General features: G+C 41.7%; 2 protein-coding genes across 2 annotated transcripts; one reads left to right on the forward strand and one right to left on the reverse strand.

Annotated features, from left to right (window-relative positions):
- The first annotated feature begins 15,201 nt into the window (after nucleotides 1–15,201).
- Nucleotides 15,202–41,909, forward strand: ydjc (YdjC chitooligosaccharide deacetylase homolog). The gene is made up of 6 exons (XM_080003392.1): nucleotides 15,202–15,373; nucleotides 15,474–15,720; nucleotides 35,280–35,439; nucleotides 37,773–37,872; nucleotides 38,842–39,019; nucleotides 40,473–41,909. The coding sequence occupies exons 2-6, from the start codon at nucleotides 15,557–15,559 to the stop codon at nucleotides 40,798–40,800; spliced, it is 930 nt and encodes a 309-aa protein (XP_079859518.1). The 5' UTR covers nucleotides 15,202–15,373; nucleotides 15,474–15,556; the 3' UTR covers nucleotides 40,801–41,909.
- Nucleotides 41,910–43,274: 1,365 nt separating this feature from the next.
- ube2l3b (ubiquitin-conjugating enzyme E2L 3b) lies at nucleotides 43,275–55,747 on the reverse strand. Its single transcript, XM_080003910.1, has 4 exons — nucleotides 55,693–55,747; nucleotides 54,509–54,604; nucleotides 54,216–54,402; nucleotides 43,275–45,141 (listed from the first exon to the last, which is right to left on the reverse strand). The coding sequence occupies exons 1-4, from the start codon at nucleotides 55,717–55,719 to the stop codon at nucleotides 44,987–44,989; spliced, it is 465 nt and encodes a 154-aa protein (XP_079860036.1). The 5' UTR covers nucleotides 55,720–55,747; the 3' UTR covers nucleotides 43,275–44,986.
- Between the last annotated feature and the right edge of the window lie 16,342 nt (nucleotides 55,748–72,089).

Below are 72,089 nucleotides of genomic sequence, written 5' to 3' on the forward strand. Positions count from 1 at the left end.
CAGATTGTTCCCTTTGTCTTGCCAATGGGTACAAGTCATTTTTTCCTTCCTTACTGTCCAACCTCTCATACAACTCATCGTTTGCCTTTTCCTTTGCCTTTGCCACTCCTCTCTTCGCCTTGCGCCGCACTCTTGCTTGTACTCCTGTCTTCTTTTTTCCATCTCTCTGACTATCCCATTTCTTCTTCACCAACCTCTTCTACTCTATGCTCTCCTGTAGTTCCTCATTCCACCACCAAGAGTCCTTGTCTCCCTTCCTGCATGATACACAGATTACCTTCTTGGCCGTCTCCCTCACCACTTCTGCAGTTGTTTCCCATCCGATGCTGCCTAGCCACACACTCCCCTACCACCACTTTGCAGTCACTAATCTCTTTTAGGTTGCACCTCCTGCATAACATGTAGTCCCCCTGTGTGCACCTTCCTCCACTCTTGTATGCTACCCTGTGTTCCTCCCTCTTCTTGAAATACATATTCACAACAGCCAATTCCATCCTTTTTGCAAAATCCACCACCATCTGTCCTTCTACATTCCTCTCCTTGACACCATACCTACCAATTACCTTCTCGTTACCTGTATGTCTCTGATCCCTTCGCCAACATTCCCATTGAGATCTGCTCCTAAAACCACTCTCTCTCCCTTGGGGACGCTCTCCACCACTACATCCAACTGACTAAAGAATTCTTCTTTCTCTTCCATCTCACACCTAACTTGGGGAGCATACGCACTGACCACATTCATTATCACCCCATCAATTACCAGCTCATGCTCATCACTCTGTCTGACACTCTCGTCACCTCCAAAACACTCTTGACATATTCTTCTTCAAGACAATCCCTACCCCATTTCTCCTGCCATCCACTCCATGGTAGAACAGTTTGTATCCGGCTCCGATACTCCTGGCCTTACTCCCCTTCCACCTGGTCTCTTGTACACATAGTATATCTACCTTCCTTCTCTCCATCATGTCAACCAGCTCTCTCTCTTTACCCGTCATAGTGCCAACGTTCAAAGTTCCTACTCTCAACTCTACTCTCCTACCATTCTTCCTCTCCTGCTGTTTCTGGACATGCCTTCCCCCTCTTCTTCTTCTTCTTCGGCCGACAGTAGCACAATTTCCACTGGCACCCTGTTGGCTAACGGCACCAGTGGCGGTCGTTGTTAACCCCAGGCCTCGACCGATCCGGTATGGAAATCAGATTTGTTGTCCGCATGTTTGATTTGGCATGGTTTTTACACCGGATGCCCTTCCTGATGCAACCCTTTCTATTCATCCTGGCTTGGGACCGGCACTGATGATACACTGGCTTGTGCACCCTCAGTGGCTAGATTGCTTCAAAATCTCTGACAACATTTAATGCAGATTATGTCCCTTTAAGTATACTGTACCTGTTGATTCTCCACACATCTCAATGTTAAGAGGCTCAATTCATCAGGGTGGCATGGTTTAGAGTCCCCAGGAAAGCAGTGTGCAGCTATCAGTTTGACATTGTGGTGGATGGGGTGGCTTAAGTTACCACGCCTGATGCTCTTTGGTTGGGCTAACGAGCATCAGGTTTAAAAACCCTGTCCACACACTCAGTCAGGATGGGAGCCCTGTATCATGACATGTTTCATCTGCTCCTGGCTAATTGGCGATACTGGTGTTGTCACCTACCTACCTACCTACCTACCTACCTCACTCACTTACTCACTCACACACTCACTCACTCACTCTGGTGCCAGGACAACAGCCTCCTCCTGAATGTCAGCAAAACTAAGGAGCTGATTGTGGACTTTAGGAGGAAGTAAAACCAAGGACCCACGCGCCGTTGGTGATTAATGGGGCTTCTGTCGACAGTGTGAGCAGCTTCAAGTACCTGGGAGTCCACATCACAGAGGACTTAATATGGACTTTACACACAGACACTCTGGTGAGAAATGCGAGGCAGCATCTTTATCATCTCAGGCAGCTGAAGAAATTCCAGGTCTCGGTGGGGATCCTTGAGTTCTACTACTCTGGATCAGTGAAGAGCATCCTGACAGGCAACATCACTGCCTGGTTTGGGAACTGTACTGCTCAGGAGAGGCGGGCCTTGCAGAGGGCGAACGCACCACCAGCCGAAGCCATGAGGACGGTCAATGCTGAACTCACCAGGGGTTCTCACTGAGACACACACAGGTCCTACTGCCTTACTGTACTGTATGTAGCATACTATACTGTATCACTGTTCTGGGTTACTGTTCTGTTCGGTGTTACTGTATTGCTGTTGTGTCGTACGGTGGCGCAGTGCATTGCACTGCTGCCTCACAGCAAGAAGGTCCTGGGTTCGATTCCCGCCTGGAGCGCTGTTGGCACGGTGCTCCGGCGGGTTATCTCCCAAATAGGAGCCTTTCTGTATGGAGTTTGCATGTTCTCCCGTGCTCACATGGGGTTTCCTCCACCTCACGTCAGTAAGGACCCCCACCAAAAACATGCACCCATCATTGTCTGACCAGCAATGGACAATTATCACCTGGTCCCCGGGCGCGTCCACGTATGCTGCCCACTGCTCCTGGCTGTGCCCCCGGAGGAAGGACAAGCCAGGATGGGTCAAAAGCAGAGAATCCATTTCACCGGCCACCATCAAAGCATGTGCATGTGCGTGTGTGTGTGTGCAAGCATGTGTTGTAGTGTGGTGTGTTGCGTGACTAATAAAGACTGTTTCTATTGTAACTCTATTTCCTTTACTTCTATTTTGTTCCCCAACTCTATTACCTTTTTAAGTCTTATTTTAATTTATTTAATTTTATATTTTTCTATTCACTAACTGCATGCCGTTCTAGGAATCAATTACTTTCAGTTAGTTAGCCAGATAGAAATTAGGGAAGCGATTATGTTCGGTTTAGAACTTGTGCATAATCTCCGGATAAGTTGCAACGACTGCATATAAAAAATCAAACCTATACTTTTTTTTTTTTTTTTTTTTTTCAAGAAAACTCACAACATTCGGTTCACGTATGAAACATCACTAGATTTAGAAAGAATTATATTGCCGCCATGACCTAAACCCAATATGAAGTCATATTTAATTAAAGGTGCCATTTTAGTGACTTTTTGGTCATTTTAATGCTTTGTACTTTCAGGACTCCGAAAATTTATCGGATCCATTTCAAACTTGGCGTGTGTCTGTAAGAGAGCTTCACAATTAAAAGTTATTTAAGGCTTGAGTTTATCGTCAAACGATGTGGGCGTGGCGGCGCATCAAATTTACAGATCATGTGTGCTTGCATTGAGCCATACAGTAGTCCTATCCCGTACTTAGAGGAATGATTAAGCTATTACTAATACATATTATATTATCTATTAAATACGTATTATTTATCTATACTTACAAACCTGTTTGACATTATGAAATGATTAAGCTTTATTACTAATAGATATAATATAATATATAGTGTTATATAATATATATATAACACTAATATTACTACTAACAAAATAATATATAAATACAAATATAATATCACAATTATATAAATTTATTGTTCATTTTTTTTATACGCATATAGATATATAAATAAATCTATAATTTAATATTGTGATAATATATTAATTATATATAATGCAAAAATAACAATATATAAATACAAAAATTCAATAATATAATAAATAATGTAGATATATAATATAGAATATTATTATAATTATTATATATAATACAAATAACGATTATGATATATAAATAATATATATAAACTGTGATGATAATATAATATTTATATATAATTTTAACAATTATAATAATATAAGCATAATACCGTATATAAATACATAGTTTACAAATACAACATAGTAATAAAAAAATAATTATATATATTGATAATATAATAATTACATACAATACAAATAGCTATATAACACAATTAGCTATTATAACTGTAAAATAAGTTGTGTGTCTGTAATTTGGCTAAAATATTATACATGAACCACCTGGAGTGAGGGGAGGGTCAGAAAGAAACACACAGCAATAATAAGAACAACCAGCGCAGGAGTGAAGGGACTCCTGGTGTTATTCGGAGAAGCATTCTTCACACTGTGAATCGTGGCACTACATCTGTTGCTGGGGGAGGAAAAGGGAATAATCGGCGTGCCGCGGAACTTGGGCGATGTCGTATACAAAACGTCCATACAGGGAAAGAGTGGAGTCTCGGTTCCAGCAGTCTGACACCGGACACTTGTGGCGGAGATCGCGGACTATTATGGACCAAAGAGGCAGAGCTACCACCACGGTGATCGCTGACGCTTTTGCATTAGCCGTCCGGTTAGCGCGACAGAACGGAGTTCCACCACCGGAGGTGAGCGCACAGTCGGCATTTTGGAGCATGAGGAGGACCCTGGGATGGGTGAACACCGAGGGGGCAGCCGGACGGCATCCCCGGACATGCTCCATGCTCCGACGCTTCCCAGCGTTCGCCGTGGTGTTCAGCTTCTCCCTGCCACAATACATTGAGATGCATCAAGAATCATTGACAGGCAAGTCGTAATCGAATCGAATCGTGAGGCCAGTGAAGATCCATACCTATACCAAATATGTTTTTACAACATCGCCTTTGCAATAAATTATTAGAATGTAAATCTTGAGGAGAGCAGATATGCATAACAGCAGCAGAAATGCATTCAAGATTCAAGATTCAAGATTCAAGATTTTTATTTGTCACATACATATACATACTTCCATACATATATGCAGTGAAATGTAATGCAACGCACCCGGTGATAGCACACAATAAGTCCTAGAAAAGTACAAAAATAATAGACCGACTAACTGACTCCTAAAACGTAATACAGTAAGTGGAATACTTATAGAATAAGATAAAAATATATAGAATAAAATACAATAAAAATAAATTGAAATAAAATGGAATAGGTTGAAGGAATATGGCTATGTATATACAGATATGTGCATTTAAAGTGGCATGTGAATCATTTTGGATATGAAGTTTTGAGTTATTTATTTTCTCTTTTGTGTTATGTGTTCTTGTGTCAAAGTGATCTGCTGGTTGAGATAAGATCTGTTTATCCCAGAGAGGGGTAGTCTGCAGTGTAACAGCAGTAACGGATTGGCACAATGGCATGAAACTGTGGTAAATTGGTAATTCCAAATGAAAGGGTATGATAAATAAGTAAATAGAGATTCGACATATACATTAAATAGAAATATTGCATGAGTGACTTGTTAGTTTTGATTGTATACAGTAGTGTTTGTGTGTTCAAATCCTTACCGGTTACCTTTTTCAGGTAAAACTGGTAATCGTTTATGTATGAAGTATTCTCGACCTGTCAAGCAATAAGGTAGCTGTTGACATACAGTATAAAACTTAGCAAGTAGGTTAACAGAGAAGGATTTGTTGTGTTTGGTACACTGGAGAGGTGATGGAATGTGTGCGTTCGCTTACTGAAAATTGTAACACTAAAATAAATGAGAAATACATTGGCCGTATCAATGGTTTTAATTTGGGCATTCCAAAATTTAAAGTTTAAATTTGAAAATATCTTGTGAATCAATTAATGTTGTAATTGTGTATTGATGAATATTAACCAACCCGTCTATCCAGTGTTTGAATAGGAATCCACTGGACTGCAGTTCGACCTCTGAACAGGATTGATCAAAGATAATTGCTCTACAATTAAGTAAGGCCATAACGTGTCCAGCACTCAAAAGTCCTTGAGAATTATTGACGTTATTGCTATTTGTATTTAACTGATTTGCAAATACAATTAGTTAATAGGCTGAATTGGAATTATTGTGAGATGAAATGCATACAAGAATAAAAATGAAAAAACCTTGATTGAATTTAGCTCTATACCTCTTATTGAGCTCCATCATTTTCAGATAGAGTGCCCTATAGAACCAGAATCACAGAATAGAAGAACGTTCACTATTTAAGTCATGACATTTGGTTCATTATTTATTTTCTCCTCAGGGTCGCGCCCTGGCATGGCCCTTCAGGGTTGTTTTCGGATCGTTGAATGAGGTCATGTTCGCCAGCCATTAGATGGGACAACGTTTGTCGCTTTCAAACAAACTTTTGCACCAGCTCCATGTTGGGTTTGCTGCATTGCAAAATTGTGGATGAGGGAGATGGGTCTATGTTATCTGTGTCGTTGCAATCTATGGAGATAAATTACTTCTTGTTGCATACTATGCTCATAAACTTGGTACCGAGTTTATTGGGTTGATTACATGCTGTCATGCCTTTATCTTGCTACAAAGCAATTCGGCTCATTTCTGTCTGACAACACCTCACCATCATCAACGTGCAACTTTCACTTAACTCATTTCACTTTGAAGTGGTGCACCGATCCTACTCGAACTTCTCTTCCTCCCCCTTATGGAGATTCACATGACTGCCTTGCAGCGATAACTGTTGTGACTTCGTTTTGCACAGATCTTGCGACTGAAGCTCTTGAAAAGTTAAACTATGATGATTTAGGCTCATGAGTATTACAATTAAGAGGATTTTTGTTTTGTCTTTCTGTCTGTCTTTTTTTGTCGTTGTATAAAACAGTGTTTGTCTATTTTGTACAACCGGTTGTTTTTGTTTGTGTTTGTATCGGTCTATGGCAGTTTCGCCTACCACACCCCACCCAAGTGGTGTTTTCAGGGCCCTCCGGCACAGAGACACAGAAGACGGGGGTTGTAAACACCAGTTTATTGTAGAGAGTTGGCCAGTTGGAATAAGCCAGGAACAGATACAGTAGACATATGTCAAGACAGGGCTCCTATCCTGAGTGTGTGTGGGAATGGGGGTTTTAACCTGTTGCTCGTTTGCCCAACCAACAAGCAACAGGTATGCAGCCCCTCTGACCCGGGTCCCTAATTACCTAGATCCAGGTCGGACTAGATCCAGGTCACCATCCCCACACTGTCTTTTGTTTTATGTTGATTCCGTGAATATGTACTAGCCAATGTGATACGGTGCGGTGTAACTGATCAACAAGATATACACAACATCTGTTTAATGTTTTGATGTCATAACCCTCCCATTTTGATCTTACTATTTGTGGTATTTACACTAATGTACTTGACCCCATTTCTATAGGAAATGTTGGAGCTATCGCAGCAAACAAAGCCACCATAGCTGATATTGCTCTTGTGTAATAATGGTTGTTTCCTCCTCAGATGAGGACACAGGATTCCTCACTTATCTTGTTTTTTCCTCTACTCACAGGCATTCCGCACTGAAATATTGTTGTGGCAAGCCAAAGTTTCTAGTGGCAGAGCCACTCCTCCGCTAGTTTTTCATTGCTTTGCTTGTTTGACATATGGCAAGTACCATGTGTCAAAAAGGGGGGGATAGTTAGAAAATTATGTAAACATAATGATTATGCTTAGAACAATGCAGGAAGAGGAGTTTATACTGCCAGTTTTCTGCATTCTATTTCAAGTGCTCCTTTCAAACACCTCGTGATGGGCTCTATTGAGCTGACTCCCTATCATGGTTAAAATATTGTTTGGTGATAATTGACGTTTTTCTTAATGAAATCCTGGTGAAGGTAAGCTCGACTGGGTCTCATTCCTGCCATTCGTAATGATGGGAATGCAAGGACGATCACATGGAGTGACCGGACTATCCCCACATGAAGTGCTGACTGGGAGAGTAATGTGGTTAGGTCTGTCTTTACAAAACAGGTAGATCAAACCTAAACAGGTAGGTCGTTAAGTGAGGAGTACCTGTATATCAAAATAATTGTTTACCTAAAGAACACAATTATTTCCTAAACATTACAAAACAAATGTACAGTAATCATATAATAATAAACAACAGTATTAAAATAAACTGAAATATGTAAGATTGCTATTTATATATTACATTTTGGAGCATACCTGGAAACAGAAGACAACACACAAAATGTCTTCACAGAATGTGGTGGTGTCGGTACTACGCAGGCTCTGCATGTATGAAAACACAATGAAATGCATTTATCTTCCAATGCAGTAACATTACTGTGATAGCAAAATTAACCTTTACGCTCGTTAGCATGCAAATGGTCTGATGAAAATAGTAATAATAAACGTTTTAGTTAATAAAAAGAATTCCAAAATCATCACAAAGCAGCTAAAACAAACAATACACACACTGCATTAAAATATGCCACAAAATACAATACAGGGAGAACTTTTACTATGCACATACAGTACCTCTGTCTCATGGCAACGCTGCTCTAACGAGTTACGGCAATACACAATGGACACGTAACAAAACACATCCCTGTAGCACAGGACAACTCTAAAGAGGCTCCATTAGAAGTAATACAATCTTAGTCTGCGAAACTCACATAATCAAAACTACATTTTTAGCTCTGTTACACCAGTTCATCCTACAGATTAAAGGTGCAATAGACAACTGGATCGCTTTTCGATCACTCAGACTGCTCCGTGTAAATGATCATACGACTTTGGAAATAAGAGAGAAGAAAGAAGCTGATGATGGGTCATCACGCTCACCCACATTTATTTTGGTGTATTCTAAATGCTCTGTACTTTCCCTGTAACCATATAAGGTCAAGTTTGCCCATTCTGCATGGAAAAGTACAGCTGATAGAAAATACAATAATTTATACTAGTGATAAGAAATGTATTAACTGATACTTAAATGTTTGATATAAGAAAATAAATCATAGTTTAAATTCATTTAGTCCTATAGTCAGTACCAGCTTGTGTGACATTACAAAAAGGATATTCTGGGCGCACGATGTTCCCCAGAATGAAATCTGCATAGATTCTTGACTGTCTGTGTTGCTAAGTGGTGGCATGTCTTGGACCACATACCTCCTGAAAAGGACCTAGAAAATTGTGATTTGGACCTGTGATCCAAATTATTTAATCTAAATGAATGATATAGTATATCACGGACTAAGGAACTGTTGGGACAAATTATGAATGGGTTAGACGTTGTGGGATGTCATAGTCGAAAGGATCCAGAAAATACCACATGGAGATCGGAAAGTTCACCAGGGGGTGAGCAAATAATTTTTAAAATTGTGAGAATATTACGGAGGATCAGCTGAACAGTGTCAGACGTGGTCTGTTGCGGACTGACTGTGCAGAGGTAGTGAGAGGCATTGGTAGGTACTGTATGTCTTACGCGCCCCGTCGGCTCTCTACCTAAGGAGAAATATTGACGGGTGGAGTACTGGCCGTATGTCCTACGTGCTTTCTCCAGCGTCTTGGTTTATTGCTAAAATTGTGTGTAAAAAGAGAGAGATTTCCCCAATTGAGAAGAAATAGAGACATGTGAAATAAAAGAGATAAAGCATATTTTTTAAATAAAGAGAGACATGGAATTGTGAGAATATTACAGCGGATCAGCCGAACAGTGTCGCAAAGTCCTCACTGGATCATATGTCTTAAGGGAGGCGGTGAAATTCTATGATCTGTTGCAGACTGACTGTGCAGATGTTGTGAGAGGTGTTGACATGTACTGTATGTCCTACTTGTCCCGTCGGCTCTTTACCTAAGGACTTATCTTGATGGGTGGAGTGTTTGCTGTACGTACTATGCGCTTCCTCCAGCGTCTTGGTTAATTGTTACGGCTTTGTAAAAGATGAAGTTGCGGAAACGACTTGGATGTCCTACATGTCCTGCCGGCTCTCCACCTAATAACGGGTCTTGGTGACTGAGAGGGTTGACGTATGTCCTACGGGCTCCCTCCAGTGCCCTGATCTGAGTGCTATTTAGTGCTGTGGTTTTAAGAATTGCTGATTTTAAGTGTTGTGTGATACATTAAAGTGAAAAGTAAATTTTATTACTGTGTTTTGTATGTTAACATAATCTGTGAGAGTACGAAGGTTTGTTGTACGATTTAAATGGTGAAAAGGCTTTTGAAAAGTGTGCTGAGACAGCATCCCCACTCTGGGACGTGTAGCAATTGATAGGAAGTGTACAGAGCTGTGTGGCGAAGAAGTGAGAAGGAAAAAGGAAGTACATTGGTGTGTGTGCTTATACGCTTTGCTGGTGACGTGTGAACTGTGTGTGTGACTAACCCTGCCCAGCATCTACAGCTCAGCCACCACACAGCAAGATTATGGTTAAGCATTGAGTTACACCCTGTCCAAGCTACACACACTTAACATAGACAATAGCACAAATTATTAACCGATACCCACACATAACCACAACAAACTCACCCTTAGCCACAATGAACCCGACTGAACCCGACTGAACCAACTGAACACAACTGACCCAACTGAAACCAGCTGAACCCAACTGAACCAACTGAACCAACTGAACCAACTGAACCAACTGACTGTTTTGCACCTAGCTATCTTCAAGCAGGCCAGTCAGACGACAATCCCAGGCGATGAGCCACCCCTGCAGCAAGCCCAGCTACAAGTTGGAGACTGGGTTTTCCTGCGATAAAAGTTTGAGATGAAGACGTCTGTTCCATGTGACCCACTGCACACCGGCACCAGAACCATCTTGCCCGCTCAGCGATATCTCTGCCAACTTGCGTAAAAACGACACCAACTCCATCAGCACTGCATCCACCGAGGAAGCCAACAACACTGCCAAAAGCCAGGTACTTGCATCCAGTGATTACAACCAGCAGAAACCATGAGCCAGCAAAGCACATGGCACCCATTTCAACGATTCTACGGAATCAGAAGTACCCTAGGATTAATACTAGTCACAACATTATTAATAGTACTCCCGATACTGTGGCATCATACTCAACCGGTAGAAGATAACCCACCCGAAATTACCACTAAAATAGGCAACGAAAGCACCCATGTAAAAGGGCACGAAATCACTAAGCGATCAATAGATGACAAAGCAGGTAATCAGATTAGTGCCCAGGGACTGCTAAGGAACAGCTGGTATGCTAAACAGATGTTCAATATTAAACAGACCATAGGCGACAAAGAACCATGCCAGCTGTTAGCTGTGTACTACCTAAATTTCTAATGGATATGCATCCATAATCTGTCCCTGGTGCACAATAAACAAAGATGTTCATTGGATCAATTACATTTATTTTAATCAGCAAAGGTTCGCCAACTACACGGATGACCTGTTTGAGGCTCTCGGCGACCAGATAGATGCCACCGCCCGAGTTGCCTGGCAAAACCATATGGCCATTGATATGATCCTGGCCGAATCTGGTGGCGTCTGTGCTTTTCGGTGAAGAATGCTGTACATTTATCCCCAATAATACCCCCCAATAATACCACCTCTGACAGAAAGTTCCCCGTTACCCTGTCTAAACCTAAAACGCTGCGCAGAGAACTTAAGGACAATGGCAAGACAATGGGGTGGCATCATCACTAAATTCTTAATCATTCTTTGCATTGTCCTAGTTGTCCCATTGCTCATCGGGTGTTGTGTGGCTATGCTGGCTTGAGGTTTCATTATGAAGGCTGTGGGGGGGCAACAAATGGCATTATTGGCGCAACCTGAATCTTCCTCTTTGCCCTCCTAAGATACGCCCTCACTCCTGACTGAGCTGGAAATGGAGATCAACGACCGGCTGCCGGCTACAGTTCAGGGTCCCCAGCGAGGCAAGACCACTATAAGCATGGAGCTCCGCGAGTTAGATGTGGAGGTGGTGAAAAATTCAACATTCTACCGGATGGCCCTTGGACCTCACGCCCCTCCAGCCCGATCCCCTTCTGGCCCAGCCACTCCCCAGCTTGTTATATGGTCATCTTTTGATTAAATTTTTTGTGTGACAATAATTTATTTTATTACATCACTTATCCCCACAATGTTTATGAATTTACTAGTATTTTGTTTTCATAATAATTATGTGGTTAGGTAATACACTTAGGTTAAGAATTTCTTACTTTCGTTTGTTGTGTTTTGAGATTGTTTGTTGGTTGCTGGTTTGTTTTCCGTTGTGATGTGCTTTATCCTATTCTCTTTCTTTTGTGAATATTTCCCATCTCCAAGGGGGGAATGATGTAAAATGATGCAATTCTTTTCTAATAGTGATGGGTCATCACTCTTACCCCCATTTCTTTATACTCACCATGTAACCATATACGGTAATGCTATTTAGTCCCATTACCAGTGCTTACCAGTGTGCGGGTGCACACGCATGTCCGAATCTATCTATTTTTTATTTATTTAGTTATTTTATATGTTCAAAAACAACGGGTGTTTTTGTAAATTATGTGTGTTTTGTCATGTATGTCATTGCTGCTGCAACACTGGAATTTCCCTTTGGGGATTAATAAAGTACCTTTAACTTATCTTTATCTTTATCTTATTTATGGTAACTGCACAACTGCACCTATTTTGATGTCTGCCAGTAGAGGTCACCAGAGACCATATAACCAGCACCAGAGATCGGGGCTCTCTCTTCTAGAACAAGTTCAAGTTCAAGTTCAAGAGCATACCCCTGATGCACGTTCTTAAAACGTTGAACCATTACTTAATTCATTTTTCATCCTCAACTCTTCATCTTATTTCGCTCCTGCACGAACACTGACCATCAAAACCCACCACCTTATACGTCTGATTTCATGGTGCGTTCAAAATCCTCTGAATTATTTTTTACTGTTTCCCCCCCCCCCACAACAGACCACCTAAGACCAGGCATAGATCAAAAACGACGGTACATACAGTACTCAAAACTGGACTCGATTATAATAAGACGCCTTTATTGCATTTCAAAGCCTATCTCAGATTTGTGAAACCTTTATTACATTTGTGAAAGACGAGATGTAGCTCCAAAAACGACTATCGACCCTGGACTAGATCATAGTAAGATGTGCCTTCCTCTAGATGGTGCCACAGTCTGTTTGAAGCCGCCAGGATGCATTAGCTACTTCCGGAGTGGGGGGTTCTGGCCGGAAGAGGGGTACAAATCTGGGCTTTTACAGTCAACAGAATGGAAACATGCCAGTCTTCAGTCTTCAACTGAAGCTGTAGTCCTCTGTCCTAGTGTCAAGTTTTAAAATCGGACGCAAAGCTGTTGAATCTCTGTTCATGCTGCAATGTGCCGAGACGTTGAGACGTCTGACGAACAAATCAAAGTCGCACCGCGTGTGACGTCACTGAGCAGTCCCCCCACGCGACGATCAGAGAGCTTGCAAGGTGCTGTGTCTCCTGCTGCTGCTGCTGCTTCCCTCTCTTTGAGAAGTCAAATGTTTCATAATGTCAGAAAGTATAGAAAACACATTACTTGCAATGTGCTGTGTCTCCTGCTGCTGCTGCTTCCCTTTCTTTGAGAAGTCAAATGTTTCATAATGTCAGAAAGTATAGAAAACACATTACTTGCAATGTGCTGTGTCTCCTGCTGCTGCTGCTTCCCTCTCTTTGAGAAGTCAAATGTTTCATAATGTCAGAAAGTATAGAAAACACATTACTTGCAAGGTGCTGTGTCTCCTGCTGCTGCTGCTTCCCTCTCTTTGAGAAGTCAAATGTTTCATAATGTCAGTAAGTATAGAAAACACATTACTTGCAAGGTGCTGTGTCTCCTGCTGCTGCTGCTTCCCTTTCTTTGAGAAGTCAAATGTTTCATAATGTCAGAAAGTATAGAAAACACATTACTTGCAAGGTGCTGTGTCTCCTGCTGCTGCTGCTTCCCTTTCTTTGAGAAGTCAAATGTTTCATAATGTCAGAAAGTATAGAAAACACATTACTTGCAAGGTGCTGTGTCTCCTGCTGCTGCTGCTTCCCTCTCTTTGAGAAGTCAAATGTTTCATAATGTCAGAAAGTATAGAAAACACATTACTTGCAAGGTGCTGTGTCTCCTGCTGCTGCTGCTTCCCTTTCTTTGAGAAGTCAAATGTTTCATAATGTCAGAAAGTATAGAAAACACATTACTTTCAAGGTGCTGTGTCTCCTGCTGCTGCTGCTTCCCTCTCTTTGAGAAGTCAAATGTTTCATAATGTCAGAAAGTATAGAAAACACATTACTTGCAAGGTGCTGTGTCTCCTGCTGCTGCTGCTTCCCTCTCTTTGAGAAGTCAAATGTTTCATAATGTCAGAAAGTATAGAAAACACATTACTTGCAAGGTGCTGTGTCTCCTGCTGCTGCTGCTTCCCTTTCTTTGAGAAGTCAAATGTTTCATAATGTCAGAAAGTATAGAAAACACATTACTTGCAAGGTGCTGTGTCTCCTGCTGCTGCTGCTTCCCTTTCTTTGAGAAGTCAAATGTTTCATAATGTCAGAAAGTATAGAAAACACATTACTTGCAAGGTGCTGTGTCTCCTGCTGCTGCTGCTTCCCTTTCTTTGAGAAGTCAAATGTTTCATAATGTCAGAAAGTATAGAAAACGCATTACTTGCAAGGTGCTGTGTCTCCTGCTGCTGCTGCTGCTTCCCTCTCTTTGAGAAGTCAAATGTTTCATAATGTCAGAAAGTATAGAAAACACATTACTTGCAAGGTGTTGTGTCTCCTGCTGCTGCTGCTTCCCTCTCTTTGAGAAGTCAAATGTTTCATAATGTCAGAAAGTATAGAAAACACATTACTTGCAAGGTGCTGTGTCTCCTGCTGCTGCTGCTTCCCTCTCTTTGAGAAGTCAAATGTTTCATAATGTCAGAAAGTATAGAAAAACATTACTTTCCCGCTACACAGAATTAATAAAATAAACACCCCTTATAATTTACTTATTTAATTTTTGTATCTTATATATTTATAAAAAATGTACTTGGTTTTCATTGTATTTCACTTTAACTTGTTGTTCCTTTCTCATCGCTACACTTTGTTCAACTATTCTTATAGTTTTAATACCTGATTGTGTTCTTTTGTAATGGACGTTCCTCAATATAATAAAATAAAATAAAATAAAAATAGACCAAGAAAAATAAGTAAATTTAGCAAATTATGCGAGTTTACCATTATTTCAGTGTGGGTGGGGGGATAACGTTGTTACGTCGCGTCATTAAGTTACACAAAAAAAACTTTATTTTTTAGGAAACGACAAAACAAAAATAAAATAACTAAAATATTGGGAATCGATTGATGGGTTTTATTTTGTTAATTCTGTGTAGCGGGAAAATAATGGTGTTTTTTTTTAATGATTTACTGACTGATAAAAAGTAGCTATACGAGCACGCTCAACGGTGACGCCAAACCCATGCGACAACTTTTCCGGCTCGTAAGCATTTCGTTACCCGTCAAGTAACTTTCTATACGGTCATGCTTCATCTGCAGGTCTATACCCTTATTCCGGTACCAAGCGGTGAACATACATGATCCGCATGTATCTTGTTGGTCGGAGCGATATTTCCCTACCTGTCAGGCTCACCAAAGGCGTGTTTAAATCGTCTTTCGGTATCCGAGTGTGACAATGATTCCCCGTACAATTATGGGGGCATTGAAGTCTGAAGTATGAAAGTGGGGAAGGTTGCGTTCAAGAGAATCGTTTAAAGAAACTGATTTGTGGGGGACCCAAAATGTGAGTTGGATCCATCGGACACTACTTCTACTCAACTTAATGTTTGCACCTTTGTTATTTTACAAATTAATTGACAAAACTTCATATATATCTTTTTCAGTGGACGTATGACGCCGAGCTGCCGCGGTCAAGGTAATCCGAGCCGCGCTTCCCTTCTATCTCCCGACCGCGACCGCGGCGACAATGCCGCAACCCCTAGTCAAGCTGGTGGTGACGGGGGATGATTTCGGCTACTGTCCGAAACGGAACCAAGGCATCGTGGACTGTTTCCAAGCCGGTGGGGTCTCCAACGTTTCGCTACTGGTTAACGGCTCCGCGGCGAGGCATGCGGCAGAGCTGGCCAAACGGTAGACGCGCACGTCACTATCAGAATCTGTCCATTTTAATATACCAGGAATTTGCATTAAAACTGTAAAAAAAAGAAATGTGTGTTTATATATATATATATATATATATATATATATATATATATATATATATATATATATATATATATAGCATTACATTACACAGTGTTCTGTGCATGATAAGTTAAAAGACTGAGGGGTAAGGGACGATATTGTTGTGTATAGGCATGTGTATGAATATGGATGGGATTCGTCTCACCCGCACACATGCTTTGGAAGGTTGGCGGTGAAATGAGGCCATTGCGTTTGACCTACCCTAGCTTGTCCTTCCTCTGGAGGGGCAGCCAGGAGTAGTGGGCAGCATTGGACGACGTGCCTGTTCCATATGTCCATCTCTGGTCAGATGATGATGTGTGCATGTTTTTTTGGGGGAGTCCTTACTGATGGTACATGGAGGAAACCCCATGTGAGCACGGTAAGAACATGCAAAATCCACACAGAAAGGCTCCTAATTGGGAGATAGCCAGTTGGAGCACAGTAACAACAGCGCACCAGGCGGGAATCAAACCCAGGATATTCTTGTTGTGAGGCAACAGTGCAATGCACTGTGCCACCAAGACAGTCTTTCGAGCTGGATATTGACTAGATGTATGTATACAGGATGAATATAGTCAAGTCAAACCTTATTTATAAAGCGCATTTCATACCAGGGCAACACAATGTGCTTTACAGAGAAATACAATCAAAGAAAATATATAAAATGTTTGCAATCATAAGAACAGTCAGTGCAGAATAAACAGATCTCACAGCATACAGCGCGCGCACACACACACACACACACACACACACACACACACACACACACACACACACACACACACACACACACACACACACAGAACTCAGTCATAGACGGTAGTGAACAGCAAGGTTTTTAACCTGCTTTTAAAAGTGTTCAGTGTGGGGATGTATCTCAGGTCCTCAGGCAGGGTGTTCCATTTACTTGGGGCATAGATACAGAAGGCAGCCTGCTTTCGAGGGATGGTTAAGACCACTGCCTGTGGACCTGAGAGTTCTTGCTGGTTCGTGTGTAATGAGCATTTCATTTATATACTGAGGTGCAAGGCCATTAAGAGCTTTATATACAAGCAGCAGAATCTTAAAATCAATCCTGGTTTTAACAGGGAGCCAATGTAGAGATCTAAGAACGGGTGTGATGTGTCTTTTAGTCTTTTTAGTCTCAGTGAGAACACGTGCAGCTGCATTTTGGATTTACTGTAGCCGCTACACAGCTGATTTTGGGAGGCCGGTGTATTGGCCATTACAGTAGTCCAATCTACTCCTTATGAATGCATGGATTCATTTTTAAAAATGGTAGAAGGCTAATTTTGTGATGTGATTGATATGGCTCTTAAAATTTAGATTGCCGTTTATGATTACACCCAGATTTCCCGGCTTCATTCTTGCTCTCCAAAGACAGAGCTGAGATGAGCTGCAATTTTCTGTCTCTGAGCATTTGCACCAAAGATGAGAATTTCTGTTTTATCTTTGTTCAGTTGTAAAAAGTTCAGTGACATCCGTTCATTAAGATCATTAATACACTGAGTGAGGGAGTGTATGGGCATCAGGAGATAGGGATATGTACAGTTGTGAATCATCTGCATAATTATGCTAATTTATTTTGTCTTTCTTTATAATATGTTCAAGTGGAAGCATATACAGATTAAAGAAATGGTCCAAGAATTGAACCTTGGGGCACTCCACATATAATATCCACTTTGTTCAAGACAAAATCTCCAATGGACACAAAGAACTGCCTGTCCTGTAGGTAGGTTCTGTACCAGTTTAGGACGGGGCCAGTTAGGCCGACCCATTTTTGTAATCTCTCTAATAAAATATGAGGGTCAAAGGCAGCACTGAGATCCAGGAGCAGAAGAACAGATAGTTTTTTAGAAACAGTGTTTATATGCAGGTCATTCATAACTTTAAGTGCTGTTTCTGTGCTATGGTGAGGTGGAAAGCAAGATTGATAAGTGTCTAAAAGGCTGTTTGATGTTAGATTGTTGTTAAGCTGAAGGTAAACTTTTTTTGCTGAGGAATGGCAGGTTGGAAATGGGCCTATATTTGGCAATAACTGTTGCATCAAGATTGCTCTTCTTCAGGAGTGGTTTAATGACAGCTGTTATAAATGCTTCAGAAAATATAGCTGATTGAAGACAGCCGTTTAAAATTTCTAATACCTCATGTGCTAGGCAGTTAGAAACAGTTTAAAAAATGTGGTAGGGAGAGGGTCCAAGCAGCAAGTGGAGGACCTTTTTTATGTTTAAAGGGACAAAGTGAGACATGGCAGCAGTCATATTACTTGAGAACTGGAGGCTAGGTTCATTTCTGGATGCTGAGGCACTATTCTGTCTGATAGATATAATTTTGTTATTGAAAAGTGTAGTGAACTCTTCACATTTTTCATTGGAGAGCGGATGGATAATTGTAGATGGTGGATTAATAAGTCGATCAAGAGTGGAGAAGAGCACTTTACTATTGTTGATATTTTAATTAATGATTTTTGAGAAGAAAGACTGTCTAGCCTGTTTAATTTCTATGTTGTGTTGATTGATTCTGTCCTTGTAAATTTCATGGTGAACCTGAAGTTTTGTCTTTCTTGACTTTTGTTCTGCCTGGCGGCACTCTCTTAAGCTGCCTAAAAAACGCTCCATTTCTCCAGGGGGCTTTTTGTTTTTCTATGTTTTTAGTTTTAACAAGTGCAATGTTATCAATGATATTTTGTATTTTTGAGTCTAAGTTGTTTACAGGATCCTCTGTTGATGATGCCATGAACAGCGGTAACTAATTCACAATTCTCTTTTACATTTCAATGGTATTATTGTTAGTGATACGTTTTTTAAATTGTTCGTCAAACAGACACGTCAAAGAATATGCAACAGTGATCTGAAATAGCAACATCCTTGACACAGGGTACAGCGATATTAAGTCCTCTTGATATGACTGTCCAGAGTATGCCCCTTATTGTGGGTGGGTCCAAAAACATGCTGAATGAGGTCAAATGCTTCCAATAGGCTTATGAAGTGTTGAGCATCTGAGTCTGTTTGAATGTCAACATGAATATTAAAATCAGTCAGACCTTGGACAGTAGCTCAGATAATAAATCAAGAAAGCCACATTTAGATTTTGATGGCCGATAGACAGTGATGATTAAAATTGGAGCACTGCAGTTTATGGATAAAGCAAGGTGTTCAAAAGACGTGAATTCTCCGAGGGGGATTTCCTTGGAGCTATAGATATCAGAGAAGACCGCAGCTATTCCACTGCTTTCTTATCAGCTGTACTGGTTTGGATGATTTTGAAATTAGGAGGCGCTGTATCAATGAGTGCAACTGTGCCATTTCTTTCCAGCCAGGTCTCAGTCAGTCGAGTGAAATCCAGGTTATGTTTACTTATAAGGTCATTAACTAAAAATGCCTTATTCGTTAGTGACCTGGCGTTTAATAAAGCCATTTTTATTGTTCTAGGTCAGGGGTTGGCAACCTTCAGCATTAAAAGAGCCATTTGGGCGTGAGTCCCACCAAATAAAACCCACATGGAGCCGCAAAACCTATTTGACTGCTATAATGAAGATAACACCGGATATACAGAATAGTTTTTACACTTATGCTATGTACTGTATATAATAACTGTAGTTTGTTGGATTTATGAAATAAAAGAACTACAAATTGATAATCTTTTTTTTTTTTTTTGTGTGCTTGACACAGCAAAACATTAAATTCTTTTGAACTCTAAAAAAAAGAATACTGGCACCTATCATTTTTCTTTTAAATAAAATTCAAAATGCAGGTCCTTCACTTATTTGTGGATTTGATAAAAATAAATATTCACTTGAATTATAAGGGGCAAAAAAATGTTAGTTTGTTTTATCACGACTTAAGACTATTTCAGTGTGCCGTCATCCGCGACTATTTTTGCGTGCCACAGTCAACCGTCGACCTGAATATGAAACACAACTACATCAGTTCAGGGTCCGATATAAATATCTATATTTGCAAAATTAATAGCTTGTTTCTCTCACCTGCTTAATGCGATTTCTGCCTCTGAACTTCACCTCAAAGCTTCTTCATATCCGGGCTGTATGATGTAACTTTGAGCTTCACACATGGCTGTCATCAGTGAGTCGCAACCGATTTTTGCTTTTTATGAAGTTCATGGTGGAAAACACTTGCTTGCACAAGTATGTTGATCCAAAGATGGACAGGACCCCAAATGCGTACTTGTTCATGTTCAAATAGGTGTCGGGAATGGCATTCCATGTCTCGATTCCACTCCGCATTCCATGAAACAAACTTTAACGTTCTATTTTCCTCAGAAACTTTTCTTTTTTTGGATGTATCAATGGTTAGCTTACTGGGGTTCGAGAGCTCAAAATAAGTCACCAGCCTGTCAGGAACAGGTGACGCATACAAGGTGCGACGCACATTTTGATCGACAAAATATTAAAACATGTTTTATTTCAATGTTACAAGATCATTTAAATCTCCACATTCATAACTATTACAATGAAAAATGTAACTAAATAGAATAAAATGTATTTAAATTAAATTGCCATTATTTATTCACACTATTTTCTCAAAACCACAGGGAGCCACGGCAGAGGGATGAAAGAGCCACATGCGGCTCTGGAGCCGCATGTGGCCGACCCCTGTTCTAGGTGCATGGCTTTGTGGGGGACTGACAGTTGAAGTCCGCACCGGTAATAAATCGTTTACATTGCTGTATATTACAGGGAAGTTACGTGATTTGGGTCTATGATTTATAATTACAGGAATTTGTAAGAAGAGTGACAGTCGTTAATGTCAGTCGAGTGAATCGGACTCAACAAACAGCAGTAGTAATGAGAGTATTTCAACCTACAGTAAGTTCCATGTTCATGTCGAGGAGACCTGATCCGTGAAAGTTTGAATGTACTCCATCACGTCTGAAGACATTTGGACGGTTTAAGAAGGTGCCGAAGTTGTCCACAAATGGTACGGTGAAGGAGCAGCAGTATCCCTTGAGCCATGTGTGTAGCTGAAGGATACGTGTAAATTTAACGTCTCCAAAGCTGAGACACGGCAGCGGGCCGGAGACAATGAACAGGCGGTCCGACTGTAGAAGACTGTCGCTGAGCTTCATAAAGTCCTCTTTAAGTTTCTCAGATTATTTGTTCTTGAGATCGTTTGTTCCGATGTGGATAAGAACAGTGGAGGCAGACGAGTTTTGATCCAGCAGCTGTGAGATTTTGGAGTCTATATCCTGGACGCGGGCACCTGGGGCAGAGGGTTTTAGCTGCAGGCAGGGTGATGTGTCAAACCATGGAGGAGCCGACGATGATCATGGATAGAGGTCTGGCAGCAGAGGAGTTCCGAGGGACAGCAGCAGCAGCCGAGCCAGAAGAGTACCTTCAGGTGGTGCAAGCAGGTGGTCCAAATCAGTGGCCCCAGGGCGGCCCCAATGGGCAGAGATCCAGCTGTGGCAGCTGAGGCGGCGCTCTGCGGCGTTGGAAACAGTGGGGTCCTCCGTGGCGGAGGAGCCACCAACCGGCTCCGAAGCGGAGGCTGCGGCTCGCCTCCAGGGTTCTGGGGTGGAAAAGGTCCGGGGCTTGGGCCATGGCTCCTCTATCACAGCTGGCGAGTCGTCAGATGGACCGGGCTCACCCACAGTGAGAATGGATCCGTGCCAAGGGAGATTGGAGTCAAGGTCCAGTCTGATCACAGCGGAGGACATGGAGCAGGAGATGTGCTTAACCTGAGCGCTGGCGATGGTGGTCAGACACACGAACAGTTAATCCTTTTTCTTCACATCCTCACGCAGGCTGTGGATGTCTTTTAAAGACAGGCTTCTCTCGAGCGCTGAGTCTGTCGACTAGATGCAAACAGTTCTCGCAGTCCGAGGAGGTAGGCTTCGATATCGGCATAGTGCGCAATATGCTAAGCTACAAGCTAACTAGCGCTAGCCAAGCCAAAGTCCACGTTCCAAAATCCGAAAAAACAGTTCAGGTGAGGGTTAAAGCCAGGAAATTGTACGGATATCGCAGTGCGAACAATCTGAAATCCGTAATCCAAAGCAGGTAAAGATGGGAGCGATTGACGTGAAGTGACGCACTCACAAAGATGTAACCGGAACCGGTAAATTAAATTAGCTCAATAAGATTTCTAAGCATTCAATAAGAGTGGAATGGATAACGATGGATGGGTAATGGCTGAGAGGCAGCGTCGGCAGACATAATATGGGCTGAGTCCGGGCCACACTCTGTATCGCTTGGTTGCGGAAAAGTAAGCTTGGCGCGATTTTGCCGTGACTGATGTTGCCTGTTTTATTTATGCCTCTGCTAGTGCAAGCGCCTCCATGCGTTGCAATGACATTTCACTGCATATATGTATGAACGTATGTATGTGATTCTTGAATTATAACTGTATTATTTGTAAATCGAGCCGAATGTAATATCTGGCAGATGGCATCTGGATGTGTCAAAGTTGTGATTATATGTGTTTTAAAAATCAATTGGATAATATACCCTATGTTATTAGGTACAAACACACAGTAGTTGATGTTTTCATATTACCTCCCCATTGGAATCGGCCAGTTAACGTTGCCCATCACGTGACACTGATTTACACTTTCCCAGGCTCGTCTAGACAAATTGAATGGGGTAATGGCCTTCTCACCTGACATTAATAGACATGTCGGTCAGATGGAGGACACACCCTGAGATGACAGTAAACCAGCTCTCTACTACACGCAAAGTTTGCCAAACCTCAACAAAGGACCCTTATATCGATGAAAGGAGCCTGATCAAACTCTGCCACAACGTAAGTACAACTGACTGCTTTGTTGTTCTATGGTTGTAGACCTGTTCGCAGCTGAGGGGATTATTTTCTGCTGTTGTTTTTGTGTTAGCCAGCATGCCATACTGCCCTGTATCAGAATACAGACAGAACTAGAGGATACAGTACTTTCTTTCCACAGATTCCCCAGCAATCTAGTTAAATTGAGCCATTTGGTTTCTAGTACGACATGGTAGTTGCCACATAAAAACACTGCTGGTTGCTTAAGTTCAGTGGTTGTTTCTGCCGCCTCTAGCTCACGTAATTTTCGAAATGCCGCTTGTCCTTGTTACTGACCAATCCTACCGTGGCTACTGTTGCTGTCCACCATATTGACAGATATCTTCTCCTTAGTGTTCTCTCGGCTGCTCCCGTTATGGGGTCGCCACAGCGGATCATCTACCTCCAATACCTTCTGTTCTGCGCATCTTCCTCCCTTACACCAACCGCCTGCATGTCCACCCTCCCCACATCCATAAACCTTCTCTTTGGCCTTCCTCTTTTCCTCTTGCTTGGCAGCTCCATCCTCAGCATCCTTCTCCCAATGTAACTCTCATCTCTCCTACACACGTCCAAACCATCTCAATCTCGCCTCTCACTTTTCCACTAAACTGTCCAACCTGAGCTGTCCCTCTAATGTACTCATTCTTAATCCTGTCCATCCTTGTCACTCCCAATGAAAATCTCAACATCCTCAACTCTGCCACCTCCAGTTCAGCCACCTGCCTTTTGTCAGTGCCACCGCCTCTAAACTGTACAACATAGCTGGTCTCACTACCATCCTGTAGACCTTCCCCTTCACTCTTGCTGGAACCCTTCTGTCACAGATCACTCCGGACACTCTACTCCACCGACTCCACCCTGCCTGTACTCTCTTCTTCACCTCTCTCCCGCACTCTCCGCTGCTTTGGATGGTCGACCCCAAGAACTTGAACTCATCCGCCTTCTCCCCCTCAACTCCTTGCATTCTCAGCTTTTCACCGCTCTGCCTCCCATTCAGGCACATGTATTCTGTCTTACTCCTGACTTTCATTCCTCTTCTGTAATGCATGCCTCCACTTCTCCAGGCTCACCCCAACCTGCTCCCTACTCTCGCTACAGATCACAATGTCATCTGCGCACATCATAGTCCATGGAGACTCCTGCCTGATTTCAGCTGTTAACCTGTCCATCACCATTGCAAACAAGAAAGGGCTCAGAGCTGATCCTTGACGCAATCCAACTTCCACTTTGAATGCCTTCGTCACGCCTACTGCACACCTTACTACTGTCTGACTGCCCTCATACATATCCTGTACCACTCTTACGTACTTCTCTGCCACCCCCGACTTCCTCATGCAATACCACACTTCCTCTCTCGGCACCCTTTCATATGCTTTCTCTAAATCCACAAAGAAGCAGTGCAACTCCCTCTTGCCTTCTCTGTACTTTTCCATCAGGATTCTTAAAGCAAACATTGCATCTGTAGTACTCTTTCCTGGCATGAACCCATACTGCTGCTCGCTGATCCCCACCTCTCTGCTTAACCTAGCCTCCACTACCCTTTCCCATAGCCTAATGCTGTCGCTGATCAACTTTATTCCCCTGTAGTTACATCTCTGTAGGTCTCCCTTATTCTTGAAGATGGGTACCAGTACACTTCTTCTCCACTCCTCCGGCATCCTCTCCCTTTCCAGGATGGTGTTAAACAGTCTTGTTAGGAACGCCAATGCCATCTCACCTTAACATTTCCATGCTTCCCCAGGTATGTCATCTGGGTCAACTGCCTTTCCACTCTTCATCTTCTTTAATGCTGTTCTCACCTCATCCTGGCTAATTTGCTGCACTTCTTGATACAGTAATCAGCACATTCCCATCGTTATCCTTCCTCACCCTAACCTGCTGTACATACTTCCCAGCTTGGTCCCTTTGTCTTGCCAATCGGTACAAGTCCTTTTCTCCTTCTTTACTGTCCAACCTCTCCTACAACTCATCGTATGCCTTTTCCTTTGCCTTTGCCACTTCTCTCTTCACCTTGCCATGCATCAGCTTGTACTCCTGTCTACTTTCTTCATCTCTTTGACTATCCCATTTCTTCTTCGCCAACCTCTTCTGCTCTATGGTCACCTGTAGTTCCTCATTCCACCACCAAGAGTCCTTGTCTTCCTTCCTCTTCCCGCATGATACATCGAGTACCTTCTTGGCCACCTCCCTCACCACTTATGCAGTTGTTTCCCAGTCATCTGCTAACCGTTCATTCCCACCTATTACCTGCCTTACCTCTTCCCTAAATTGCATGTAACCCTCCTCCTTTTTCAACTTCCACCATTTTATCTTTTGCTCTTTTTTCACTCTCTTCCTCTTTTTGGCCTCCAGAGTGATCCTACAGACCACCATCCGATGCTGCCTAGCAACACACTCCCCTACCACCACTTTGCAGGCACTAATCCCGCCTGCATAACATGTAGTCCACCTGTGTGCACCTTCCTCCATTCTTGAATGTCACCCTGTGTTCCTCCCTCTTCTTGAAATACATATTCACAACAGCCAATTCAATCCTTTTGGCGAAATCCACCACCATCTGTCCTTCCACATTCCTCTCCTTGACACCATACCTGCCCCTCACCTATGTCTCTGATCCCTTCGCCTACATGCCCATTGAGATCTGCTCCAACAACCACTCTCTCCCTTGGGGATGCTCTTCACCACTACATCCACTACATCCAACTGACTAAATAATTCTTCTTTCTCTTCCATCTCACACCCAACTTGGGGAGCATATACACTGACCACATTCATTATCACCCCATCAATTTCCAGCTTCATGCTCATCACTCTATCTGACACTTTCGTCACCTCCAAAACACTCTTGACATATTCTTCAAGAATATCCCTAACCCATTTCTCCTGCCATCCACTCCATGGTAGAACAGTTTGTACCCGGCTCCGATACTCCTGGCCTTACTCCCCTTCCACCTGGTCTCTTGTACACATAGTACATCTACCTTCATTCTCTCCATCTCATTTCTCTCTTTACCCTTCATAGTGCCAATAGTTAAAGTTCCTACTCTCAACTCTACTCTCCTACCCTTCTTCCTCTCCTGCTGTCTCCAGACACGCCTTCCCCCCTTCTTCTTCGGCCGACAAACACAATTTCCACTTGCACCCTGTTGGCTAACGGCACCAGTGGCGGTTGTTGTTAAACCGGGGCCTCGACCGATCCGGTATGGAAATCAGATTTGTTGTCTGCATGTTTGATTTGGCATGGTTTTTACACTGGATGCCTTTCCCGACGCAACCCTCTATTCATCCGGGCTTGGGACCGGCACTGATGATACACTGACTTGTGCACCATATTGTCAGATATACAATCGATTATTTCCACTGTACAGCATTTGAATGTTTGACTTCTGATAGTTTCCATGAAGTACCATCTCAACTGAAAGGTATAATTCACAATGGCGGGCCTATACAACATGTTGCTGAATTTAAGGAAATGTATCTCCCCAAATACTCTATCAAAGGTTTCTAAGGGGTGACAATTGCATTAAATGTAAAGCGAGCATATGTTTGGTTAGAAATATCATTTTGATTAAGGGGGTCATATGATGTCTGTAATGAGTTCACTTGTGTCAGACAATTTTGATTACCCAATGAAATCGTCTAAGTTGGGAATGTTTCTTTCAGACATTTCTCAAAATCTGCTGTATCAAGTTTGATAAAATATTGAAGTATGTGCTTCTGCCATTTAAAGACATATTTGTTGGTACAGAGCTGGAATATATATCCAACATATATATTGGCCACATTAAAAGTATTTTATGAAGTGTGTTTAAAAAAAAAAAAAAAAAATGGAATGGACAGGTGAACATTTGTGGAATTTATTTATATATTTTTTACAGTAAGGTGTTATGAGCACTAATCATATCTCTATAGACTTGAATATTAAAATTACACATATAAATCTATATGAACGCTGAATGATAATACATTGCAATGTAACATAGCTTTCCCCAAATTTTACACAATGTCTCTTATCGTGAACTTCATTTCCAATAGGAACAAGGAGAGAGGGGTTGCTTCTGCATCTAGGGTCGATAACAGCATGTGCTACTGGTCCCCCCTATGGTCCATGGAAGGAACCATAGGGGGAGAGATTCCTCAAGCCATATGGACCTCAAGAAGTTCATGTCCGGTACAATGCAGGTAAGGTGGCCTTCTCATGTGTCAATTGTGTCACATCTATCTTTTTTTTACTGTTAGTATCTGTATACACGCAAATGTGACCTTACAGACACTTACAGTACAGTGAGGCTCGGCATAAGCAGCCAATGGCTGTCATCTTATCAGATCTGCAGACAGACAAAGAAGGGGGAGGACAGCCCGGGTTACATGAAGAGGAAAGTAAGTTAGAACTACCATTATTAAATATGATTTTATTTTGAGAACAGGGAGGATCTCAGAGGATTTCCTAAATGTTTTCCAAAATTACAATACCTTATTGACTTGTAATAAGCCTGTAACTTCCAAATCAGGGGCATGAATAAGCAGATGGCCAGTGACAGTGAGGATGAGGGGCCGATGAAATGTCCAGGGATCCATACAAACGCACTACCCCCTGCACCAGTGATCACAACACCAGAGTGTAGGAGAACAACACAGAGAGTTGCCAGGTCGCCGGAAGTCACAGTGCATTGTTTATGAGGTCACTGGTCAGAGTCCTTGAGAGTCAGGGTCTGAGCCTTTCACTTCATCCAGTCAGCAATGATGTAAGTGTTCTACTAGTTACTAATTACTACTAGTACTACTACTACTAGTACTGTTCTACTTCTGACCAACTTTGTTTTTTTTATTAATTCCCTCCATTTTACAGCAAAAGCAAGGCTTGATGTTCACCATAATATAACTAACAGTTTGTAGAAGCAATCGAGAAGCAACAAGTTGACACCTTAATAATCAGTCTTGTATTCAATAAGCCACATCTGTGCTCTGTTTTGTATTTGCAGCAATTCTTCGATGAAGAAAAACATGCAAATCCTAATGCAGGCTGTCTGCCATTTCTTTTTTTTTTTTTTAGTGTAGTCAGCTGGTTCAGCCTTATCATATGTTAGATTTTCAAGGGAGCTACTTCAACATGTCATACTGTTACTGCATTTCGAGATTTGGTATTATGAGACAAATTATAAAAGCAATATCTAAAACAAATCTGTAAACAAGTCTAAACTCATAAGGGTTACCAATAATTTATAATCATTTCTTGCTGTGTCTTTCAAAGGTGCTGTGCGGCACCAACATGCACAAGCTCCTGATGAGTAGATGGAGAGGTGGATGCAGCTCAGACAGATGGAGGAAGAAAGTGAAGAGGCAGACTGACTGATCCACCACAGGATAGAGAGAGCCAGAACCTGAGACTGTAGTGCAATGATGAAAAAATAAAATTTACATCTGTCTGTCAGTCAATGTCTGATTATTTGTTAAGGTTTTTAGTCAACAGCTGGCTGTGTTATGATGCGACTGTGATCTGTTGATCAAATTGGTTCCAACTAGGGATGCCACGGTGTGGAATTTCTCTCACCAGTTAATAAGCTCATGACAACACTGGTGTTACCGGTAACACCAGGCATTTTGCAATAGGGCACACGGCGTGTCCCCGTTATGCGCGGGCGCTAATTAGGATGGAGGGAGATAGGTCCCCATCTATATCCTCATCTCCTGTGATAAGCAGACTGTGCTGCGACCCTGTTGTTTGCACACAAGGAGCCACTTTCACTTTTGTAGCGTCAGACCAAGTATAGTTATATAGTATAACATGTTTGATGAACGTCGGTGCTAATATGTGAAAATTAACTAAATGGGCTTTTTTTTTTTTTCAATAAAACCGTGACAACCCTAGTTCCGGTGCGCACAATCGGCCGTAATTGCACCAGCTGCCTTGAACCTCACAGAGGAGTTCAAATGCGCTAAAGTGAGACTAGAGATGACCTTGGCAGAGTCAAGGGACACTGTGATACAAGCTGCTGCCTTGGCAACAGGAAAGAAGTAGGCTGCTAAGAATGCGGCTTGGTAGGCAAAATGTGCTCTCCACATGGCGACATTGTGGGTCAAGTCCAACACGGAAGAGGTGGCTTGGGGCTCAAAAGGTAACCTTGCTTTAACAAGGCATCCTCACGATAGTGGCGGAAGTTGGACGTGGGCGAAGTCCAGGGATCGGAGTTGTCGAGTTGCGTCAAGGCTGTGTCACAAGGTAAACAGGCTCAGTGGATGAGATGGGAGAGTGTGAAAAAACGAAAGATCGCTTGGAAGGACGTGGGAGATAGACAAGCAGGATAAGTGCCCTCATTCAAGCAAACTTAAATTTCTACCCCTACCCCTAAAAAATCTCAACCAATCACTGGACGATGATCTATCATGCCCTCTGTTAAACACCAGCTACACTTACATACATCCTCACTAGGTGTAAAGTGAGCTCCCAAGGGCGGTACACCTGGAGACAATCTCAATCATGCTCAAGTGCCTGACAGCGCATCTGGAAAGCAGGAGAACAACCATCAATGCCTAGCTGTCCAGAACAACCAACCCAGCTCCGCCAATTCCTTTTGTTTGGGAGGGGGAACAAAGACAACGGGAGATTCCACCAAGAACCAGGTTTTGACAGCTGGAGGCAGCCCGGGACTGGCAGATGTTGTTGGACGTTGGCACACGGCTTATGGTTCCATCAGAGATCACTATCACATCATCATAACTCAAGGCCTGATCTGGTCCTGTGGTCCAACTCTCAGTGCATGGTGTGCTTTGTGGAGCCCACAGTCCCTTGGGAGGATGCTGTGCAGGAAGCTTGAAAAGAGGGAAACTGCGATACACCAAGCTTGCAGTGGAGGCAGAATAGTGGGGTTGGAGAGCAAAGATTTGTTCAGTAGTAGAAGTTGGATGTCAGGGCTTTGTGGCAACATCAACTGTAAGACTGTTCAGGGACCTGGGGATAAGTAGATAAGGTTGGCAGAGTGTAGTAGCCAGTGACTGGCTGAAAAGGAAAGACCCCAGCTGGTCTCCCAAATAAGCCACTAGGCAGAGGCAGAAGGAGGGTGGTTCTGGTATGCCAGAAATGAAAAAGGAAGCTAGGGGGTTAGGGACGCTTGAAAACTCAGGAAACTTGGCACACGCATCAGAAGGGGGTGTATTTTGTTGTCTGACTTGGGTCTTGGGCTTAGTGTGTGGCAAAGGGGCTCAATAGCGCCCCTAAAAATTTCAACGGAGGAGCCCTCGCGGTATGTGTCACCTAGATGTATGAAATTTGGTTTGCAAGATGTTACATGTGAAATATATAAAGTCTCCTACTGCCATGTCCTAAACTCAACAGCCATTTTGAATTTATTATGAAAAGGTATTTTTTGCCATTTACCCGGGTCGTACTTCAACAAACTCCATCTCGGGGAGGTTGATCAGATCCACCTTAAACTTGGTCAGCTTATATAAAAGACCGTAACGGTGAAAAGTTGTTAAAAGCTTGAGTTTTCGCCGAATGGCATGGGCCTGGCAAGGCGTCTAATTTCTATGTTTGGCCACGAGTCAGTGTTTTGTACCTCGACTGTACATGGTCAAATCTTCCCTAAACTTCACATTTGCTAAGAGTCCTAGCCTTAAGACATTTGTGTCGGTTACACACATTTTATTATTTTTAGGGCTTATAGAGCTTATTGTGCATAATCACCAGGGTGTCATGACATTTCACTGCATATGTGTACGACCGTATGTATATGCATGTGACAAATAATCTCTTGAACTTGAATTTATGTGCCAATATTGAGTTATGGTCATAGGGCCACCTTCCCGTAAGACTTGTATGACAAATGTCATACAATTTACATGAAATACCCATCATGTGGTGTTACACTTCATATACAGCAACATAATGCATGTTTGATCCGTGTTCCTTAGCTCTACATAGTGGATGTGGGAAGTGATACAAAATGTTCAATATGTCATGCCACGCACCTCAAGCAGGAAATAACATCTTACTCAACAGCAGTATGCACAGACATAGTTGAGGTCTCGTTAGAACCGGGATGTTTCAAACGTCTTGTCATGATCAATATTGACTCTCATTTGGTGCAGAAATTACTGGAAAAACTGTCGTGATTTCATTAGTTTCAGGAACGGGCCGCTTTGTGACATCATCCAAGGGTGAAGAAGGGTCATTTACCTTCAAGCGGATCTTCTTGCTCATTGCTTCATACAGCTGCTTCATACAAGGAGTATGAAGCAGTTCTGCTTTCCTTCATATTCCTTTCCACTCTTTTGTTTATATTTTGGATACATCCAAATACATGGAGAATCATTGCAAATAACATCACATCACTTAATCAAATTCAAACCAACATCACAATTTAACAGAATGCAATTTTCAAATCGCAAAGCCTGCAATTAAAAAACAAAAAGTGTTCGGCACAATACAATTAAAAACATTTATGGTCACTACCTTACTCTGCTGACTTGCACTGAATGGAGTCGGCCCGGGTTGCATAGTCCGGACAGTAGCTGCTGGTAGCCAGCCTCAAGCAGGCTTCCAAATGATCATCAGTCATGGTGGAACGGTATTTGGAAAAGGTGGGAAAAGGCTGGCTCGCATAAATAAAGAGAGCCGAATAATGCAGTCAAGGAGGTAGCACATTTCCTCATGTTTGGGTACTTTTCCTCTGTGAGCAAGTTCCAAAACTGTACATGAGCCCTGGACTTCAGCCCAATGTAAGGCTGTAGTGTCAACATCTCATCCTCCACTGCAGACGAGTTCAGGTGAAAGTGTTGCAATTTTTGATGCGAGTGAATCTCAATATCTTTCCTAAATGGGTAGCACATAAATCTAATGATTGGGTCGAGCAGAGCAAAGTCTTGAAACCGTTTGTCAAAGTCTGACAGACAATTTTCAATCTGCGCTGTGTAGCGCACACTGTCAAGTTGCGCACATGCCTTCCCTTGGGTCTCCAGCTCTGATGCGAGGTTTTGAAAGTTCCCCAATTCAGTGCGCTGCAGCTTTGAGGACAGAAGTTGCATTTTTTTGTTTGAAAGCATTAACTGAACTGATCATGTTGACCACGGTTTTGTCTTTTCCTTGCAGCTCTAAATTAAGCTCATTCAACATGTTGGTCAGATCGGTTAAAAATGCCAAGTCTAGCAGCCACTGATCGTCATTAAGTTGCTTGTAATTCTGCATTTTTACTGACAAGGAGAAACTCCTTTATCTCTGGACAGAGCTCTCGAAACCTCTGCAGGAATTTCCCGATACCAAGCCATCTCACGTCAGTGTGTAGCAAGAGGTCAGAGTAGTTGCAGTCAGCCTCCTCCAGATGTGCATGGAAAGCTGTCTTTGAAGAGATCTCACTCAAATAGAACAGGCGATTTTTGTTGCCACATCCACATCTCTTTCATTTTTAGCATTTTTGCACATTATGCACATAATGCTTGTTGGTGTATTATGCAGTGGTAGTTAAGGAAGTCGGGGAAAGCATCGGTCTCCCTGCACTTAGTTATAAATCCATTCAAGCGGCCCATCATTGCTGGCGCACCGTCCGTGGTGATTGTGAGCTGGGTTTTCTCAATAAAGTTTTTGAAAGACTGAAAAATCTCTCCTCTCCCGGCGTGTGTTCTTTCATGGGCAGTATTGTTAGTTAACAGCTCCACTTTTGCAGTCATCTGTAAACGTAAAAATGCACAATTGTGCTGTATCCCTTATGTCCGTAGACTCGTCTACTTGCAATGAGAAACACTCACAGTCCACGATGTCCTTCCGAAGCTGCTGTGTCAAATCATCGCCCAATACTTCACAGCGCCGTATAACTGTACTTCTTGAGAACTGAAGAGATTGATTGAAGATAATATTTCTAGTTTATTTTCAAAGTCCCGAAACAACGAGTCAGCTGCCTCAACGCAGGCCTCTTTTACCATCTCTCCATCTTGGAAGGACTTGTTACGGTTAATGACGGAGTGACTCACCCGGAATGGCTGCCTTTGCTTTTGAATTCAACTGTGTGAAAAATGTCTGCTGCCCGATTAACTGCAATTTTAGTTTAGTCACTTTTCTCTTTCTCAGCTCGCTTTTCAGAGGGAAGTCAGTGTCGTAGTTTTTATGAACAGTTCGAAAGTGCCTCTCCACATTTCCCTTTTTTGGAATAGCAAAGGTAGATTGACAGTTCAGACAAACGCACTTCGAGTCCATAGTTTTGCAGTAGCTAACATGTTTTGTACGTGGTGACCCCCATGTTAGAAGAGAGGAGATCCAGAAGTAGTTGTCATTGTAACCCAATGAACAAAGTTTTAAGCAACAGCAGACTGGTCACCCCGTACATCAGTCAGGTGGCAAATTCCAAATGGAGAATAGATAATAGGCTAACATCTAAAAACATTTTATTTGAATGGCACGCGATCTACCGGCACTACCTTTGGGATCTAGAAGAACAAGAACAATCTTTAATCGTCACACAGCACACCACACATGCTTTGGATGGTGGCCGGTGAAATGAGGCCTGTGCGTTTAACCCATCCTGGCTTGTCCTTCCGCAAGGGGCACAGCCAGGAGCAGTGGGCAGCATTTGTGCACGCGCCCGGGGACCTGATGATGAGTATCCATCGCTGGTCAGACGATGATGTGTACAATGTTTTTGGTGGGGGTCCTTACTGACGTGAGGTGGAGGAAACCCCATGTGAGCACGGGGAGAACATGCAAACTCCACACAGAAAGGCTCCTATTTGGGAGATAACCTGCCGGTGCACGGTGCCAACAGCGCCCCAGCCGTATTGAGCTGATCTAACCAATAAGGCTGTACAGTTTTTGTGCACATTTAAATGATCCTTCAAATAATGTGATGCTGGATTTCTTAAACTTTCTTAAATAGGCGATATTGGTGGCCGTCTGGTGTTCCATCCCGGGGGGGGGGGGGGGTCACGGGCACGGAGATGGAGCGATCGGGGCACATTTTGTGCACCTGTCTCCCTCTCCAATGCTACAGACAATGCGTGTGCCAGCGATGCACACGACAGCGATGGGGTGGCCGCGATCACCGCGCCAGAACAGTGTGTTTTTATTAAATTTTATGTCTCGTAATGGAATGAAACCATGCGTAATTGGGACACTTTCTCCATGACTCTCCCCCAACCCCTCTATCGCGATTGTTTTAACGCTCTGCGCTGCCCCCTCATGAGACCCAGTCCTGCGGCCCGGGCCTCGGTGCATGTGCTGCTGGCAGAGCTCGAACACCTGAAGAGTCCAGACAGGACCTCTTCCAGATAATGCCTCTGTTTGTTTTTTCAAATGTAATGAGCATAAAGCTGTACCTAAGCGCATGGAGCGATGCTCCGTGTATGTGGAGTGTGTGCGCAACATTTTTATAAAAAATGAATACATTTCTGCTGAAACTGCATATTTTTCGAATGTTCATTTTCAGACTCTAAAAACGACAAGTTTTCAGTAAATATTCTACTGTGATTAAATGTTTTTCTAATTACAATTCAACAGTATAAATTCATGCATCATTTAATCTCATTTCATCATAACATGTGGGCCTGGCCTACAGGAAAGAGCAGATTATGTTGACCGTATCTAATGTTGTGTTGGTCATACTATAGAATGATTTTTTGCTTGCAGAAATTTGCATACTCAATGGCAATATTGGTCTAAAAGAAATCCCTATTCGATTATTTTCCCAAATCATTCAGCTTTAATTACCAGAAATATGGACTCGATCCACTGTTTTGATAACTTGCAACTTGACTTAACAGAAAATAAATGACTTGAGATGCAACTTGGAAGTTAAAGAATGTTGACTTGATGTGACGTGATGACTAGAATGACTTGTTTGTGTTCACTTTCATTCACTAAAACCTTGATCTAAAATGCAATCGGCCAACACAAAGGTACTTTGGTTGGCCTCGGTGGTCCCCCTCACCTTATGTTGTCATGATTCAGTAGCAGACGGCCAAATATTGTAATCCATGAATGGTGAATTTGAGATTTCCCTATCAAACACAAGTTGGTGTTGAGAAATTTGTAAGTTGTAAAAGGGGCAGTGGTTTTTCTCTTCTGTGTTAAGCTCTGTACGCTGTGATTGGTCCGAAGCGCCATGCACCTCCACGTTTGTTTACGTTCACTCCCACATGCAGATAACCTAAAGCACGGTGACTCCAAATTACATCACATTCAGTTTCACTTTTGTATCATGCAGTGTTGGAGGAACTTTGTGAGGAACTTTTCAAACGAACCAGCCATGTGATCAGTTGTCATGATTGTTAGTTTTGAGCTCATTCAAAAATGTCCAATATCCCGGCAGTTTTATGTTATGTATTTTATCCAAAGATATGTAGATTCCCTCTACAGGTGTCCATCCAAACATTTCACAGAGGTCATGACATGACATTGTGTGTGTGTGTGTGTGTGTGTGTGTGTGTGTGGAGGGGGGGGGGCTGTGGGTGCATATGTACATACAGGGATCAGTGACGTCTTACCTTTACTTATCAAACCAAAGTGACCTGAAGGCTTTTTGTCATTGGAAAAAAGCACAAGCTGACAGATAACATATCACACAGTGGAAAATGTCATCATATTACGTAACATAGCAGTGAACTTTATGAAAGACACCCCCCCCCCTCATTTTTTCAGCAAGCGTCATTTAACATTTAAGTCCAAGTTAACCGTAAATCCAATTTCTACTTGCGTTGCAGCTATCAGATTCCAACCGGCCTCCATGCAAATCTCTCCGAGGGCACTCCCGTTTGCCAGAGTCTGAGGAAAGGCTCCACTCTTCTCAACAGCGACGGCTTTTTCCACGGGAAGATGGGTTTCCGCGATGTCCTGCACAGTGGCCAACTGATAATGACAGAGGTATAGATCGACACCAGACAATATGGAAGAATTTATTGGCGCAATGACCCTTGGGAAAGTTGACATTCTGTCAATGGGGGTCGCAATTTTCTAATACGTGACATCACGCTTCACCTCCAGCAAAATTCAGGGCAAACTATCCTTTTATCAGGTCATTTTTAGCCATTTTTAAACCTGTTATGTCTTTGTCTGAATCGTGTCTATTTATAAAAGACGTGTTTGTTTCGATTCAGACAATTTCTCTGTCTGCTGACTGTTGCAGCTTGCAAACTTATTTTTATTTGTCTTTGTCTGGTCCAGTCTGTTTTAGTTGTGTGTCTTGCTATATTACTCACTGTGGGATCAGCACCTTAAGGCAGGAGATTAAGCATTGACCACAATAATGATGCGTCCTATTCCATGACATTAAAATGACGAAGGCACAGCTAGCTCACGAGTGGGGGGGGGGGGTAGTTCATTAATAATAACAAAAGAATTACAATTTCAATGTTGTATTTTTGTGATTAATGTTATCTCTCATTGTGATCCACTTTTAAAGCAATGTTAAGTTTCATCAAGTCTCTTATCAGGAAGAAAAAAGTTTTTCCGCCAATCATGTGTCTTTCACCTGCGTGCCATGTGGTTATTTGTTAACAATAATAATAATAATTATTATTAGGGGTCCAGCTCGCAGGAAACTTATTGTAATTGTACGGCAGCCCCTTATTGTTATCGCAAGAGGAAAAAATAAGGAAATATTAACTGAATTTTGAAGCCTAAAACTATCTGGGAAACCAACTTAGGCATACCACATGAACACGGTTTATGTCTTGTTTGAACTGCGCTGTCACAAAGACCTCACGGTTGAAGTTTCATCCAAATTGATCCACATACGGAGCAGATATTATTAAAAAACCGACCAAATTTCGAGGGATTTTAAGACCAACGTGCCAGTACGCCAGTCCAAAATATATCAAACCCGGCTAAAACTATCTGGAACACTTGCTTCTGCGTAAGCTAGAAACACGGTTGTGATTTTGTTTAAACCGCTATGTAACAAGGTCCTCGTGGCTTAAATTTCATCCAAATTGATCCACATATGGAACAGGTGGAACATTAGTGAAAAACTGAACAACTTTGACCTGAAATATTCAGTTGGTCTGGTTAACTGACACGTCACATGTCTCGTTTGAAAATGAATAAGATGAAATTTACAGTAAGATGCTTTATGACATCATCATATTATTTACTATAAATGTACTGATTCGGATTGAGAAGGTCCAGTTGGACTGTGTCCATTGTACGGCATGGACTCACTCACACTGTAGTCTTTAGAAGTTACCAAACCATTGATTTACGTGTATATTTATATAGTTTCTCACCTGGTAGATGTCTGTAGATCTGTTCAATTTATATTTTAAATTCGTGGTCCACTTTACTTTGCCGGATTAATGAAAAACATAACAAAAAATAATCCTTAAAATGTCGTCAGCATGTCCCTCAAACACTTAAATAGTCGACTCAGTGATGAGTTCAAAATCCAAGGTGGTGTCGGAAAAATAGAAGCCTTGCAATGGTAATAACCCACAGAAATGTCACTATGTTTGTCTTATTTCATGGGAACGGAACTTACTGAAAATGTATTCCAAGGAAAAAACTAAATTACGTGACCTGTAACTGTATTTCCACAGACAACAGTGAGTTATACTATAAGAAGTTCTGGTTTACAGGCAAACATGGACGGTTGTTTTAAAGACGGCAGGGTTGTCTTGAAACCCTTGAAACTGTAAAACGCACCCAGCACGACTAAACTGGACCCTGTGTATTGTTGCCTGCAACTATATTTATTATTATTGTTGTTATAGATATTATTAAGAATAAACTTTTTTCCTCTGATATACGCACATATACATAATACAAGAGTGTATTATATTCACTCTTGTTCATTCTCATGTTGTTGGAGGAACTCTGTGAGGAACCTTTCAGACGAACCAGCCCTGTGATCAGGTGTCATGATTTTAGCTAATTCAAAAATGTCAGATATCCCAGCAGTTTTATGTTGTGTATTTTATGCAAGATATGTCGATTCTCTTTATAGGTGACCATCCAACCGTTTTACAGAGTTCATGACATCACATTGCGGCTGATTGTCTGACGATTTTTCCAATTCTAAAAGAAGAAACGTAGATGAAAGTAGGATGCTAACACACAGGATCTATTGTGTGTGTGTGTGTGTGTGTGTGTGTGTGTGTGTGTGTGTGTGTGTGTGTGTGTGTGTGTGTGTGTGTGTGTGTGTGTGTGTGTGTGTGTGTGTGTGTGTGTGTGTGTGTGTGTGTTTGTGTGTGTGTGTTCAGGTGGAACAGGAGCTGAGGGCTCAGATTATGCTGTTTGTGGAACTGATGGATTACCTGCCCTGCCACATGGATGGCCACCAACATATCCATGTGTTGCCTGGTGAGGCAGGGGGTTTCTTTGCTGACATTGCCATAGTTTTCTACATCAAACTCATTTATGATAACTCCCGTGATCCGTAGTTGGCGAAACCAGTTGCAACAAATTGCAATGTGATATGAAATGTAATGAAATTTTAAAAAAAAATTATGAATATCAATATCTGGGGAACCTCACAGTTAACTACACAATGTGGCAGGACTACATTTGAAAATGTAGGCAATATCAAGCTGAAGAATTATCTGTTACACACTAAAATACAAGAGGAAGTAAGGAGAAGAGTAAGAATGAAACGTGCGGCACAGGACACAGGGGTCTTTTTTTTTGGTTTTGTTCAATTAGGAAACGGAGGAAAATAAATACATCTAAGATTAAAACATATTGTTTTAATTTGTATTGTTTGGAGAAGGGGACGCACAGCAGAGCAGAGTTCGCTTCCTCTTGTTAAAGAAAAAAAAACATGCCCGTTATTTCAAAACCGCCCAATTATATTTTTTCCAGCCCAACTCGCCCAATAAGATCCAAAGAAGCTGAATTGGCAATCTGGCAACACTGCTAACAGCACTACAGTATCTGTATCACTGGTTCTATGTGGATAGACACTGGACTCTGATAGGCTCTGATTATTAAGGTCACACTCCAGAAATGGAATTGGGCCACGCCACTTTAACCATATAAGGGCATGGCTCAATACCAAAGATTGTAAAGGAATAAGACCCCTCCTCCAATTGCGATTGCATATTGAAGGTTGTAAAGCAACATAATTAGGCCACACCTCATTGTAATGTCAATATTCAATTATGTAGTGAATACTGCATGCTCTGATTTGCTGGATGAATACTGTACCATTAGTTGTCTCCAAGTACGTGTGTGTGTGTGTGTGTGTGCGCGTGTGTGTGTGTGTGTGTGTGTGTGTGTGTGTGTGTGTGTGTGTGTGTGTGTGTGTGTGTGTGTGTGTGTGTGTGCACGCAGAAGTGCGCAAGGTATTTGCACAGGTGCTGTCTGACTCTGGTATCCTCTACACGCGTGTTCCAGTGGAGCCAGGCTTGCAGGCTTGTCCTTGGCTGCCACCCCACCTCCAAAACTTTTATACTCAGGTAGAAAAGGAAGCGCTGGAATCGATCCCTGTGTTCAGGCACTATGGAATCAGGTGTGTGTTTGCCCATCACAGAATGTGGAAAGGGATTATCTGTTAATGGGGGGGGGGGGGTTTATTGTCACAGGTCCCCACCCGTGTTGCCGGATTAGATTGACAGTTTTCCACCCAATCACAACTTAAAAACCAAGTTGGTGACCCTCACTTGATTTGTCGCTTTATTGACATATATGACATATTGTTGTTGAGGTGGCAACTGTAAGCCAAATGGAAGGGAAAAAGGGCTGTCATGATGTTTCATCCTCTTCAGCCAGAATCACAAAATATTCGGCCAACCCAACAGAAGCCCTGACGACTGACCACAAGTAATGATGTCATTGATTTCCAAGAGCTACAATCGTCTGGCAGATATTTGGCAGCATAATAGCACACATAGTCAGAATGTGAGATACATATAATCATTTATTTACATAATTGTTTTATGTAAATAAAATGTACATGTAGTAACATAATAATATACATCTAGCATCTAGAAGTCTGGAAATTTTAAATGGAAAATGCCTAGGAACCATGATTAAATAAGAGGTACAAAATTGTTTTTTATGGGCCACGTACGAATACTGAGCACTTATACAAGGATAGCTACACGCACGGATACAGGGCGTTGATACGAATAGAAAGAAATTCAGATGCAATAATTGTGCAATACCAGCTGATTTTGATGACCCCACTTTTTTATATAAATATTTTCACAAATTATTTATTCACTGGTCTTTTTAAAGAAAGCTCTGATATAAAGCATTCACATACTCATTTGACATACTATACTATGCTAGATTGCTATTTCACTGATGGCAGTGTATTGTGACGTACTCCTTGCCACTTTCATACTGTAGCAAATGCACTCATGCATCGTACAATAAAGCCAACAGGGAGGCGACAGGGACCCACCACCGTAATTTCAGGCAAAGATTAATTTTTATTTTTATTTTTGTTAACACCAGGCATTGGAGAGCTGTAGACAATTTGACATGAATACAGTATGTGAAAACAAAATAAAATACTGCAGCAAAATGACTGACGGAAATCTCCCCACGGCGCAGTGGTTGAATACTAGGATATTTCAGAGGCTATAATATCCCAACCTGGTACTTATCACATACTACTTGACGGTTTCTATGGTTTAATTCATACAATGCATACTAAAAACATTCACATACTAATTTGGTGTGCTAAATAGTGTTCTAGTACCCCATTTTTGGATGCATCATATGAGTACATCAATATCTGTGCATCCCCCAAAAAATTATACTGAATGGGAAAATATTCTTGAGAAAAAGAATGCAACCAAGATACATTTTTTTAATGTATTTTTGTTTGTTACTTAACTACATTTGCTTATTGAGACATTATATCATGTTTTTCAAGAGACTCTCTGCTCTTGCCTAACGTTTTACGGTACATTTGTTTCCGATAAAGCTGATGAGACTTGCACCTCTTTTGCTAGGTGGCCTGATGTCTACCTCGGCTTGACCACCATGGGTCAGAACATGTCTGTCCCCAACCTGAAGCGGGCCCTGGGCCACGCTGTAGAGGCCTGCTGCCCTCCTACCTCGCTGGACACTCCTCGCATGGGCCGACCCTTTCTGACCGCAGAGCTCATGGTCCATCCAGGCTACCCGAGCCAACCCAGGGAGGGGGGCTGCGGGGAGGGCCCTGACACCTTCTCCCAGTCAGTCGACAGGCAGCATGAGCTAAACGCCCTCACAGACCCATCGCTGCTTGCCCTCTTCGTCCGGGAGAGGGTGCAGCTCTGCGCTTTTAAGGACCTCTGAGTACTGCTTTGTGAAAACAGACCCATCCTAGCACCAACACACTCTCTCCACCGTGGCTGGTGTGCATTGAGCAAAAGCCAGAGTTTACAGTATATGCAGCATAAATGTACCCTCACAGACTGTGATCAGCAAGATCAGACTGGAGTTGTGTAGTCGATAACCCTGAAAAGGTCCAAACAAACATACAGGGAACTATCTGGAAATGCTTGCAATTATTGTCTGTTGTCATTCATCTGAAAATCCCTCACAAAAAAAAAAAATCGAACCTCTGACAATAGCTACTATCAAGATGTTTTTAAAACCTCATGTATATGTATGTATATATGTTGTACTATTGATATATTGTAAACAGCTTACCGACTCCTTATCTAGGATTACTCTGTTACAATGTGTAAAAATGTTGTATTGGCCTCAAAAACATTCCAACATATGTCACCAACCCGTGACATGTCTATCTTATATGTCATATTCCCAAGTTTTGTATCATGGGTAAAATCCTTGTTTTACTGGAACAATAGCTACACACATTGGTGTTGTTTCCAGAGATTGTTTTAGTGTAGCTTGGTGGAAAATTAGATTAAATTATATTAAATAAACCACATTTTCATTTGGTAGAGTGGGATGCATTTCAAAGCAAATAACAGTGGCGTTACTGAAGGTGTTTTAATCAGTATATTTATAGTTCTAAATGACTAAGACAACACATATAAAATTATTTTGTAAATTGTAACCAGGATGTCAATGAGCAGAGTCTGCATCTGTGGTACTTTCTCTTTTGCTAGTATTTTTTTCTCAGGTTATTTGTACTTCAACTTAATTCAAGGGTCTGGTTATATATAGGAGTGCATTCCCAGATGAGCACATTTTTAAATACCGGATGTTAAACCGGAACTGTTGGTTGACTGATGGTGTACGTACCACTAGAAGTACATGGGCGTTATCAGGTTTTATGTGCAAAAATATAATGTGATTTATTTATTCTAAATACAATTCAAATACTATTACATTATGAATAAAAAAATGAAATGTATTCATATGCAAAAATGTATTTGAATCGAAATAGACAATTGTAAAATGATGTAAAATGTCACTGGCTTCAAAACATTCAATAACCATCCAGATATAGATAAATAAATTGTGTAGGACTTTTAGGTGTCTGTTATAATTGCGAACACATATACAGCATCATAGCAAGCATATATCAAAGGAATTTGTAAAGTTAGCTCGATTATAATTATGCCCTGAAGGTGTTTACTATCGCCATCGACCTCAAATGTTGTAGAAAAAAACATTGACAGAAAACACGCCCATCCATATCGCAACACATCGCATATCACGCCCATATCGTTATCGCAACCTTTCTGCCGTTGGCTTGAGTGGCACACAATTCAAGATAGCCCTGTACCGCTCGTTTTCATTGGGACATCTGCATTGCGGGGTCCTGTCAAAATCGCACCTGTCTACTCTGACCCAAAGAGTCTAAAAAGTATGGCGCACGTTGCCACACAAACTACCTTGAAGGACCGTCAGTTGTGTTAATACCAAAAATAGGCGATAGAAGAGATCATTTCCGCATTCACCATGTCAACCGGATGGCTTCTTCGCCGCTCCCATTGTTCTCACTGCTCTCTAACAAGATGCTCACTGCTGCAACTTCAACAATATCATCCACATTGTTGCAATATATCCTACATCCACTAGTTGCAGCAGTGAGCATCACACAACTGACATTGCACCATTGCAGCGGGTTATCACAAATATGTTTGTCCTTCAAGGTAGTTTGTGTTGCCAAGTGCTCCGTACTTTGACTACTTGGTTTAGAGTAGCACTTTGCCAACTAAGGGTGCAATTCTGGCAGGACTGTGCAATGCACAAGTCCCAATGAAAACGAACGGTGACTTGTTTCCCCACTGGGAAAGGGGTATCGTAGATCCATAATCAGATGTCTTGGGCCACAAAAGACTGTTGGGCCGCCTGTTGAGTAAGTAGGCTCTAACACCTCACGTTACGCAATAAAGCTCTGTTGGTCCTTGATGTTTCCATTGGATACAGAGCAACAAGACGCTAGCATCAGTTACAGTATGCTAGCTAGTTACTCCCAAAATTCATGAATGTGCCCCCAATAACCCTTGAGATGGGAGTCTGTTTTGCTGCATTTGGAACTGTTTTGTTTAATAACAGAAACTTAAAGCAAAAATGTTTTCCATATTAAGCAACCAACCCTAAACTGGCCAGCACCGAGTAACAAATGAGACCGGAATCTTTCACAGGCAGGTGCGATGGAAAGGCATAAAGCACCAAAACTTGCAGTCTCGTAGTGGGAAGACGGCATAGCAGTGTACCTTAAACAGCAAATGGGTAAACGAGAATGAAAGACGAGACATGGACAAAAGTGACAAACATGTCAGCTATTTGGCTGCAAAAGCAAATTTAGACATTGAAAAGGACACACACACAGACACAACGACAGGCCAAATGGTTAGCCATCTTTATTATGAAACAATATTGGGAGCAGGTCGTATATAGCTGTTACACGTTTATTTTTGCAGCTCCAGTCCCTTTCCATCTCCTGACATCCCGGAACAGCCAGCCCTCTCCTGCGTGCAAGGTGCCTTGGGTTCAAGGAACACTTCCAGGAGGTTCTATTGTTTACCACATCAGAGAGTGTGTGCGTGTGTGTGCGTGTGTGTGTGTGCGTGCGTGTGTGTGTGGCCATTCCTTAACTTCCTCCCCATTAGTTTAGTCCCTTTGGGGGGGGGGGGGGGGGGGGGGGCATCGGACTACTGTGCGCCACTGATAATATGCCAAGAGTGAGCTAAATTTGATCCTGTTCTGCATTGTGTTTACATGCTACAGGTAAATATACCGAGGTGTGAAACTGGAAGAGAATCGACATGTGTTAGTAAGCTTGAATTAACCTAAGGATTTCTCACCCAGTGTCAACTGCCAATGAAAATAATTTAAAATAAAATAGAGAAAGTGGATTAGAATAAGAAAAAATCCTACTGCTCATGCATAAAAATTGTTAAAAGTACAGATTTAGAAAAAAAGGAAGCTGTTTAAACAAAAAAAAAAAAGTGCAAATACCACAAATGTAGCGTCAAAGGAGACCGTTTTTGCATCCTTCCTCAGTGAAATCTTAAACTGCTATGGGATGGTGTGCTCAGTGCCTTTTGGAGTGTTTGGAAGTTACCAGTTGAATGATCCTGAAATAATCTAAGTGTTTAATACATTTTTTTGTGAAGAGGTATCCTATAGGTAAATATTCTGATTGGGCAGGCACATGCACAAGGCTGCCATCTTGTGTTTGAATGTGTAATTTACAAACTGTGAGGGGATAGCTAAAAAGGGTTTGTTCCATGAGATACAGAGCAAGTCCAGAAGCAGAGCAGAGGTCAAAAGAGAACACACACACACACACACACACACACACACACACACACACACACACACACACACACACACACACACACACACACACACACACACACACACACACACACACACACACACACACACACACACACACACTTCATAAATTGTTTTTTTTTAATCCACAAATCAATAAGGATTGTTGATTAAGGGGTCGAAAGGAAAGTAATAGATTAACAGCAGGTCTATAACTCCAAGAGATTATAGGATAATAAAAACCAGAGCTGCGTGTACAAACACTCAAAAAAAAAATCTAAAAAAACTTGAGAAAATGAAAAAACGCAGGGTCAACACAATTACTCAAACATGTCCCTCTCTAAACTCTTATTCTGCATGTATCTGAACATAATGCTTTCTAAAAATCTTTTTCTGTTCCTTTTGGACCCCCCCCCTCTCTCCCTCTCCAATTTAAGAGCAGAAAGTTAGTAACGACACAGAGCTATGTGGCCAAGGAGTAGGATGTAGGAGGAAAAAGATGATGAGGAACCTATCTGATCCACAGAGAGTCCTGGGCGTGGAGGTGGGGGGCTGCAGCTACTGCTGCCTCGTTTCAGGTGTGCTGCTAGATTACAGTTTTGTGTGTGTGTGTGCGTGTGTGTGTGTGTGTGTGTGTGTGTGTGTGTGTGTGTGAAAAAGACATGAGATGGAGATGGGGGGGTGGGAGGGGGTGTCGTGTGAGGGGGTGGTCGGGCAGGTGCGATAGGAGAGAGAGCAAGAGAGGGAGACAGATAGGGCTACGTGCTACAACAGGGCCTCAGTCCATTGGCCGCTTTTCACCATGTTTCTTTGTAAACTCCTCGGCGTTCTTAAAGAATTTTTTACGGTCCTTTGAGTATTCTTCCGCTAGGTCTGCCCGCAGAGGATGCTCTGGCTGGGGGTCGTTCACCAGCGCAATGAGCGACTGAATTACTGGAAGGCACAAGCAAACAAACAGAGAGAAAAAGAAAGTTAAAAACAAATGACTTTGTGAAGGGGAACTGGCGACAAACAGCTGGATTTCCATCAGAATCTTTTAAATTGATCCAATATTGGGAGAATAACAGCCGAATGCCAAGCAATTTTAACACCATTTTCATGAAATTAAGACCCCTGTGTGTTTTTTTGTTTTTTTTATGTTATTCCTCCTTTTATAATGTTTTGATATTTATCTGCTGCAAATTCGGAAAACATTTACGACAGTAGACTTCTACAGTAGTAAACATAAATTTTTAAACTTCAACAAAACTATATTTTTTTTCTGGGGACACGCATCAATTTATACTATGAATGCAATTTGCTTTTATCTGAAATTGAATTTCGGACGTTAAAAACAATTTAAGGCCTTAATTTAATGGCAAATGCACAAGACACATTTTACAATTTCATTTCAACCTGTACCTTGCACCAAGTTCAATTCTATTTGTTGGCACGCACGCATATACACACAAATATATACACACACAAATAAAGATAAATATATACATACAAATACACACACACACACACACACACACACACACACACACACACACACACACACACACACACACACACACACACACACACACACACACATACACACATAAGAAAAAATCCTACTGCTCATGCATAAAAATTGTTAAAAGTACAGATTTAGAAAAAAAGGAAGCTGTTTAAAAAAAAAATACAAGTGCAAATACCACAAATCTAGCGTCAAAGGGGACCGTTTTTGCATCCTTCCTCAGTGAAATCTTAAATTGCTATGGGGTGATCTGCTCTGTGCCTTTTGGAGTGTTTGGAAGTTACCAGTTTAATTATCCTGAAATAATCTAAATTTAAAAGTGTAACACATTTTTTTGTGAAGAGGTATCCTATATGTACATATTCTGATTGGGCAGGCACATGCACAAGGCTGCCATCTTGTGTTTGAATGTGTAATTTACAAACTGTGAGGGGATAGCTAAAAAGGGTTTGATCCATGAGATACAGAGCAGGTCCAGAAGCAGAGCAGAGGTCAAAAGAGAACACGCACACGCACAGCTGCCTGAAAGTTTGTGAACCCCCCCCCAGACATGGTCACTGTTTTTGTGAAAAACATTAAAATAATCTTAAACATACATCCAAATCCCAATTTGTAAAGCACACCTTCCAAACAATGGGCACACACACAAAGAGATAGTTTCATTATTTCATTCAACAAAGGTGGTTGTTTTCACAAAAACGGAAAATTTAACATTTTGCAAAAGTATGTGAACCCTTTTATTAGTAGCTTGTGGCTCCTCCTTTTGCAGCCATTACTTCAACCAAACGTCTTCTGTAACCACTAACCAGTCTCTCGCATCTGCTTATTGCGATTTTTGCCCACTCCTCCTTGCAGAAGCCAGCCAGTTGAGAGAGGTTGGAGGGACATCTGGTATGTACTAGCTTCCTCAGGTCTTGCCACAACATTTCAATTGGATTAAGGTCCGGATTTTTACTGGGCCAGTCCAGAGTACGAATCCTCTTTCTCTGAAGCCATTCCTTTGTAGTTTTGCTGGAATGCTTTGGGTCATTGTTGTATAATCCATTTTCGTCCCAGCTTCAACTCCCTGACTGATGGCAGGAGATTCTGGTCAAGAATTTGTTGATACGCCTGAGAATTCATGGTTCCTTGGATAATATGGCGTCACCCAGCTCCAGAGGCAGAAAAGCAGCCCCAGACCTTCCCATTTCCACCACCATGCTTCACTGTTGGTAGGAGGTTGTTTTCTTCATATGCAGTGTTGGCTTTTCTCCAAACAGTGGTTTTGATTGTGACCAAATAATTCCATTTTGGACTCGTCTGTCCAGAGAATGGACTTCCAGAAGGCCTCTGGTTTGTCCAAGTGCTCTCTGGCAAAGTTGAAATGGGCAGCTTTGTTCTTTTTTGAGAGCAGAGGCTTCCTTCTAGCAACCCTCCCATGAATGTCATGGCTATTAAATTTTCGTCTGATTGTAGACACATGCACATTTGTCCCAGATGCTACCAGAGAGGTCTGCAACTCTCTAGAGGTGATGTGTGGGTTGGCCTTTACCTGATTTCTTATTCTTCTAGTCCACTTCTAGGCAGAGTTGCTGTCATGGTGAAGGCCCTCCATTTGTAAATTATTTGTCTCACAGTGGATGGATGGAGCTGGACTCTTTTGGAGATGCTCTTATAGCCCTCCCCAGACTGATGGGCTGTCACTACCCTCTTCTTCATGTCCTTGGATATCTCTTTTCCTCTCGGCATTGTTGATTTGTATGGGACCACAGTGGTTTGGTTCGTTTCCTCTCTCATGTAATTAGTGCAGGCTAAATCCTTTCCGAAGGATGTCTCATTTCATTGGTCTGCTTAAATGATTCATTTAGCACCCAATGTGTTTGACCTGAGTCTGTTACCTGCTTGACCTAACCAATGCAGCTGGGGGTTCACTTACTTTTGCACATACACAAATTCCATGTTTCATGGAGTTTTTGGGCTACTTAAACAAGTCAAACTGAACAAGTACATGCAATTGATAAACATATATCTGACATTTCATACATAAAAACTGGTGATGATAAAATAAGGAAATCATGGTAAAACAACAGAAACATCTAAACTGCTCAAGGGGTTCACATACTTTCAAGCAGCACTGAATATGCATACATATACAGAAATACATAGATATATGTACACACAGACATATGTACTCACGTATATATACGTATACACATACACAAATATACACATACATATACACAAATATATGCGTATACATCTATACATGCATATGTATATACGTATATACACACTCACGTGTATACGTATACACACACTCACGTGTATACGTATACACACACTCACGTGTATACGTATACACACACTCACGTGTATACGTATATACACACTCACGTGTATACGTATACACACTCACGTATATACGTATACACATGTTTACACATACACACGTATTTACGTATACACATACTTGTATACACAGACATAAATACATATACACACAAATACATATATACAAAAATATACATACATAGATGCGCGCGCACACACACACAGATAAACATATACAGACAAACATATACGTACACACACACACACACAGTTAGGAATATTTGGCTTTCGGGTGAAATTTATGGAAAATGTAAAAAGTTCACGCTACAGTGGTATTATATCACGAAATTAGGGCATTTAAGTAGAAGCATGCAATGGTGATTTCCTCATCTTAAACAATTTAATGAAACAAAAGCCAACAACAGTGGTGGGTTTACCACAACAAAAAATGTCCGTCTCAATAACTTGTCATGTGCCCTTGAGCATCAATTACAGCTTGACAACGACGTCTCATGCTGTTCACAAGTCGACTTATTGTCTGCTGAGGCATGGAACCCCACTCTTCTTGAAGGGCAGCCCTCACGTCATTGAGCTTCTGGGGTACAGAGTTACGAGCCTCTACTCAGCTGATCCCATAGGTTTTCTATGGGATTCAGGTCTGGAGAAAGTGCTGGCCACTCCATTTGAGGTACCCCAGTCTCCAGCAGCCGTTCCCTAATGATGCGACCTTAATGAGCTGGAGCATTGTCGTCCATGAAGATGAATTTAGGCCTGTGTTGTTCATGCAGGGGCACAATAAATGGATTAATGATGTTATTCAGGTAGTATGGGCTTGGCACTGTACCATTCACAAAGTGTAGGGCAGTTCTGTATTGACTAGACACACCTGCCCACACTAACACCACCAAAGGCTCGTCTGGTGACAACAGTAGCTGATGCATAGCGCTGTCCTTGACGTCTCGCACATCGTTGGCGGCCATCATTTCTGCTCAACGTGAATCGACTTTCATCAGAGAACACCACTGGTCCCTCGTCCAGCGTAAATGCTCCCTGGCCCATCCAAGACGATGATGCCTGTGCCTGGTGGTGCAGTCAGGTACCCTTGCAGGTTGTCTAGCACGCAGACCACGCTGATGTAAACGGCTTTGAATGGTCTGATGTGACACTTGGGTGCCTCTCACATCCCTTAAATGTGCCTGGAGTTGAGTGGCATTCATCATCCGGTTCTGCAGGGCACTGTTCACAATGAAGCAGTCATCAGTGTGGGATGTGGCCAAAGGACGTCCACTTCTATGCCTTTCTGTGACTCTTCTAGTCTCTCTGTATCCCTGTTGGAACCTGCTGATGACACTGTGACACTCTGAGCTCAGTGGCCACTTCCCTCTGAGAACATCCTGTTTGAAGCCTCGCAATGGCGAGGTAATGTTGATCAATTGTTAGGTGTTGTCTTTTTCTCATGATGTCAAAATGTGAACATCTGATGAAGAGGACTGTTTTAAGACCAATTCTAAATGAACCAGGAAATGTATTGGTCAATTCATGGATCAAACACCGGTTGTGAATTTTGCCATTCAGCTCCTTGTTAGAGAACAGCAAGTTGTGCAAAAAGTACTGAAACATTGAACAGTTGGACATGTGCATTCAAAAGTTTAGAGAAGGTCAAATTAAGTTCACCTGTAAAGGTTATAGTGCATTTTAGGTTCATCCTGAAATTTCACCCAAAAGCCGAGTAGTGTATACGTGTATACGCATATACACCTCTCTCTCTCTCTCTCTCTCTCTCTCTCTCTCTCTCTCTCTCTCTCTCTCTCTCTCTCTCTCTCTCTCTCTCTCTCCTCTCTCTCTCTCTCTCTCTCTCTCTCTCTCTCTCTCTCTCTCTCTCTCTCTCTCTCTCCTCTCTCTCTCTCTCTCTCTCTCTCTCTCTCTCTCTCTCTCTCTCTCTCTCTCTCTCTCTCTCTCTCTCTCTATATATATATACACATTTACACATATGTACATAAATACGTACACACACACACACACACACACACACATAAATACGTGTACACACACACACACACACACACTCATGTATATAGTATACTAGTATGTGTATATACGTATACACGTATATACCCAAACATATATACATGAATATATATACACGTACAGTATATACATATATGTATACGCATATATACACACATATACACACACTATATATATACACACACACACACATCCATATACGCACACACGTAAACACACCTAACACAAATATATATGTATGCACATACATATACGTATACATATGCACATAGATATACATACATATACACACCAACACACACATGAATATATACGTACACACGTATAATTATATACGTTTGCACATACATATATATGTATACACCTATACATGCGTATACACCTATAAATGCAGAACAATACAATCTTTTAATCGTCACACAGCACACCATACTCCAGCGCGCGCGCGCGCACACACACACACGCACACGCTTTGGATGGTGGCCGGTGAAATGAGGCCTCTGCGTTTAACCCATCCTGGCTTGTCCTTCCTCCGGGGGCACAGCCAGGAGCAGTGGGCAGCATACGTGGACGTGCCTGGTGATGAGTGTCCATTGCTGGTCAGACGATGATGTGTGCATGTTTTGGGGGGGGGGTCCTTACTGACGTGAGGTGGAGGAAACCCCATGTGAGCACGGGGAGAACATGCAAACTCCACACAGAAAGGCTCTTTGGGAGATAACCCGCCGGAGCACGGTGCCCCGTGGCATGGAACAGTGCCCCAGGCAGGAATCGAACCCAGGACCTTCTTGCTGTGAGGCAGCAGTGCAATGCATACACACCTATACATGCATACACACCTATACATATACACGTGCATACATATACACATGCACTCATGTATATATGTATAAAACACACACACACACACACACACACACACACACACACACACACACACACACACACACACACACACGACCCACCGCAGCAAAACCCACTGTCTCGTGCATTTCTAAAATCGCCAGGAGCAGCCAAATAAGTTGGAAAATTAGACTTTTTCCCACATTCGGGTTATTTATTATTATTTTTTTAATATCATCTCTGAACATATTTTCCAAAACCAAGCTTGATTTATAAATAGTAGAAAAATGTTAAACTGTGGAGTTTAATATTCCCGTTGGTTTACATGGGTAAACACAGTTCACTCACGAGACGCTGCATAGCGCTGATCGATCGTTTCCATTAAAGCGACAGTCCAGGTGAAGATCATTCCTCCATATTCCATGTAATGTGAAACCGTTTTGATAGTTTAACCTTTAAATCGACCACACACACACACACATACACGGAGGGGGCGTGTAGCGCATACCACTGAAGAAGTCACGCTGACGTCACTTCCATAAACAAGTCGAGGACCGGTTTCACTTGTCTGCGAAAACCTTTGTCTCTTGTAATGGATTACGAGAAGCGGGTGGTGGAAGACCTAAATCATATCGTGGACCTTAATCTGATCAGTGCGATAGCTCCAAGTCAGTGTAAACAGCGCATACTGGACTTTATTTTCCACGATGATAGTCAGTTCTCCGACAGCGATGCTGAAACTGATAGCGGCATTATCCCGGACTTGGAGAACATTTCAAACAGTGGATTTCAACCTGAATGTGACGATAAAAATTTATATTTTCAAGAACCACCGGAGGAGACCGTTGTTGTTACAACGGAAAAAGTTGATGACGTGATGAAGTCTGTTGAGGTTGGTGAGGCAGATAATGAACAAGTATTAATGGACAAGATTCTCAAGTTTACCTGCAAATGCAGCCAGGGGTGAAAAGAAAATGAAAAGAGGCCCCAAACAGGCTCTCTGGGTGTAGCTGGGGTAGGGTGGGGTTAGCTCATAAAACTCCAATAACTTTGAAGATATATGGCATACGCACATTTATATATTAAGTGACACACCAAGGCTGATATACAGAGAGTCATATTATTGATAGACTCTACATTTTGTTGTGTTGTCCGGACTTTTAAACTCCTAAATTATTCCGCTTTTATAAAACATGTATATTCTTGCTGTTAAATAAAAGCCTTCTTAAAAAAGAAAGATGTGTGTCGATTAAGCTGTTCAACATCCCCTCAAAACACAAGAACAATGCAAAGATTGCCCCATTCAACAGGGTGTCATGTCCCCATTCAGCCGGGTGTCAAGTAGCCATGTTGGTTCCCCAGCCATTTGCATTCTGGGAGCTGGCTGAATAAAGCCAAGTGTAAGGGAAAACGTGATTATTTCAGAAACACAGTTTGCCACACCCTTGTTATTAACAAGTCATAGTTTTAAAAATATTTGCTTGAGTTGCACAAGTGACACCTTGTTTTCAAGCTCGGATTCTTCACTTCCAAATGATGCGAAAAAAAAAAAGTGAAGAGCCAAATGTACCTAAAGTCTGTGGTGGGACACACACGCGCGCAAAACCCGCTGTCTCACGCATTTCTAAAATCGCCAGGAGAAGCCAAATAAGTTGAAAAAAGGAAAATTTCATTTTTCCAGGTTTGTGTACCTTTGTGTTTTTTTTTTTTTTTTTTTAATCTCTCAACCTATTTTCAAAACAGAGTTTGATTGATAAATAGTAGAACAATTTTAAACCGTGGAGTTAAATATTCCCGTTAGATTACATGGGGAAACACAGTTCACTTACCGAGACGCTGAATAGCGCTTAACAATGCCAATAGATGGTTTCCGTTAAAGCGACCGTTCAGGTGAAGATTATTCCTCCATGTTCCATGTGATGTGAAGTCACAATGTGAAACCAATTTGAAAGAGTTCAACCTTTAAATCATTCTACTTTTACACCCAAATGGAGACATCATTGTGAAGGGGGCGTGTACCAATGTCTACCAGCGAAGAAGAAATCCTGACGTCACTCCCGCAAACAAGATGGGGATCCGGTTTCACTTTACATTACATTTAGCAGACGCTTTTATCCAAAGCGACTTACAATTGTTCAAACACCGATGGAAGCAGCCATCAGGAGCAATTAGGGGTTAAGTGTCTTGCTCAAGGACACTACAGCATGCTAGCAGGAGGAGCCTGGGATCGAACCAGCAACTTTTAGATCACTAGAACACCAGCTATACCGCCTGAGCTACCATCCCACGCACTTGTCTGTGGAGGAAGATCTAAATCATATCGGGGACCTTAATCTGACAGGTGCGATAGATCCAAGTCAGCGTAAGCAGCACGTACTGGACTTCATTTTCCGCGATGATAGTCAGTTCTCCAAAAGTGACGCTGAGAATGACAGCGCTGTTGTGTCTGATATTATCCCGGACTTGGAGAACATTTCAAACAACTGATTTCAACCTGAATGTGACGATGAAACGTAATATTTTCAAGAACCACCGGAGGAGATCGACGATACGCCCATTGTTGTTACAACGGAAGAAGCTGATGATGTAATGAAGACCGTTGAGGTTGTTGATTGGCAGATTTTCAGATTTCAAATTCCCGAGACTCACATTATTGATACTCACACTTTTGTTGTGTTGCCCGTACTTTTAAACTCCAAAATAATTCCACTTTTATAAAACATGTATATTTTTACTGTTAAATAAAGCTTTTTTAAAAACAAAAATAGTTGTGTGTTGACGCTGTTCCACATTCCTTCAGAACACATGAACAAGCAGTGATTGCCCCATTCACCAGGATGTTAAGTAGCTATGTGGCTTTGTTTGTCCACCAACACCACTTGCATTCTGGGAGCTAGATGAATGAGCCAAGTGTGGGTAAAATTTTGAAGGTGATTATCTCAGAATCATCTCAGTTCACCCTTATCATTAACATGTCATAGCTTTAAAAATATTTGCTTGATTTGCAAAAGTGACACCTTGTTTGGAAGCTCTGATTCTCCACTTTCGAATGATGTGAAAAAAAAGAAGTTGAAAGCCACCAAATGACCCTTAAGTATGCGGTGGGTCACACACACACACACACACACACACACACACACACACACACACACACACACACACTTTTTTTTAAATGCACAACCACCCTTTGAGTTATTTTAACGTGAAATTATAAGGAGTGACACGACCGAACTATTTTAACTATTAATGTTTAAATCGTCCATGATTTTAGTGATGAATTCTTTCTTATTGCCCTGCACTCACAACCCATTAAAAACCCTACCTTGGTCGGTTTTGGTAGCTGGTTTCCAGTTCTCCGCGCTGATGACGGGGAGGCACACCTGCCCCTTCTCGTCGATGTTGGGGTGGTAGATCTTTGTTTTGAAAGTGATCTTGGGGGGCTTGAAGGGGTATTCAGCTGGAAAAATTATTTCAATTCTGAATGCACCCTTGTCATAAGGAGGGTTGTCCTGAAAAACAGAAAGAAAGTTACATTGAATCATCACATTATTGCTTTCGGTCAAAGGTAGAAAACTTTGGCTTAAAAAAAATGAATGATTGACAATCACAACTCACGGGTACAATGAGCCCTTGCCATGTCAACAAGTTTGCTTCATCGACTTGAATGTTTCTGAAGTTCTTCATTCCAGACTTGCGAATTTCATCAAGTTCCTGAGCGTGAGTGAGAAAGACAACGATTTTATATGGAATGCTAAGATGAGTCATGGGTCGGAAGGCATCTTGATGTAAGCCATGCAAGTGGTGTGTTGAAGTGACAGCTCAGTACATCGAGCTCCCGAATCCAGGAAGGTCTAGCCTGACTGCAACCAGGAAGTTGCGGGGGGATATTAACCAACGGGGTGGATAGCATGCCTTCCTTTCAGTTTTGTTTATCGTTAAAACCCCTATTGATATTGCAATCGCAATATCTGAAATCGTACAAAACACTATGATTAGCGATTACGTGACATCGGAAAGGGGAAAAAGTATGAATCTCATTATTTCATGAGTGTACATCTTGAACTAGGTTGGCGATAACTATAACGTTAGCTAACGATATTCCAAATGACGGCTAATACAAAGTAAAGAACAAAACAGCGTTTGGACAACTAAACGCGGTTATTTCCACCCATAGCTAGTTAATACTTGAGGCAAAAAAAAAACAACAAAATAAAAAATAAAAAAATAAAATAAATAAAACTTACGAGATAATTCCCTACTTAACTTCACACACACCCATTCCCATAACGACAAACTGTCGATCGCGAAGCCATGCCAGCTAGTTTGACGTTAGCTCGGCTAGCATCTCCGCGGGTAGCGATATAACGGAAACTGTTCGGGCTAATGTTAGCTAGCCAATACCTCACGCCTTTGAAAGTGAAACGAATGTGTTCCATCTATATAAAACGGGTGTTGGTCGCAACAGCCGACTCAAAGTCAACTATCGGAGGGGCAATTATCGGTAGAAAACGGCAGCGGTACTCAAGTGACCGTCTTTGAAGACTCAACTCCCCCGACTCTCCACGGCCTAATTTGCCGGTGCTTCGATGCCAAATATCGAGTTAGCTCGGTGACTGGTAGCGGACCGACTTATTGCGAATCGCTGTTGGGGTTTCAGAAATTAACTGACTTAGTATACCCCACACGGTGCTACATATATGATGTGGCTTTATTTAAATATGCTTTGCGTCCTCGAGGCGCCCGTCCGTCTGTCAACGTTAGTTGAGAAACGAAACCGTTAACTCGGTCGAGAGGTTTACCTTGTTCAGCCTCCTGCTCGCCGCCATCTTGAAACTACTATGCTCCCAGGATGCACCGCGGGGCGATAAGACGCCCTATGACGCTGCGCGTGTCCCGACGAGTTCAACTGTTTAGCGCAGGGGGCGGGAACCTGTGGCTCGCGAGCCAATTACGGCTCTTTCCATGACGGTATATGGCTCGCAGACAATTTCGAGCTAAAATTTTTCATCACAATTAACAAGTAGTACATAATTATTCTGTGTCATTTTAAAGTAAAACAGGTAAGAGAAATTACAATTTTGAAAATAAAATTAAAACTATAAAATGTGGCGCACAAAAGGGGCGTAGTCAAGCACCGGCTGCGGAGGGTTAGGGTTTAGGGAGGGAAATGGAGTCTTCCTGGCCGTGGTGCGCCGACATGGCGAGGGCTTTATTGTTCATCTCAATATGCGGCACGCAAGCCACAATTATATATATCACTGAGGATTATTCTAATAATTGTGGATAATAATGATCCTCTTGGGAGCAGGAGGAACGGCGTTCCAACTGCTGGGCTGCTTACGAGCCCGTGCGCCGATCCCCTCTGTAAGACAGACAAACATCAAGAAAAGTCCCTGCATCCAGTCGGACCAACCGGCTGAACACAAGTGGACAGGAATGGAAAAAACTTCAACATGTATGTGACAAATAATCTCTTGAACTTGAACTTGAACTTGAACCTGAAGACCAGCTGACTCTTAAAACTTGGAACGAGCTTCCCGTCACATACCACACAATGCAGCGTGTGAGTATTGCAATATTGACCATGTTTGGCTCTACATACGCATGTGAACAGTCTTTCTCGCATCTGAGAAACATTAAGAGCAACCTACGCTCACGTTCAACTGATGGAAGCCTCAACGCCTACATGACGCTTAATCTCACTACGTATGAACCAGACTACAAGGCCATCAGCAAAACCATGCAGCACTAGAAGTCGCATTAATGGTAAAAAGTATTTCATTTATTATTGGTTAACTAAAGTATAACAATATTATTAAGAAGAATAAAGATAAATTGATTATATATAGCGCTTTTTTAAGTACTCGGAGATGTGTTATACGTTAAAAATGTATGCCTTTAAAAAAGCATGCATTAAGTTGCATTCAATTTTATTATATATTAAACGGCTCACAAGTAAATACATTTAGAAATATTTGGCTTTTATGGCTCTCCCAGCCAAAAAGGTTCCCGACCCCTGGTTTAGACTGTGGGGCTTTTATTTTTTTTAGGTTAAAATGGTTCTTACCATGACAATCCTTCCAAATGTTCCTGTAAAATTCTGGAGTTACTTCTATGGGAGACATATTGCGACTATTTACAGAGTCTCGCTGGGTGATGAGCCGTCCTTTTGCGCTAAGTTTTACGGGCAGATATGTCGTGCTATTTTCTTTAGTCGCCTTCCCCTCCCGCCGGTTAACGTTTCCCCCTCCACTTAAGAGTTAGCCTATGGGCATCTCTCGCCTGGAGGTGCCTTGGCAGAAAAGGAGCGCACCCACTCTCTTTTACTTCAGCTTCACAAAGCATGCACTCGCAAAGGTTCAGAATAGTATGACTTTGATAAAAGAACGTATGTTTTATTTCAATAAGTTATTTTACTACTATTATCAATGTGTGAAAATTCTGTTTCATACCTGTCTGCCCAAAATCACACTTCAATACATTTTATTATTTTTTAATTGTGAAAAGGTGTGTGTGTGTGTGTGTGTGTGTGTGTGTGTGTGTGTGTGTGTGTGTGTGTGTGTGTGTGTGTGTGTGTGTGTGTGTGTGTGTGTGTGTGTGTGTGTGAATAAAATAAATGAATAAATATTAACTAAATAATAAAAAAAAAAACATACTTAGGTAGAGTATCATATTTTCACGTTTTATTTATGTAATTTGCAAATACACAGATTAGATGTTACATTTATCCTGTTACACAGACACTTGAAACAATAAAACAAATGATATCATAATAGTTACAATAGAAGCCATAAAAGGTTGTGGTAGTACCCCCTCCTCTAGGTACAGTCCCTAAAGTCCCAATATACCTACAAAATGTGTTCAATTGATAATGCATGATTTTAATTGTTTGATATCTATGAGATCTCACATAATGCAAAAAAAAAAGCAAAATGCAAAAAATGTAATTGTTCAAACAACTTTAAAACCAACCCCGTTTCCTTGTGATTTGCACACTTTTGTGCAATGGAATTGATATGAAAGCAATTTCTTAATCCTCGGATGAATTTTGAAACTCATACAGAGGGCGGCAGTGGCTGTCTTCTGGAAATTTGAAGGTACCTGGTTCTGGCATGGTACCTGGCAAGACACTGACCCCTAACTGCTCCACATGAGCAAAATGGTGCCTTGAATGTCTCTGCTGGTGGTGTGTTTATGTGAGGCATACATATAAGATCCGGGTGGCCCACAGACCAGAAGTAATCTACTGCAAAGGCAAAATGTATATAGACAGATAGCGCTTGAACATGTGGGCCCCTCAGCTCATACCCTCTTACCAACAGGACCCCTAGCCACTTGCCTGATACAGGGTTCTCTGACCACCAGAGTCCCCGGCCCATAAAGGGCCCAGGTCCCTCTTAAAGTGCCGTCTGGCCCCAGGGCCTTTTAAGTATATTTCCTTAAATAGAACCAACTAAAGAATAAAAGCACAATTCAAAATAGCTCTGAACACCAAGCCCATCACCCCTTCTAGAGGGCTATAGGGACTGGACCAGTTTTCCCAACCTCTTTTCTACCATGACACGCTTAATATATTTCGGTAAATATATGTAATAATGAAATAATTCCAGGGCACACAGAGAGTACTGAAATATCTTACTCAAGTAGAAGTACTATTACTTGACTGAAATTGTACTCAAGTAAAAGTAATTGGGTAAAAAATTACTTGCATAAAAGTAAAAGGTAGCTCACTTAAATAGTACTCAAAGTAAGAGTTAGGTACTTCCCCCACCCCCCGTTGATTTTTTTTTATAATAAACACATTTTGCCAAGGTTTCCTTACACATGCACCCCATGCAATGAACTGAAAAAGGAAGAGAGGAAATGATTCTACAGTTGGAACGTCATTTATTGTCTGTCAATGGCATCTGAATAAAATTAATGATGTAAAAAATGTATGATTACATTTAAAATAAAAATGTTCTAAGGCTCTCAGTATATATGAAATTCAATCTGCTCAAACAGTGCCACACCTAATGGGTCATGTGGGACATACCATTACAACAGGTAGAAACACCAACCTAACTTACCTCTCTCCGGTCATAATATCTGGTGGAAATAACTTCCTCTATGCACAATTTGAATTAGAGCTGGGCGATAAAAAGACAACGATAATTATTGCCACATTTATTTTCCTCGACGTCAAAATAAAATAGACTCGATCATTTTGATAAAGCCTTCTGCAGATCTGTTTATTTCCGCATTCTGCAGTGTCAACGGAAAGCCAATCAGTTTGGTCTAAAGCTGACCTATCATCTCTAACCAATCACGTTTGTCGATATAGATATAAGCCCCGCGACCTCACTCGTGGGCAGGTTGCAGCTTGTAAACAGAGACAGAGAGGCGACGGAGCAGCATATGGTCAGAACTGTCAAGCAAATGTGTTGCAGAGAATGGAACACCTCAGGGGAGTGTTGTAAGTCACACTTTATTTTGTTAAGAGAATACAAGATTGGATTCATTAAGTTTAAATGTGAGGGACGAAATTTGGGGATTTCAATCTTCAGTGGAGAAGACAAAAGTTAGGATCTTCAAAAGAAAGAAACTCAGGGAAGGTAATAATCTGAGTTTATATAGAAGTAACTTGGAGAGAGTTGGAACTTTTCGTTTTTTGGGAGTGTATTTTGACTCGAGCTTAACATGGAGAGAGCAGATTAGAAATGTGGAGGAAAAGTGTAAAAAAGTTCTGAATATTATGCAATGTCTTACAGGATTGAAATGGGTAGCTGATACTGCAACACTGTGTGCAATATGTAGCACTAATAAGATCAAGGCTGGACTATGGGAGTGTGGATCAGCAGCAAAATCTGTGCTTGCGGGGCTGGATGTAATACAGGCTCAGGCTTTGAGAGTGTGTTTAGGTGCAGTTAGAACATCGCTACTGTGCGCACTTCAAGTTGAGGCAGGAGAAATACCACGTGTCTTCATCAGAAACGGCTGCTTGTAAACTACTGGATAAATCTGAGAGGACATGGAATTAGTCATCCAACCTAATGAATGTTACAGGCCAGCTGGGAGAGGGAGAGACCAAATAAATTACAAGAGGCCTGGGAGTGCATGAAAAGGAGTTTTGTCCAATCCCTGTGTGGATACTAGAAACTCTGGTGGTAGATTTGAAATGACTTCAAAACAAGAAATAAAAGTACAGATCTGGCGAGTGAGTTTTATGGGTATAAGGAATCTAAGAATAAAGACTGTGCAGATCTTTACAAATGGATCAAAGGATCCAGTAACAGTAAACACAGGTTCTGCAGTTGTCATTTCTAGCCATAGAAGTGAGATATGCAGACGGACCTCAAATTGCACTAGTGTATATCCTGTTGGACTGTACACTATCTTGATGGCTTTAGAATGGGTTAAACAAAACAAATTGTACGGAATAAGAGGAAGGCCATTCCCTTCAAATAAGAGTTGGTGCTATGATAAGTAGGGGAGGAAGTAGGAAAGAGGAGACTATCATGAATAGGTTTTGAATTGGACACAGCAATCTGAACAGTACACTTTGCATTATAGGGAAGCATCCAACCGGTTTTTGTGATCATTGTCAGGAAGCAAGACACTGTAGAGCAGGGGTCTCAAACTCGCGGCCCGCGGGCCAATTGAGGCCCGCAGGACGATATTTTGTGGCCCCCTACTTGACATCAAAGTTTAGTGTTAGTGTGGCCCGCGCCTTTTTCTCACACGCACCTTTTTGCCGAGTCGTTGCTCTGGGTGTTTTATTTTTATCACTTATGGGCTACCGTAGCTCAGGCTCGTGACAGCTTCCGGTGGTGTTTGTTGACAAGTTAGCCAACGTGTTAGTCACTTGGTTGAAACGTGATTCCGGAGTGACACTTAGTAGAAGGAAAATATATCCTCATATATTGCCTCACAGCAAGAAGGTTCCTGGGTTCCATTCCCGCCTGGGGCGTTGTTGGCACTGTGCTCCGGCGGGTTATCTCCCAAATAGGAGCCTTTCTGTGTGGAGTTTGCATGTTCTCCCCGTGCTCACATGGGGTTTCCTCCATCTCACGTCAGTAAGGACCCCCACCAAAAACATGCACACATCATCACATCATCGTCTGCCCAGCGATGGACACTCGTCACCAGGTCCCTGGGTGCGTCCACAAATGCTGCCCACTGCTCCTGGCTTTGCCCCCGGAGGAAGGACAAGCCAGGATGGGTTAAATGCAGAGGTCTCATTTCACCGGCCACCATCCAAAGCGTGTGTGTGTGTGCGTGCATGTGTTGTGTGGTGTGGTGTGTTGTGTGGTGTGCTGTGTGATGATTAAGGATTGTTCTTCTTCTTCTTCTTCTGCCTGTCACCCAGTGCAAGGTACAGAGGACTTAGGAAGTGGGCAGACTCAACAAGAGTAATCAGTGACCTATTAATGACAACATAGTGTTGCAATAGGAAAGGGAAAAGAAGATGTGCTTTTTTTTGGAATACTTGAAACCCTTTCTTTGTGGAATACTTTTCAGAACCTTCAATAAAAAAATATTATAAATCTACATGTCTATGATGTCATTCTTTGAATATCCTGCCTCTCGGTTGTTTTTAAGCTAAATGAACGTAGATAATATTTGAATGGAATTTGTCCCATTTGTGACATTAAAATCATCCAGGACACGTAGACCAGCACCAATTTCTTTTAATTGAAACTCCGGGCGCGATGCATGCCATTTGATCTGGTTGGCCTGTTTTTGATGCAATGCATTTTATTGGTGTCTGGTCCAAGTCAGTTTTTTTTTTTTGTAGCTCATAATATCTATTGATCATTTTAAAGAAAAAATAAATAATTTACCCGGTAACGGATGGATTTACAAATGTAGCCAACTACTTCACCTAATTTAAATCATACTTAGGGATTTGCGTTGCCCCAGTTGTAAAAGTCATTTTACAGACTTTGAAAAATACTCAAGTACTGAAAAGCTACTCAATTACAGTAACAAGAGAGCTTGTGATTCGTTACTTCCACCTCTGACTAATTCCTTCGATTATGATGCCCTTCAATTATCTCAACAACAGTTCATCCAATCTACTTCATGCTTGGTGAGTATTTCTGGGGAAGGATGTATGGTGTTGAATTTGGTGCAATATCTAATATTAATAAACTTACAGTGAGGGGCGGGGCTTCATGGCTCAACTTCATGCAACTCAGTCACAAAGAGTGTTTTTCCCTGGTGAATCAGCCGCTTCTTCTCAGCACTTACTTTGAAATTGGCAAAATAATTGCACAAAAAGGACAAATCGTGAGCACAAAACACAAAAGAGATGCTTCCACGCTCAGGTAACCACGTGAAGTGAAGGAGTGAGTCGCGGGATGCTGCCCGCATTCGCTCGCCATGCCAACTAGCGGCGGCACCTGAAGCTCGCTCCTCATAACTCACATTTTTGCTCGCAAATCAATACAAAAAATCGCCGGAATGACAGCTCGTAACTTGGAAAACTCGTATGTTAGTGCACTCGTCAATCAAGGTACCACTGTATTTTGAGACATGGGAATACCCATGTCTCAACAGGAGGGATGGTTAATATGGTTGAATGTCAATTCACAACATACGCATTTCATAATTATTCTAAAACAACATACGGATTTCATAATTACTCTAAAATGGTTAATATGGTTGAATGTCAATTCACAACATACAGATTTCATAATGTCAATTCACAACATACGGATTTCATAATTACTCTAAAATGGTTAATATGGTTGAATGTCAATTCACAACATACGGATTTCATAATTGCGAAAAGAATTTTGTACATCATGTCTAATCTGCTCTAAACAAAACGCACAGGGTAGAATGAGACCAAAGAGAGGAAAGTTTCCATCGGTGGATTATCCATTTCAAACAATATGCATGGACTTTATAGAATTAAATAAAGCAGAAGGGAAAAGGTACTGTTTAGTAATAAAAGACATGTTTTCTAAATGGGTAGAAATCATACATACACCAAAATACCTAATGACGACATTGATGACGGTACTGCTGACAATTATGAACCTCCTATCGACACCGATCAGGAGGATTATAATGACCAAAACACCTCATATTTCCCCCCTTCGAGACTACAAAAAGTCTCGACAGAGAGAAGAGTAATTGACCTTATGACGTTAATTGGCTTAATAGAAATCACATACTAATGAGGTGTCTTGGAATGAGTGGCGTCCCAAGACAGTACCCATTGTATAAAATAATAATTATTAACAGACGGTATCAGGGGTCTCAAGAGAGAAACAGAGCCCATTGTCAGGGGTCCCGGTGATAAGGGAGGTGAAAATGTGAACGGTGACCTATGTAGGGGAATCAGATGGTCAACGTTGTCTCTGGTAAAGCATATAAGCACCTGCCACGAGTTTCATTCGACAGAGAATGCATCCGGCTCGGTTCTCTCCTAGACGTCCATGGCAAGTCTAGTCTGATGCTGTTCTTTTGTAATAAATCTATTAATTTACTCAAGTCAGCATCAGCGGTCTCTCCTTCTTCATCAACACATCAAATTCATCAAGAAACTACACTAACAAACAGACTGATTATATTATACCCTTCTGAACATGCTTAGTCGTAACAATACAATAAATTTGTGGAGTGTGAGAGCGAAAAACCCATCTGGCAGCTTCCTTTCTTAGTTCTTTTAACAAACAATCAAGACAGGAAAATTCTCTCATGGTCCCTCTGCCCAAGGCAACCACCTATTACACTCCAAATCAATTAACCGCAAAGAAGAAGGGTTTAGAAAACTGTACAGGATGTTACATATAAATGCATACATTCAGAACCTCAGAAATAAATCAAAAATTTTGTCCAAAGTCAGGCTGGTCGACCCATCGGACCTTCCAGTGAACCTTTCTCTGCCTATCACCAATGTCCCTCAAAACCCTGCAAAAAAAACACCTGAGGTCCCAATATATTCATTTCACCTTGTTACAGAAAACTTCAAAGAAAACAATACTAAATCAAAGTAATATGTCTTGCTAAAAATATCTACTGTAGAGTACAGACTTTTCATCCATAATACAGGTTACATTGTAATAAACAAACTCCAATATTATTAGAACATGCATAACACATATGTATGTATTGAACTGTTGCTTTTTAACACCATCAATTTCAATGCTATTTCACTCGACACTTCTGATCATGATGTCCTCATTCAGGGTCCGCCGTCCATTTTCATCCTCCATTTTTGAATGTCCATGTTTGAGTGTTCCAGTCCATTAGGCTGTTAGGATCTCTGGACACAGCCACCCTCAGACTGGTCCTGAAAGAAAAATTCACCAGCCAGTATCTTGCACACACATCAAATACAGTATAATAATTTCACTTTTACATTACACTTTAACATTATTCCAATATATGATTAACATTTTCCTTTTCCCCCCTTTGTCCATGCATTTTCTCCTTATAGTTAGTCCATATAGTTATCATACACTCCCATTTCTTCTTCTAAAAGGGCTGGACTTGGACCCTTTCCACTTGTGCGCAAACAAGGTGTTGGCATCCGTCTACCTGTAGCCAACTCATGGGGGGTCATGCGCAAATCATGGAGCCCACTTGAATGACACACCGTTAATGCCAAGGGAAGCGCCTCTACCCAATTCAGTCCTGTGTGCTGACAGATTTTAACAATGCGATTTTTCAGCACACCATAAATTTTTTCAAAAACACCTTGGCTTTGCGAATGATAAACAGCTCCTAGACCAGGGGTATCAAACTCATTCTGGTCTGGGGGCCGAATACAACCTAATCGGATCTCAAGGGGGCCAGACCAGTAAACTCATTCCAAAATTACATAGAACTAACAATAAGTCCACTTTTTTCTTTGTATTAGTGCAAAGAAGAAGTAAATTATAAAAATCTTTATATGCAATGAATTGTCCTTTTATTAAATATATTATGAACAACCTAAGAGTTTTTAAGAAAAGTATGTGCAATTTTAACAACACTTTCGCCCAGTTTAACATTTATTTAAGTGTATTATGCATAAAAACTGATCACAGTGATTGTACAATGTTGCAAAACATTTATTGACAGTTTTGTGGAAGTTAAAACACTGTCCTGCATGTTAAAATACATCAAACACGTCAAAATTTATAAATGATTTAAAATCCATTTTCCACATCTGGGAAGCAATTCTGAACACATGAACTGACTCCACACACTTGAAATCTTAAGTGGCAGCTGTTTTAAACAGACATTTGATAAAGTAAATTTGTCCCCTTCCTTGTAAATGCATAACATGTATGCATGTAAAAAAACATACAACATGCATAAGAAAATATGGCATGCATAAAAAATATTTTTTTAATCAGCAAAACTCTTCTGTTGTAAATCTGTTACTGACTAGCACTGACTTTCACAGCAATTACAACAGCAAATATTCACAGCTGTTTATTTTTATAGTGCGATGTTGACAGGAGCATTCCATAAGATTTAGTCTTGCTCAGTATTTTCCCCTGAAACTTGGCATCTTTTAGCCTGCACAAGTGCATTAATATCAGGCATCATGTCCTGAGTAGCAGCCACTTTCAGAATCTCATTTAAGTGCTTACAGTGGGGCAAAAAAGTATTTAGTCAGCCACCAATTGTGCAAGTTCTCACACTTAAAAACATGAGAGGGGTCTGGTATTTTCATCATAGGTATACCTCAACTATGAGAGACAAAATGAGAGAAAACAAATCCAGAAAATCACATTGTCTGATTTTTAAAGAATTTATTTGCAAATTATGGTGGAAAATAAGTATTTGGTCAATAACAAAAGTTCATCTCAATACTTTGTTATATACCCTTTGTTTGCAATGACAGAGGTCAAACATTTTCTGTAAGTCTTCACAAGGTTTTCACACACTGTTGCTGGTATTTTGGCCCATTCCTCCATGCAGATCTCCTCTAGAGCAGTGATGTTTTGGGACTTTCAACTCCCTCCAAAGATTTTCTATGGGATTGAGATCTGGAGACTGGCTAGGCCACTCCAGGACCTTGAAATGCTTCTTACGAAGCCACTCCTTCGTTGCCCGGGCAGTGTGTTTGGGATCATTGTCATGCTGAAAGACCCAGCCACGTTTCATCTTCAATGCCCTTGCTGATGGAAGGAGGTTTTCACTCAATCTCACGATACATGGCCCCATTCATTCTTTCCTTTTTACACGGATCAGTCGTCCTGGTCCCTTTGCAGAAAACCAGCCCCAAAGCATGATGTTTCCACCCCCATGCTTCACAGTAGGTATGGTGTTCTTTGGATGCAACTCAGCTTTCTTTCTCCTCCAAACACGACAAGTTGAGTTTTTACCAAAAAGTTCTATTTTGGTTTCATCTGACCATATGACATTCTCCCAATCCTCTTCTGGATCATCCAAATGCTCTCTAGCAAACTTCAGACGGGCCTGGACATGTACTGGCTTAAGCAGGGGGACACGTCTGGCACTGCAGGATTTGAGTCCCTGGCGGCGTAGTGTGTTACTGATGGTAGCCTTTGTTACTTTGGTCCCAGCTCTCTGCAGGTCATTCACTAGGTCCCCCCGTGTGGTTCTGGGATGTTTGCTCACCGTTCTTGTGATCATTTTGACCCCACGGGATGAGATCTTGCGTGGAGCCCCAGATCGAGGGAGATTATCAGTGGTCTTGTATGTCTTCCATTTTCTAATAATTGCTCCCACAGTTGATTTCTTCACAACAAGCTGCTTACCTATTGCAGATTCAGTCTTCCAAGCCTGGTGCAGGTCTACAATTTTGTTTCTGGTGTCCTTTGACAGCTCTTTGGTCTTGGCCATAGTGGAGTTTGGAGTGTGACTGTTTGAGGTTGTGGACAGCTGTCTTTTATACTGATAACGAGTTCAAACAGGTGCCATTAATACAGTGGAGGACAGAGGAGCCTCTGAAAGAAAAAGTTACAGGTCTGTGAAAGCCAGAAATCTTGCTTGTTTGTAGGTGACCAAATACTTATTTTACCGAGGAATTTACCAATTAATTCATTAAAAATCCTACAATGTGATTTCCTGGATTCTTTCCCCCATTCTGTCTCTCATAGTCGAAGTGTACCTATGATGAAAATTACAGGCCTCTCTCATCTTTTTAAGTCGGAGAACTTGCACAATTGGTGGCTGACTAAATACTTTTTTGCCCCACTGTATGTGTGAGCTTTGAGCGCAGCTTCGTTTTATTAATGTTCATTACTGAGAAAACCCTCTCACAAAGATAGGTAGTCCCGAACATGGACAACATTTTTGCAGTCAGTGCTCTCAATTTAGGATAGCCTGGTTGGAGATATTTTTAAAATGCGCCCAAGCCCACAGAAGCTAATTTGTCCTTCAATTCTACATCACACTGCAAATCAATGATTTCAAGTTGCATTTCAACAGGCACATCAGAAGCTCTGACTGTGAATGGTGGAGCGAAAAACTGCGAATTCTGTCTAGAGTTCGCTGAAGACCTGAAATCGTTTCCCAAACTCCCTCAGCAACCCTGAAATCTTGTCTTTGTACTGTTTCACGTCAGGATTAACGCTTGCTGCGCACACATCTCTGAGACAGGGAAAATGAGCAAGGTCACCGCTTGCCATCTGCGTCTCCCATAACGCGAGCTTTAACTTGAATGCATGTATGCTGTCATAATACTGTGTTACAATTTTTTTGCGTCCTTGCAACATTTTGTTCAGATTATTCAAGTGCTCTGTAATATCAACCATAAATGCAAGGTCCTGCAGCCAAAGTGGGCACTGTAATTCCTTAACAGGTTTTCCTTTTTTTCTCCATAAATTGTCCGATTTCCCAACGTAGATCAAAGAAGCGCTTCAGCACAGCACCTCTGCTTAACCATCTTACTTCAGTGTGGTATGGCAGACCATGGGTAAAGTTACAGTCACTGAGAAGGCTTTCAAACTGACGATGATTGAGACCTCTGGCTCGGATGAAATTAACAGTTCGGACAACCACCTCCATGACGTGATCCATTTTTAACGCCTTGCAACATAATGCCTCCTGATGCAAAATGCAATGAATTGTCCAAAAATCACCCCCTCCATTTGCGGCATGTACTTTCTCTCTGAACTTTGTCACAACACCTGCCTTTTTCCCGATCATTGACGGCGCACCATCAGTAGCCAGGCTTACGGCGGGGGACCAGTCCGCCCCGACTCTGTCCAGCGCTTCAACGACGGAGCGGAAAATGTCCGCAGCTGTTGTGGTGTCGGTCATAGGCACCAACTCGAGAAACTCCTCTGTAACAGTCAAAGTTTCGTCAACTCCACGAATTAATATGGCCAGTTGAGCGACGTCCGTAATATCAGTACTCTCATCAATTGCAACAGAAAATGCCAGAAATGACTCAGATTTGCGTTTTAGTTGGCTGTCCAAATCTGCCGATAGTTCCGAAATCCTGTCTGCCACGGTATTTCTCGTCAAGCTAATATTGGCAAAAGCTTGTCGCTTCTCAGGACACACAATTTCGGCAGCCTTCAGCATACAATTTTTGACGAATTCCCCCTCACAGTATGGCTTTGAGGCTAATGCTATTTGGCTTGCAATTACGTAGCTGGCTTTCACCGCAGCATCACTGACCTCTCGGCTCCGGGTGAAAACAGATTGCGGTTTCCTCAGACCCGCCAACAATTCATTTACCTTCTGTTTTCTCAGTTCTCCGTGCAAGCTGTTGTATTTTTCACCATGCTGAGTTTCATAGTGGCGCCGAATATTGTATTCCTTTAGCACCGAAACTTGCTGCATGCACACCAGGCACACGGGTTTCCCATTTACCTCCGTGAACATATAGGAAGAGGTCCATTTTTCTTGAAAAATCCGACACTCTATGTCCACTTTTCTCTTTTTTGACAAAGACATTTCACTGAAGAGGGGGCCAGGGTCAACAGAAAAAGCGGGTAAAACGATAGAACTGACGAATACACAGCGCCACTAGCGGACAATATAGGAACTGCAGATTTTAAAGAAAATTAAGTTTATTGGGTTTTTTTTTTCAATAATGCAGATTTATCTGCGTTACGTTTGACACCCCTGTCCTAGACGTTGTTTAGTTCCCAATTTTTGCAGAATTAATTTTTCTGTTTTATCCACAATCTCTTTCCCATTATCTGAAGATATGCGATCTGGAAGTCCCCACCTGCTTATGACCTCACGACACAAGAACTTGGCTTGGCAACTGACTGAGCATCTTAACGCTTGTTTGGACATGCCTCATTCCCCCATGAAAATCTAACCACAACGACTAACATGTATCTTTTACATCCTACTGGTCTTATCATGTCAATAAAATCCACAACCAACTCACACATGGGACCTGTCGGAGTTGGAATGTGACCAGGTGGACTCATCACACCCCTCCGAACATTGTTTTTAAGACAGATTGTACATCTGCCTATGACATACTAAATTTGCTCAAGCAAGTACGGTGCCCAAAAACCATACTCTTTCGTGATTTTTCTCCTTATCTCCCCCCTTGCAACATGGGCTAACCCATGTGCTTCCTGAATCATCAGACCTAGTAGGTCAGGGGGTGCTACCATCAGTCCTTCATGATTTCTCCACAGACCAGATTCTTGTGTGGCCCCTCGGTCCAACCATAATTGTTTATCTATGGCAGACGCTGCTTCTTGCATCAAGATCACATCTCTGAGCATGATTTTATCTTCCAAGTCCACTTTATGGGTGACAAGAAGAACTTTGCCTCCTTTGTTTGCTCCTGTAACTGCTTTTGCAGCCTCATCCGCTGCTTTGATACCTTGAGTAACCCTTGACGTACGCAGCTTCTTCCATCATTTCTCGTATATGCTTCTGCTCAAATCCTTCAGCAACCATTAAAGTCATATGTGGCACACTTTTCTCAATGTCACACTCTTTATCAAGATAATCATCAGTGTTTATCTTCATAGCTGCTCCTTTACTTCCTCATTCCACCACCAAGAATCCTCTTCTTTCAGCTGCTCCCATTAGGGGGCGCCGCAGTGCATTATCTACCTACAATACCTTCTGTTCTGCGCATCCTGAAACGTTCTCCTTGGCCTTCTTCTCCTCATTCTTCTTATCCACCAACTGTATTTGGTCGAGTTTTCTGAAAGTCTCCTGGTCCTGTTCCTTCTGGTCATGCTCCTTTTTCCTCCGCTTTAGCCCACATCCGTCTGACTGCGGGGTCGTATCCTCCAATTTACCAACCCCAAAGGAGAGCTTCCCACTTATGAAAGCAACTTAATTTGTTCATTATCTGATACATAACATTTATTTCATTTCACTGCATATATGTATGAAAGTATGTATATGTATGTGACAAATAAAAATCTTGAATCTACATCTGATCATAATCATTTATATTAGATTATTAAAATGTCCATCAATGTTCACAAAACAGCCTCAATCAAGGTAAACCACATTCAGATAATAAAACCAATATTCACAGCACTCAACCGTATTTAAATCAAATCAGTTTTTCCGCATGTGATCAATCAAAAATCAATAATACTCCATTAATTAGGCGAATGCTTTGATTAGTCAGTCCGTTGCCAAGTCTCTTACTGATTAATTGCAAACGCGATATAAGAAAAAGAACTACTGTAAGCCTATATGTGAAAACAAGCAATCGTGTATAACTAGATGTACACACATATAGGTAAATGCAGGTGTCTATTGAAAAGAGTTTGTGGATAAACCACACTGGCCCGATTCACGGGATTCAGAATTTCTATGCATTGTCATCTGCAAGCTTCCAGTGTCTGGGAAGAACTACCAGATGTCTTGTCATCTTCCGCTTGGATGATCCAATTCAGACACATTCCATCTTCTGTCTTTCCCCCAGCTTTCACTCAGCCAAGTAAAAGAGAGGAGAGTTCAGTGTCTTAAGACCACCCTAAATTCTTATACATACTATAATACAATTCAATGAGACATACATTATCAGCTTTTTTATTTCTCGTGCATTTGAAATAAAGCAATGTTTATTTTTATTCATGACGCATTTAAATCTAAAGAGTACATTAGTCAATCTAATATCACCTCTCATTAATTATTTTTATTCTATATTCCAATTTAATTTTATTTCATTTTTATTTATTTTATTTTATTTCAATATTCATTTATTTATTTATTTTCTTCTATCATGCTAAGAAAGAAGACAGAGAAGAGGGGGCTTCTTTTCCGCCCCTCTTGTCAGGGAGAGTCAACTAAGTTCCACTCTGTATGAAGCACCACCCCTTGCTCCACCTCTTAAATTTAGGCACAACTTCCAGTTTGCACTGGTCGTCAGCGAGCGAACATCCTGTTTTAGCTCCCCGTCGGAACAGCCCAGCCCAATGCAGTTACGCACAGTCATAAATCAAAGCTGGTTCCTTTCACTCAGCAGCCGAAACATAAAACTACTTCTCTTGCATCAGAAACCCCGCTTTTCCTTCTATTCAATGTGTACATGCATGTGTACTCTAGTCCTTCTCTCAAGAAGGCTCATTTTGTTATCAAATATATAAAGTCCTGTGAAGGTTCATATCCTTTATCAAATGTATAAAATGTCCTTGAAAGAAAAAGGCTCATATATTTCTCAAACGTCCTTAAAGAAAAAGGCTCATATATATTTATCAAACATCCTTAAAGAAAAGCTCATAATCTTTATCAGCTTTACAAAGTCCATAAACAGGCCCATACTATATTTATCATCATTTATCATTTATCACTCTTTGTGTATTATTCAACTGCTCACCCCATATGTATACCTATTTAATAACCCATGTATTCTATATATCATTTATACATTTAAACGAACAATACACAAATCTCTTCACACCTCTTTAGCTGTGGCACACTCTCTCACACACACACAGGCACACTCACACACAAAACTTCAACAGCGCTTAACTTTATACTTTAACGTTGACTCATGTCATCTCATTCTCTAATTTCATCAAGATTTTCACTTTGGCCAGACTTTTAGATTTTCACTTTGGCCAAACTTTTAACAAATTATCTTTTTAATCAGATTCTTTCAGCATGCATGTTCAATGTGCACTCATTCTCCTAGGCTGGTTCAGCCCTGCTTCTGTGTGGAGTTTGCATGTTCTCCCCGTGCTCACATGGGGTTTCCTCCACCTCACGTCAGTAAGGACCCCCCTCAAAAACATGCACACATCATCGTCTGACCAGCGATGGACACTTATCACCAGGTTCCCGGGCGCGTCCATGT

The sequence above is a fragment of the Zeus faber genome, assembly GCF_960531495.2.
Source record: "Zeus faber genome assembly, chromosome: 7".
NCBI classification, from domain to species: domain Eukaryota; kingdom Metazoa; phylum Chordata; class Actinopteri; order Zeiformes; family Zeidae; genus Zeus; species Zeus faber.

Bases quoted from the DNA above. Each gene is read 5' to 3' on its own strand.
- ydjc (XM_080003392.1), top strand. From the start codon at position 15,557: ATGCCGCAACCCCTAGTCAAGCTGGTGGTGACGGGGGATGATTTCGGC. The intron at 15,721-35,279 runs GTAGACGCGCAC...CTTGCGTTGCAG, and splicing joins GCGGCAGAGCTGGCCAAACG to CTATCAGATTCCAACCGGCC. The intron at 39,020-40,472 runs GTGTGTGTTTGC...CTCTTTTGCTAG, and splicing joins TTCAGGCACTATGGAATCAG to GTGGCCTGATGTCTACCTCG.
- ube2l3b (XM_080003910.1), bottom strand. From the start codon at position 55,719: ATGGCGGCGAGCAGGAGGCTGAACAAG. The intron at 54,605-55,692 runs GTAAACCTCTCG...ACTCACGCTCAG, and splicing joins CGAGCAGGAGGCTGAACAAG to GAACTTGATGAAATTCGCAA. The intron at 45,142-54,215 runs GTAGGGTTTTTA...TGTGCCTTCCAG, and splicing joins AGCTACCAAAACCGACCAAG to TAATTCAGTCGCTCATTGCG.